Here is a 71,229-nt window from a genome sequence, read left to right on the forward strand (position 1 = left end):
ACACACAGAAGTATATTTAAGCTGAGAAAATTTCCCTATAATCACTTACATTTGCATTGGTGTTTATTCTTTTCAAAGTGTTTCCGCACACATTATATAGGTGGAAAAATTCCACACATATTTGACAAGTAAAAATAACTGGAGTATGGCCAGTAGGAGAACTTAGAATAAAAACAGGTGAATCATTCGTAGATTCAGTTAGTGACTATTTGTTACACACTACATTGTCCCAGGAATTATGCCAGGCACTGAGAACACAATGATGAATAAGTGGGCACTATCTTTGAATCTGTGTAACTACAGTCTACTGATGAAGGCAGACATTAACTTATTAAACAAATAAGTACAATAGAGTGCAGGATGTATAATAAAAAAGAAACTATAGATGGCCTGGAAACACAAAACAGGTGGACTCTAACATAGCCTGTGAGTCAGGGACCTCCCTCAAACACACACACAAACACGCAACCAATGTATTATCCTGTTAGGCTGAGAACAGCAGGATAAATAGAAGTTACAAAGATGGAAGGGAGAGTGGGTGCAGAGAGGTGGAAAGGCCCAGAAGTTGTGAAGGCCAAGAAGAAGGAGAATATAGCACTATCCAGGAACTCATAATAATTCAGCTAGGTGAACTAGAGTGCAAGAGGAGTGAGGTATAAGGAGCCTGGAGGGGTTGCCGGGAGTCGCTTCAAGGAAGAATTTCCAGAAGATCACAGTTTGAGGCAGGAGTTGCATCTTACACGATCAGCTTGGCTGTAGTGTCAACTGTGGACTGCAGAAGTCCAAGACTTCATGCAAGGAGAGCAGTTAACGAACCTACTCCTGTAAGGCAGGCGGGAGATGATGGTGGCCCATTTTAGAATAAGGGAAGTAGGACTCGGAGAACCAGAGGTAGTGAATAGTGAAAGTTTTTTTTTACGTTATATTGGTATGGAATTGTCTTCAAAATATGCTAAGTGAAAAGAGCAAGAATTATTTTTCTAATATCCTATACTCTTCTATGTGTTGTTAGAAGCGTATATACATAAATATGCTTGGATATGCTTAGAGTATTTTTGGAAGGAGAAGAACGAATTTTTATTCATGAATGTCTCTGAGGAGAATACCTCCAGGGCTAGGACAGAGGTAGGAAATCTTTTTTTCCCTGTGTATCTTGTGTGCTCTTTGAATTTTCATCATTTGATGCATTATCTAACCAAATTTATTATTTTTCAAATAATAGGGAATAGAATTCACAAGACTTGAGATTTACTGGATACGATCTCAAGAATTAAAGACAGCAGTGTTGCGGACCATGCCTAGGATTCTAGCTTAGGCAACCTGGCCTATTATTTGGTTGGGAAGACTGGTGGAGGAGCAGGTTTGGTGAGGAAGAAAAGCTGTGCAGTTTGGGACACAGTGAGTTTGAGGTGTGTGTAAATTATCCTGGTAGAGCTGTCCAACAGATAGGTGTCCAAGCTGTTCATGCCTGGAGCTCAAGACAATCTACACGGAGATAGCGAGTTGGGAATAGTGAACCTGTGCATGTTAATATAATCTATGGAAGTAGGTTGGACTGTCTAGGTGGTGAGGAAAACAGAGAGCCTTGTGGGCCAAAAATATTTAAGGGATTGGTAGACAGAAGAGAAGCAGACAGAGTGGTGGGAGTGTGTGGCACTAGACATGCTGAGAGGTGATGAGTGGTTGACTAAAATCTGAATGCTACAGAGAATTCAAGCAAGATTGAGACTACTCGGTGGGATTAGCCACAGCTAGATAACCTTGTGGGAGTGCTATCAATAGCATGAAGAGGTAAGGTCAAATCACGATAAGCTGAGGATGCTGTGTGAGGGCAGTAGACAATGGAGTCTTTTCTTAAGAAATTTGGCCCTGAAAAGGGAATAAAAAATGATAGGGCACTAGCTGAAAGGAGAGGTGGGGATTGAGGGAGGGCGTAGGCAATTTCTTTGAAGATGGAAAAGAATAGAGCATGGTTATTTGCTGACCCTTAGAGCTAGCTGAGAGGGAGAGGTTGAAGATACACAAATGAGAAGAGTTAGAGGAGACAAGTGATGGACACAGCTGTCTGAAGAGACAGAAAGAAAACTGAATTTGGAACACAGATGGGAGTTTAGCTTTACACAGGCAAGGAAGTGCTTCCATTACCAGAGAAAATAAGAAGAATCCAGGTGACTGAGCAAATAAGAGGAATCACAGTGACTGAGTATTTTTAGACACCATACCTCCTGTGTAGCAGCATGTGAGTGTGTGCATGCACATTCATGTGGTCCCTCATTGTTCCACACTCATCTGTGCTTTCCATGAGTAGCTGGATGAACCTGTCTGTAGTTTCGCAAATCCCGCTTAAACACTTTGCTATTCCAGACCACAGTCGTCTTAAAAGTCTTTTATGGCTTTTTAGTGAGGGTGATAATAAGGCTGAGATGAGAAGTAGAGGGATGGAGACAAGAGGGAGGCTGTGCAAGAGCCCCTGTAATGGGTGCCCTGGACACCCAGCTCCCAGTTTCCTTCCTGGAGAGGGCTAACCCATCCTCTGTTTTTGCTGTTCACCCTACAACTCAGCACAGGGGCAAAGGGAGATAGGGGTGAAGGATATCTGCTGCTGGAGACATAGGTGGTAGCCTGCTACCTCCAGACACAAGGATGATTAGCTGCCAATGAGCCACCTGAGGGACAGACCAGGGACAGTCCCATAACTGGGCCATTCAAGCATAGAAAGGCATAATTTACCACACATGCATAAAAACACACCAGGATGCAAATGAGATATAAATACTTTAGACTCTAAGACTCAAAAAGCAAGGATAAGGCAACTCAAAAATGACAACAAAAAACTCAACACAATTCAAAAATGGGCAAAGGACTTGAATAGACATTTCTCAAAAAAAAAAAAAAGATATACAAATGGCCAATAAGCACATGAAAAATGTTCAATGTCATTAGTCATTAGGGAAATGCAAATCAAAACCTCAATGAGATACCACTTCATACCTATTAGGATGGCTAGTATCAAAAAAACCAGAAAGTAGCAAGTGTTGGTGAGGATGTAGAGAAATTGGAAGCCCTGTGCATTGCTGGAGGAAATGTAAAATAGTGTAGCCACTGTGGAAAACAGTATGGCAGTTCCCAAAAAAATTAAACAGAATTGCCATATGACGGCTAGCCTGGTAGTGTAGTGATTAAGTTCACGCACTCTGCTTCAGCAGCCTGGGTTTTGGGGGTTTGGATCCCAGATATGGACTCACACTGGTCAAACCATGCTTTGGTGGCATCCCACATACCAAATAGAGGAAGACTGGCACAGATGTTAGCTCAGGGACAATCTTCCTCAAGCAAAAAGAGGAAAATTAGCAAGAGACGTTAGCTCAGGCCAATCTTTCTCACCAAAAAAAAAAAAAAAAGTAAATAAAATATTCATCTCTCTTAGGGCCCTCTTATTTAAAAAAAATAAAAAAAACAGAAAACAGAATTGCCGCAAGATCTAGCAATTCCACTTCTAGGTATACACCCAAAGGAATTCAAAACAGGGACTTGAACAGAAAATTGTACACTAGTGTTCATACTGGTATTGCTAACAATAGCCAAAAGGTGGAAAGACACAAATGTTCATCAGTGGATGAATGGATAAACAAAATGTGGTACATACGTTCAATGAGATATTATTTGGCCTTTAAAAAGGAATGAAATTCCGATACATGCTAAACATGGATGAATCTTGAAAACATTATGCTAAGTGAAATAAGTCAGACACAATAGGATTAAAGTTGTATGATTTCACTTATGTAAGGTACCTAGAGCAGTCAAATTCATAGACACAAAGTAGAATATTGGTGATCAAGGGTTGTGGAAAGGTGATAGTGGGGAGTTAATGTTTAACGGGTGCAAGAGTTTCAATTTAGGATGATAGAAAAGTTCTATAAATGGCTAATAGTGCTGGTTTGACAACAATGTGAATGTACTTAATGCCACTGAATTGTATATCTAAAAGTGCTTAAAACGGTAATTTTATGTTATGTGTATCTTAACACAATAAATTTCTTTGAAAAGATAAAGCAAATACAAAGAACCTTTCTTCTTGTGGTTTTCTAGTTGGGGTTTGGTTACTAGGTGGCAACAGAGTCCTACACGGGTGTAGGGAAAAGAAAAGGACCACAATGCCATGCCTGGCTCTTCCCACATTAAGCCGTGTGGAACCAGGCAGTCTTCACAGATTATCACTTTCTAGTGCCCACTTGGGGCAGAAAGAGAGATGATCCAGACACTAGTCTAGCATTCCTACTTTGGGTCTTTAGATGCCAAGTACAACTTTGATCAAAAAGATACCTTCTTTTCCCAAGATATGGGACTTTCAAGAACCCAGAAGATGTGTGGGACAACAGATACCCTTTGCTCATCTCCAGAAATGCTGATGTGCAAGGTGAGACATGGCTTTTAGGAATTATTCTGTCTACTCCTTCCCATGATTAACAGGCATGAAAGTTAGAAAGTTGCATAAGCAAGTGTCTGCCTCTCTGCCCTCCACCTCAGGTCCCCCTGGAGTCAGGTCAACAGTAACAAGGATCCTAATCATAAACGATAGATATTTTCCTCTCCATCCTCCTCGCCAAGGTCCAGTCCAAGATTCAAGTGCCCCAGGGTGTTGCGACGAAGGATCTCCCAGCCCCGGTGACTGCTGCTGCTGCGAGATGTGTTCCGGGACAGGGAGGGAGTTGGGAGGAAGAGGGAGGTTCTGGCTTGGGTCCCACTTTCAACCACAGAGGGCTGTTTCTCAGAAAGATTCTCTTGTCCATCCTCCTTGTCTGAGCTCTTGAAAGCTTCCACATAGCGAAGCACTCGCAAAGGATTTTGATCATGGTGGTTCTCAACTCTAAGGAGGGGAAAGGGGAAAGGTCTCAGTTGAGGTGGGGAAAGATGGGCCATGGGGAGAAGTAGAGGTGAAGCACATGTAGGAGACAGGATCAAGAGGAAAGGAAAAGGAAGGGACCAGAATTGAAGCCAAAAGATCATGTAGGATGAAGTGAAGGGAAGTGCAGTGGAACGGAGGATAACCCGGATGGAGGCCAAAGAGGTAAGCAATCAAGATTTGGAGGGTGGTAGGGCTTGTGCATGCGCGTGATTGGGGGGATATGCATAAATATGAAAGAGGAAACCCAGCCAATTAAAAGATAAATGTATTACAAGGGTGAGGAGATGCAGTTAAGGAAATAAATGAGAGAGGAGAGCCAGGTCAGGAGCCGAAGGTAGACTAGGATGGAGGATGTTAGTCTTGAGGCAAGAATATATTAGAAATGGGGGCGAGGTGGGAACAAGACTAGAACACGTAACGCATGCCTGCATCTGAGGAGCATGAACACATATCTGTAGCCTATCACACATTTCTTCCCTGATGTACTCACAGCTAGGCATTAGCCATCAGCATTCTTTTTATCCCTCTACTTCAGCTTCGCTCTCCTCCTCTAAACAGGTTAATGCAGTCTCAATTTATAGAGTGATGACGTCTCCTTTTGGTCCAATTTAAGAACTCAAGATTGAAGAGGGGGGTGATAAATGTGGGACTGGTCACCCTTGTTCCCATGGCCTCATACATATTGGCAGTTGACACATATACACTGTTACTCACCGCAGGAACCAGCGGTCCCCCAGCCCATACTTGCACCCGCAGATCCCAGAGCGAGGCCACAGGAAGCGAGGCAGTTTCCGCTCCAACATCACCGTGGTGGCCACGACCTGGAAGGAGGTGAGAGGTAGAGGAAGAACTCAGAAAGAGCCATGAGGTTCAGAGAACACTGAAGCCACCAACAGAGGGAACTAAAAGGAGCCTGTGGGATGAGGACACCAGAGATCCGTGGAGATGACAGCCATTCATTCATCCCCTAGTCTGTGCCAGGCATCATGCTGCCTGCTTTCCCCACCATTCATCATAAAAGGAAAGAGGATATTTTATGAGTGTTTTGAATAAAACAATGACCCCTACATTACGATTCAGATTCATGGAAAATGAGTCATTCCAAACTAATCTCATTTACTTTTTCATAGGAAAGCCACAGGACAATTATCTTAATTTAAATAAAATGATTAAACAGAATATCTAAGGTCTTGGGGATGAAATGATGCTGCTGGTGTTCAGGGAATTTGCAGCAAATTAAATATCCACATCCTAGAAAGGAAAAGGGTGAGTTAATGATCACAAACCTGGCGGGGAAAATTCTAGTGGCACGTCACATGTTCCATCTTTTGCCCAGCCCACATTAATTACTTAGATGAAACACAGAAGACAAGCTTATCAAATATGCCTTTGACACAAAACTGTAATGTAATATGTGAGGTGACAGAAGCATTATAAAAATGATCTCACCAGACTGGAATGCTAGTCAAACCACCAATAAGAGGAAATTTAAGAAAACCAAATGTAACATTCTACATTTATTTTTAAGACTATAGTATCTGTGTAAGTACAGGAAAACGGTAAAGGAACTTAGCTAAGTAAGTCATGTAACAAAGATGTACGGGTTCTAGTCGATCATAAGCTTAATAAGGGCCATTGTGTATTTGCTGAAACACCTGACTCAATTTTAGGTGCTATTTATAGTGTAGTATCCAAAGCAAGAAAAGGCATGGCCCCTTTTAAAACGCATTCCTCTAATCATATCGGGATCATTCTAGTTTCAGAAGGACCATGATCTATTAGGCCATGAACAGAAGGGTGCAGCCAGGATGGATTGTGGCCAGGAAGCTTTATTAATTGAAGGAACTAGTAATCCTTAAAATAGCCTAATTCTTCACTTCCTATGCTTCTACTCCCCAACTTTCTTAGTACTCCACGCATCTCTCGGCCTTCTCTCAGTTTCTTACTTATACCAAATTCCCTCCAACCTCAGGACTTTCAATCATTCTCTTCCCTTCCCCCAGAAAGCTTTTCTCCTTCTTTACTTTGAAAAGGACAGTTACTGTTTCTCTGTGTACCTTTAATCAGCCCCTACTTTCTTCTGGTAACAGAACCCATCTTTCATTTAGAGAATCACTCCTTCGCTCCTCTCAGTCCATCAGTTAGAGTAGACTGGACTGAACACAATCAATTAGTCTACTCTTCCCCAGAAATTCACGACCACCACGACTACCACTCTCCAGTCCTTGGCCTTAACCTTAAATTCAAGGATGCATCTATGACTCAAATTTATTGCAATGAAATGGAATCTAGACTTGGTTCACTGGGGGAAAGACACTTTTAAAGGCTATATATTTCACAACATCAGGAGGCACACAGAATACAATGTGAATGGGGCCCTTAGAATTGAGTAATGAAGTATACCTGCTCCTTTCCTTGGGAGTTTAGGACTTCTGTAAACTATCTCACCAACATGATGGGAGAGACTGACTTAGAAGAGAGTAAGGACAAAAGAGAGCAGAACAGAGAAACTGATGTAATGTGTGAAATGGAGATCTGGGTTCTGGCCACACACGCTAAAGCGAGTTTAATGCTTTAAACTTTCAAGTTATGAGGAGCAACACATCCTCCTCCCACTGCCTTTTTAAAAAGTCTATTTGAGTTTGGTTTTCTGTCCCTGTAGCCAAAACTTCAGATTAATAAAAATCCTAACATCCATCCTTTTCCCTTATTCTTCTTAACTGGCTAATTCTTACCCATGTTTAGGAGCTCATCTTAAATGTCACTCCATCAGGAAACCATTTTCTACCTTTCCAGTCAGTCTCTTTTGTTGAATGCTGCTTTTAGCATCTTCTACTTCCCTATGACACTTTTATAACTATAATTGTATAGCCTTCTGTGAAGTCACTTGTTTCTCTGTCTTCCCAACCAGGCTGTACGCTCCATGAGAGCATAGACTGTATCTGTTGTGTCCACACTTGTGTCCTCAGATCCTAGACATTTTCCAACACATAGCAGGCTCTAAATAATTATTGTTAAATGAATGAAAAGTCCAAGGGTATAAATAATGGCTGTATTCAAATATATGAGTGGTACTCATATGGAAGAGTGCATTCTGTGTTATATGAGAAGAAAAGACTGGAGCCAAAGAATAAAATTGTAGAAAGATAGATTTCAGCTCAATGGAACATGGTCCTTTCTAATAACAAAAACTTTTGAAATATGAAAAAGCTCTCCTCTTCCCAACCATTGCCCAAATCCATGTGATAATAAGGCCTTACTTAGCATTAAAGAAGATACTGAATGACCCTCTGATAAATTTTTTTCAGATGATTATTTGTTGGACAGAAACTCAACTAGAAGACCACTAAATGTACTTCCAACACTAACATTTTATTAGCCAGTGACAATATAAAGAAAAGATCATAGAGAAACAGGGAGTTATAGAAGCAAATAAAAGAGAAAATTCAAATTGAAAACTAGAATATTTCAGAACAAGACAGTTCTTAGTTCTCATTGGACTCAAGGATGACTCCTGGATCTACTTTCCCCCTGTGATCAAGACCCCCAGCTCTTGGGTGTTGATCCTAGCCCTATTCTACTATTTTGCTTCCTTTGTTCCCTCTGCATATCCAAATGTACTTCCATTGAGGTGACAGCCCCACTCAGTTGTTCTGTGACTCTCGTAAGAGTCAGCTAATATAACATATTCAACTTTGATTTTTCTCTCCATGCCCTGCCCCTTAGTAAGACCAACACTAATAAACTCACCTGGGCCCTCCAGAGCTCGTCCTGTTCATGGGCCACTCGCCAGTGTGTGTCACCCATCATGGCAATGAACAGGTTGAGCATCAGCAGTGTGGCAATGATGGCGAAGGCAAAGTAGACAATGCTAAACATGAAGGGCAAGTTCACGTCGTAGTTGGCGGGCCCATCAATGAGGGTGAGGAAAAGTTCAAAGGTGCTGAACAGTGCCATGGTGTAGTCATAGAATTGCCCCAGATTGTTTGGGTCTTCTGTCTGGAAAATGACAAAGAACGCTGCTCCGCCCAGGAAGCAGGCATGGAGATGGGGAAATAGGGAGTTACCACAATAAACATGGGAATGGTCAGCATTTATTTTACCTCCAGTATGTATCCCCATACATTCATACGCATGCACACACACTTACCCATCAATGTAGATGTGTGAATGTAAGTTTCCTTGTGGACCTGGCTACCCTGAAATGTCCTATGACCAAGTTCATCACTCTGGTTAATGGTTATACTCAGCCAGGTAGCAAAAAAGTATATATAAAATAAGTCACTGACAATATTTTTACATTTTAGAAAACCAAATATTTAAAAGACAAGTTGTTACAAGAATGCATGAAATCTCCAACAGTTTTAAAGAACTGCACACACAAAAAGGCTAAAAGAAAAGCATCTTTTAAGAAAATCTCACTGTCTTCCAGATAACCATCCATTACCATGAGATTCCCTGGGTGAACTTGGACCCGCATGGAAAAGTTTTCCCTGCTCCATGTGTAGCCTACTCGATGGTGCTAGGCATCTCAGAACCTTGTTACAGCATTAGAACCTTTAAAAGACTCCTCTCTGTAAGGGGAACTGAAATATAAACAAGGCGATCCCCAGAGCAGAAATAAGGTCTATGACAAAGCATTGCTTTTTTTTTTACATAAGAAAAAGTAAGTGCAACAACCAAGAAGAGAGAATTTAGGAGATTCTGGGTATGGGACATCTACATCTACAACAGAAAACGACTATGGAATTCCCTCATTTTGTACATGTGTAGACACATATGGGGTAGAGGGTTGGGGGAAAGTGTACATGGGGAATCCTTCAAACAGGCAGCCAACCTCCATTTCATCCTTTTGTAGTTCAGATCTTGGTGTATTTTTTGGCCTACTGTTTTGTGGGACCCTTCATTAAACAGAGAAATTCCCAGGACAGAGGTGATGTCCTTTGTACTGAGCCATGGTCCTTTAAGAGTCGGGGATCTTCAAATACTGTGTAGTACATCTCCTTGTCTTACGGATATTTAGTTGCAGACACTGAGGACTGGATTAGAGTTGCTGCCTTTCGCTCTCCCTTCCTCTTCCTGCCTTTCCCTAAGATCTTTCTTCTACTCATTCACTTTCCCTCTCCCTCCCTCTGGCTGTGCCTCTGGCTCTGGCTCTGCCTTTGACTTTCTTGCCTTGTCCCTTCCTCTCCTCCCTGGCACTCTCTCACTGTGCCTTGGGCTTTGATTGAGTCCTTGATGGCCTCTCTTTCCAAGTCTCTCTTCACAACTCTTCTTCTGTTTTCCTCTCTCATTCTTCAAACTCTCCAAACTCTTTTTCTGCACCTCCTTTTTTGAATTCTTTACTTTTCTCTCAACTTTGACCACACATTTAAAAAAAGCACGTGATGTGTTATTAAATGCTCTATGCTTCTTCGTCTGAAGAGTAAACATAGGGGAGTTAAATATTGCACCGTCCCTGTTTGCCTGCATAGTTTTCCGAGATCCACAACCAGCCAGTCTTTCCTGTTTAATGTCTGTCTCTCTCCAAAGCCTTTCTCCATCTCTCCTTTAAAGATCTTGTAGGGCAGTTAGTCAAATGAATGTTATTGGCCCAGAAATTCAGAGCACATGGGTCTACATCCTAGACCAACCTGGGTGACCTTGATCCTATGGCTGGGAGAGTGCTTTTTGACTCACTTTCCACGAGGAAAACAAACCAAAAACACAAAACGGAGTGCAAATGAGAACTGAGAGCAAGAGCCAGAGTGAACTTTCTGAAGAAACAGATCCAATAATCTAGCGGAGGAGGGACTGGTGCTCTTACCTGAGGCAAATCCCACAATAACCACAGCCATCAGCCAGCAGAAGCGCATTAAGTCTCCAAAAATCATCTATAGGAAATAGAAAAAGAGAAGGAAGGTGAAGTGATCCTTTCTCCACCTGTCCCTCAGCCCGTAGTGCTAACAGATCGGAAAGTCCACATAGTTTCATCAGATCCATTCTGAACAGCATTTTCCTTTTTCCTCTCACTCCCTCCCTTGTCTGGGAAGGTCCTATGGCTAAAGCCAGAGGAAACTTTGGGGAAAGCACTGACCTTCTGGATCATGATGGTGAAGGGACCCAGCATCTGGAATCCTCGAGCAAAGTACATAATACTGCACCAACCCAGCACCAGGGCAATGGACATGGGCACCACCTCCCCGTTCATGTTGCAAAGGCGCATCACCATGGTCACCAGCACCAGGAAGGCATAGGTGATGCTGCGGGGAGAGCAGGGAGCAGTAAGCAGGGAGGGCTGGAAATATTCTAGGTCCCCTCCAGCATGGTGGTAACTCAGGTGGTGCCCACACACTCAGGCTTAAACTATACACCTAAAGCAGATATACAGTCACACATACAACCCCACGAGAGAGAAATCCCTGGAGGTGAGGGTCAGCTCAGGTATAGGTCCCAGAGAGTGAACAGGAAGCCTGGAACAATTCTGGCAAAGGCAGGCAGGGGCTGGAAGGAAAGGGCACTCACATGATGACATGGAATGGTCCCCCAAGGACAGTCTGTCCAAAATAGCGAGAGACGCCAACCCTGAAGATGTCTGGGATCTGAGAAGAGGCCGGTAAAACAAAAAGACACTGTAGACTGCAGTTCAGTCTGCGGCCTCAGGTGGATGGCCTCAGCTTGGATCCTGCCTGCACCTCACCTCCAGGAGCAGGATGATCACGGCACCGACGACAGTCACCAGCTCCCCTACCATCCGGATTTTATCCTGATGAGTCTCATAGGCCTCCTGTGAGGGGAAATTCAGGATAAGAAATGCTTTCTGATGGATTGAGTCAAATCCTTTTGAACAAGTGATCTAAAGCAACTACGGTCTATTCAAGATGAAGGAAAATTCCTCTTAACACCACCATCAACACCCTCTATCATTGTATTTGCCGCTGTGGCTAACTCTGTGGCCAGAACATTGGCCTATGTATTCAAGGTTTAATATATGCTAATGTGTATGCTAATGATTTGAGCTGTCACCAAGCAATTCACTTTTTATATATCTATTGTGATCAATAATTTAGGACATGTACACTGAGAGCTGAGATCACATTTTAGAGCACAAAGTAAACCAACAGGAAGAGGTATTAGTGGCTTGGGACGGTTTCAGCTATGCTGAAAGTCCAGCTTTTCCAATCTCATTGTGGTTTCCGGCAGGTAGAAGGAACAACAAACCTGTCACAGAATTCAGGTTCCAGTAAGGACCCAGAACCCACTAGCTCTAGAGAAACTTTGAATTAGTCACTAAATCCCCCAGAGCTTGAAGTTTTTCATCCGTGAAACGGAAACTATAATGCTTATCTCCTGGGCTTATTGTGAAGATCAAATTAGATGACGTCTTTGGATGTGCTTTATAAAACATAAAGCACTATAGGGATGTTCACTGTGGTCTTATTATGATTTGGAAAAACAGAAAAGGGCAGAAAATGGGCTAGAGACACAGTGGGTTTCAGTTCTGAGGAATGGCTCCTGCCTCATCCTGAGCAGTAGGTGTAGGTCAAAGGAAGGTCAAGATGGAAAGAAGCTCATCCTTCTTCTACGTAAATTGCTTCACAGGGAAACGTTGGCAGCATTACAGAGATGCAGCGATAGAATTCTACAATAATAATCCTTAACTTTTTTAAAGTTGTAAGCCCATGAGAATATCATAAAGGTTATGGACCTTCTTTCTAGGAAACTGTGTTCATATATCCACTAATTCCCACATGGAATTGTATAATTTCAACACATTCAAGTACCCTTTAGCATTTTGGAAACTGTTCTCCAAAGTCACATCTCTGAATAGTGCACCGAAGAAAGGAGTTGAGAGGCCCTGGGGTCAGCGGGAATGTTGAGGATCTAAGCTGGGGCAGGTGTGACTCCTCATTAGGCATAAGGAATACTAATCATCTCTGCTCTGCTAATACACTGGAACCTCTAAGCGTCTCTCTACAGACTACTTCGGCAGTGTTTTCGCTGGTCCAGTGAGAGGCATAGCTTTTGAAATAGGAAGAGGTGCTATGTGGTAGTAGGTGATCTATGGTATAAAGAAGGCACTTACCAGGAACCCCGTGGCTTCTCAGAATGTGTATATCAGCTCAGAAGAAGCCAAGGATATAGTCTTTATGGAAGAGCGGGACCAGACTTACCAACAGATGGTGGAAATGTTTCAGGTAAATCATGTGAGACCATGAAAGACCAGGAAAAGAGTTGGTGTCTATGTACCCAGTGAACAATGTGATCTAATGACTTGTGGCTAGGCTTCAGTTACTTTACTATTGTTGTTTAAAGAGTTGATGTTCTGTAAACTTCTCTGACGTTTCTCTCTCTTAAGAAACTGGTAAATCTTATTTTATCATATAATGGGTATTCTCTACATCCTTATCGTAATAGAACTTCAATAGATAATGTCTAAATTTAATTAGTGAACAGAGAGAGAAGCATATTATTCAGCAATGCGGTGGTATTGACAAAGATGAAGAACCTAAAAGGGGAAAAAACTGGTTGCCTCAGGGAATAAGACACCGGTAAGGAGGGGCAGGCAGGACACTGTCGCTCTTCATTACATCTGCCATTTTGATTTTTAAATCGTGTGCATGTATTATTTTCATTAGAAGTGTTCATTGTGAGATAAGAATAAAAAAATAAGACCCAGACTACCAAACATGACATACAGAGCCCTCACTGGTGTGGCCTCTGCCCCATGCCCCATACTCTGTGTGAGTTCCAGCCACACTATTAGGGTTCTTGATGAAGTCAGGCCTTCACACAAACTGTGTGCCCTTTTCTTGGATTGCCTTCCTCCACCATGTTTGCCTGGCTCACCCTTACTTAACTCTCAAGACTCAGGTCACACCACTCCTTCCGGGTCTCCCTCCTTTTCTGCCCACTCCACCCCATACCCAGCTCGGGTGTCTTTCCTGTAGGTACGTGGTGCCACTCTCTGCTTACAGCCTTACCCAGCACACCACAGTTGTCTGATACTTCAAGTCTCCCCAGTAATCTGAGAGCTCCTTGAGAGCAGTCGTGTCTTATTCCTACTTTTTATCCACAACAGGCAGTAATACATTCTCCATTATTAAGAAAGGAAAGAAGGAAGGAGAGAAAGGAGCGGGTAAGCAGGCAGGTACAAGCTGAGCATGATCTGAGAGTTGAAGAAGGAGGGAAAGGGGATATCAGCAAGTGGGACTGGGGAGGTAAATGGGGACAAGGATGACAACTAAATGGCATTTAGCTCAAGATCATCCAAGCAGGCCTGCCTGATAATGCACTGAAAAAATACTCCACCCCACCCCTTTACAAATAAATGTCTTCTAAGGAGGACTGGAATTCTTTACATCATCACATGACTTGGAATTTCAGGAGTTGTCAATAGCCAAAGCCCCTGCAGAGGGTGAGCATTCACACTCCATTGAGAATTGGCCCAATGAGATTGCTCTCACTTACCAGCTGGCTGAGCTCATGGCCTTGAAGGAAATGCCCAGAGGGGATGGGCATAGCAGAGCCCTGTGTCCCACTGCAGGGAAGGGCAGAAAGCATGGACAACCCTGAGGAAGTGGGAGAACACCAGAAACAGTTGTCAAACCCCAGTCCTGGACCCTCTTTTCCTCTCCAAGGCCCCAGGCTTGCAAAGGAATGAAGGCTCAGAAAGATTCCTGCTGACTTATAATGAAGAATTACTCCAATCCTCTAAACTGTGCAGGGGTTCCTAACCAGGCTGCCCATCAAAATCAGCTGGGAAGTTTTTGTCACAACACACATGCTCAGGCCAACCCTGGGGTCTCTAATTCAGTTAGTTTGGAGCTAGGACCTGGCATCTTCTTTTTTAGATGTAGATGTTTCTGACCTGTACCCCAAGTTAAGAACCACTGGGTCAAAAAGGGAAGATCTCTTGCTTTCCATATAAGGCTACCTTCTAAGGGTTATTTCATGTCCTAGTCTCTGCATTTTCGCAGGACGATTAACTTGGGAAATTTCTACTCTCTACAGAGGTGTCCTCGCCCATTCCCAAAGAAGTATGACTTACTTTATACACCATTAGGTTAACCACATCAAAAAATGATGTCTATTATCAAAACTAGAGAATAGATAGTAGCTCCGTAGCCAGGTAGCCAGGGATGGGAGGCACTTCCATGACTGACCCCCTGCCCCTGCACTCCAGAGTCCCTCATCTTGACAGGGAGATATTAGGTGTGGCCAGATAAAGGTGAGTGTGGCAGGCCCTGGCTAGCTCTCAAAGCCTGGAGACATGAATTTCTTATGCAGTTGGTCCCCAAGAAAGAAGGCTGGGGTCCAGCACATCACTCTGGAGGGAGAAATGGCCTGGCTTGGTATTTAAAGAAGAAGGTTCTGAAGTGAAGCAGACCAGAGCCCCAATCCCAGAACTGCTCTTACTAGCTGAGTGTCTTTGTCAAAGTACTTAACATTTTCTGACCTGATTCATCATTTTTAAATGGTGATAATAATTTTATTTACCTATTAGAATACTAATGAGGATTAAATGATAAAATACTTTGTTATCCAAAATGTGGTCCACATGATCACCGCCACATCAGCATCACCCAGCAGTTAGAAATACAGAGTCTCAGGTCCTACCCCAGCCTTGCTGGCAGAATCTGCATTTTAACAAGATGGCAGAAGCACAGGTAAATACATGTCAAGTTCACAGAGCAAGCACTCAGTAGATGTTATTTTTACCTCCTGGGCTCCCTGCTTCTCCTCATCTCTTTCCCTGCTTTTCATTGGCTGTGCTTGTTCCACGATGAGTTGGTTATGACCCCTGAACAAAGTTGTGTAGAACTGCCATCAACTGGTTTTCAAATAGCTGTGGTGTTTTGGATTGTTCAGAGCTTACAAGGGACAGCAATGTGTAGACAAACCAACCCCACTGACTGTGACAGGTAGTGGATGATTTAAAATGAATGGAAATCTGAGTTGTTCCTGCCACGGTCTTCTCCCTGATTCTCCACGTCCATCCATTACATCACAGTGATGCTTTCACCTTCAACAAGTTTCCTGATGCCAACCCCTTCTTTCGGTCTCCCTGTCACATCCCTCAGCCAATCCACCATTGTCTCTTGCTTCCAGAACTGTAATAGCTCTTAACTGGTCTCCTCACATCTTCTCTGGCCCCCTCAAATCTGTCCTCCACCTACAAACAAATAAAGTCATATCAAGTCCTTCCCCTGTTTAAAATGCTTCTGAGCTTCCCATTACCTTTGGGATAAAGAGCAGAGTCCTCAATGTGGCCTGCAAGGCCCTGCATGATTTGGGAAAGATCTGCCTTGACAGCCTCATCTGGAGGCCTCTACCCCAACTTCCTAGCCAGGCTTCTTTCAGTTCCTAGAGGTTGGTGATGCTCTTCATGCCTCAGGGCCTTTGAACACTCATTCTTTCTGCCCAGAACTCATTTTTCACCTTTACCTCATACCCAGATCTTGGCTGAGTTGTTCCTCAGGGAAGCCTTCACTGGCCTCCCAGAGTGCTCAGGCCCCCGTTATAAGCTCTCCTCGCACCCTGTCCTTTTTCTTATCACAGGAAGAAAAATGTGAATTGTACAAATCACAGGTCATAATGAAACATCAATTCATTTAATTAATCTAAACCTGCCTGTAAACTCCAAAAGGACAGCAATCACATGGGCTTTGCTCAGTCGGTGTTGAATTTCCAAAACCCAGAAAAACGTTTAGGCCCTACTAGGCTCTCGAAGATTATTTGCTTAATGAATGAATTCCTGAAATGTTTCTGGGAAAAGGGCAGAGGAGAGAGTGAGGAAATCTTCAAGGCACAAAAAGGAAATCTGACAGAGATCACTACTCTCTCGCTGAACAATGCATCAGGAATCCAAATGATCAGAGCGACTGACTTCAGACTAGAAAGTTGGAGCTGAGTAAATCTCAAAGATGGAAGCCAGTAGTTCTCAGCCCCAGCTGAATATTAGAATCGCTCAAAGTTTCTTAAAAATACCATTGCCAGGGCCTCAGTTTCAGACATTCTGATTTATTAGGTGTAGTGAAGCTCAGGAACCAGTATTTTCACATCTTCTCATGTTTCTAATGTGCAGCCTTGGTCAGAAACCACTGGTTTAGCAAGAGATAGGATCTGCCCAAGGTCAAACAGCTATTTAGTTTTTAAGTTGGACTAAAACCCAAGCCTCCTGACTCCCAGACTTTGAGCTTTCTTCTCACCTGGAAACATTAAAGAACTAGTATTGTAGTGCATGTTGTTCTGCTTAAATCAAGTAGACATTAAATGGAGATAAGAAATTAACTCTACTTGATAAATAGAGTTTTGGGGACCCTCTGGAAAAGCATAACTTTTATGGCTGAACAATGAGGCGTATTAAATTGAAAACACCCATTAAGATATCTCCAAAACTGGACAGAGGTGAACTAACTCCATCCTCATACAGGTCTGCTTTTGTGTAGTTTGTGCCACCTCATATAAATAAACCACTTTTTTTTTCACTTCAATTCTCCAGAGATGATGCCACCAGGCAGCTCTCACTGAGCTGAGTGACTTCTCCAGATCCCATGAGATCCACAGAGGAAATCCTATAGTGACTGAAAGCCCTGAGCATCCAGATTTGAGAATATAATTGGACAGTAAAATATTCATTATCTAAGAAAAAGAACTACAGCCTAACTAATATGTCAACAATTACATTAATTGAGTCAAGACACTATATTGATGCATTTTCATTTTTCTAAGACTTTCAAGTAATAAAAAGTAGATAACAAAGAATTTCCTACATTTTATAAATCTGGTGCATCAGGAAAGCAGAATCTTTCAAATCATGGTGCTAAGTCTGAGAGCCCCTGATTTAATCCAAACTGACTTATTACTGAATGAGAGGAACACAGATGTTCTGTAAACTCAGGACCAAGGCAGAAGGGCCATTGTATGTGCATTTTCTGTAAAAGTAGGCAGCTTTCATTGGTGTTCTTCACTATCCAAATCCCTTATGGCAGCATTCTTAAATCCCCTCTTCCACCAAGAAAAGAATATTTGAAAGTCAAGAGTCTTCTAGTTGGGCCAAAGTGGCTTTTCCTAAATGGAAGGCAAAAGGGTAAAAATGTTAACCAGGAACAAGGAAGGAATGGGAGAAAAAACAGAAGAATGGGGAGGTGTACTCAGCTAGAATTATGCTTCACCAAGACCTGAGGCAAGGGAAGAGGATCTTTTAAATATAATCCAGACTATCTGGGTCAAAGGAAATGTTTGTACATAATCAGTCCTGCCCCGAAGAGAAAGAGACACATAGGGAGGAGACTCAGTGGTAATCAATTGCTCAGCATCGCCTAACTCTTAGGCCAGGATGCTATCTACATTCTAAATCCAGAAAATCCCCAAGTAAGTTTGAGACAAAGGAAGGTTGGGAAAGACAGCATGGGAGGAAACTGGGCCAAGGACATTGGAAAAGAAGTCCAGCCACCCCACTTGGTTCATGTTTATACATTTTCCCCGTTTCTAATCACTCCCCCACTCCAGTTGGCCTTCTCCTAAATGTCCTTTCTCCTTGTATAGTCTCCACGCCAGGGAAACCTTCAGGCCCAGTTTGAGATGTGTGGAACACAACTTCCCTGAGCGCCCCTGTGCCCACCCTTAACCAAGGCAGCCCCACCACATTCAGGCTTGTGTTCTCCAGGCAGCAAACCCTTCTTTGGGAGAGACAGTGGCTCTGGTTACATGAGCACACTGTCTATATGTTGAGAGGCAATTATAGAAGCAGGAGAGATGGAGTGTTTTGTCCTACTTTGGTGTTTAGTGAGGCTCTTTGCTCTGTTCTTTCTCTGTGTAGACCACTCTCTTTGGTCTTATTTGACTTAGGTTTTTGCTCCTTGAGTAGGCAAATAGTTGATGTTCTCTTTCTCAACCAAACTACCCTTCTTCCTAGTCTAGGTTGAGCTCTCCCTGTGGCTGACCCACCCTGCATAGAGCATAAATCTCCAGTCAGCTAGCTCTTACTTGCCTGGCAAAATTCTTCTTCCTCTGTCTTTTGCTTTCTGCCCACATGCCTGAACCCCTTTTCAGCTATTTTCAGGTTACCGGGACGAAAATTTTGGTTACCTACAAACAATAAGCCAACCCAATGTAACTGTGCTTGTTGAATGGATATGCTCAGAAGTGCTCATTAGAGTCTACTCATTCTGTTACACACAGAGGAGGATTCGCTCCCTTCCACAGCAGACTCTTCATGTACTCCACACCTCTTATCAGCAATCCTCAGCACCCAGGTCTCTAAAGGACACTACAGAACAGCAAGCCCACAGGAGTAAAGCAACCTCAGAGATGGATTAGTTCAACCTACTATGCCATCAAGGTATCCTTCTGATGCCTGTCCGACAGGTGGTCAGACAGCTGACACATGATTGTCAATGTGCTCATGTTGACGGTACACAGAAGAGAATGCAGGCCAGAAAGCTGTCAGTGTTGCCTTAACAGACGAGAAACGGACTCAGAATTGGACTTGGAGCACAATTATCCTCCATTTAGAACAACAGGGTTTCCCTTAAAATTCACATGACTAAAGATTGGCCCTCCTTGTAAATTATAAGGAATTTTACAAATGCTCAGTATTTGTAATACCAAGCATTCTTTCAAAGTTAATGAGAAACACCACAGCTCCATGGGCACGTGTGCTTCTACTCATTAAGGTGCCTCTCTCATCCCCTTATCTCAAGCCTAATATCTGTCTAGGGGATTAGGAGCCTGCAGCTGCTGGAGTCCAGTGAGTGGCGTCTTTCCTGAGTAGTATCATTCTAGTCTTCAGCGCCATCACCCCATGCAACTATTCCCTTTCATCCCCTTCCAAGAGAGTCACCTGTAGTAGTTTCTGTTGGAGGATAGTGTTATCTCGGGAGTTTGTGCGGTTGACACTACGGAACTTGAGGGGGCGGTGGACGCAGCACATGGTGAAGCAGATCATGTAGAGCACATACAAGGCACCCAGCAGGCAGAAGTACCGCCGCCCGTATTTCTTCCACTTGAAGCTCACCAGCTGCCTTACCGGGGTCTGTTCCAGGATCTGGCGAGCCTGCGATGGAAGAGGAGTATAGCTTGGAGTAACCAACATTGTGAGGAGTACTGGGTTTCCCACTGGGTCCCAGATGGGAAGGGTAGTAATAGCACCAGCATCATTCATCCATCTAGTCAGCCATTTCTTTCACAGACAGCTAGTACATTTCTACTTATGCTAGGCCTCGTGCTAGTGCTGCAGATAAACTACCACAGAAGTAAACATAGGCACTATAACACTATGGAGGCTTTCAAGGTTGAGTAGTAGATAACTGAGTGAAGGAAGGGCTAGGGAAGATCATTACATAGAGTAACAGCAGTTGCCCAGGCAGGAAGGTACAAGAAGACATCTGCAGATGAGGTGTGGTTGGGGCTAAGAGAGAAACTGTTGGAAGTGGTGGGCAGGAGTTGGGTGAAGCAGATTAGGGTCATATCATCCTACATCATGAAAGTCAAGGTAGGGTGTTTGAATTTTTTTTCTGAATGCAACGGGAAGCAATTGGGGATTCAAATAAGGAAGTAGTCAGATTTGTTCTAGAAGTATTGTGGACTGGAGAGGAGCAATGAAGATACAGGTATTAGGATGTGGCAATAATCTAAGCCAGGAGGGTTGATGCGTTAATGTAAGCAGACAGAGAGAGGTTAAAGATACAAATGAGAGACGGTAATGGATGGCATGAGGCATCTGAGAAAGTAGAAAAGGCAAATTCAAAGCATTGCTGGAGGGATTAACCATTAGCAGAACGGTTATCTTTTTCACTGAACCTAGAAGGAAGGAGAGAGACAGTGGGAAGTTTCCAGATATGCTTGGTGGGACAGAGCAAGAAGTTGAAGGACCTTCAGCCAGAGAACCTCAACTTTTGCCATAATGTAAGAGTCTGGATCTTCTGATGGAACTAAGGGTGAAGGCAGTGAGAGATATAAAAAGAACTAGAAAGGAATTTTAAGAGAATAGAAGAGTAGTTGTCCAAGACGAGACTAAAACCTGAGGAGAACATTGAGAGCTAGCTGAAATCAGAGACCAAGGATTTGTAGTGGCACAATCCACCAAAGGGATAAGGGTTCTAATTCCTAAGAAATGCTGTCCGAAGCTTACCTATTTCCAGGCATATTCTCTGAGAAAGTTCACACCACCTGGCCACTCAAGTTTTCTCCTATTTATCGGTACTAAGAATCCTCCAAGTTTTATGGCTCTGGAAGGCTTCCCAGGAAATTGTCAAGTGGCAGATAAACAATGAAAACTATATCTTGCCAATATCTTGGAGGTTCCTAGAAGCTTAAGGTATTTTCTCCTACCAGCCTTCCATAAATTTTCCTTTCCTTCATATCACTCAATTCAGTACTGTCGGAATTATCTATGTGTTTTCCCCTCTCTAGAAAGCTCTCTTTTTCCTCATCTTCCTGATGATTCACAACTCTTCTTTGAAGACCTACTCAAGCACTTCCTCTGTGACACTTTCCCTGGCCCATCCAAGCCAAGTTAACCCAACATCAATTTTGCCACGACTGTGCATAGTACAGACCTCTATGATGGTACTTGTTGTACTGTACTGCAGTTATTGAAGACGAGGACTGGAAATTGAGGACATTGACTGATAGGAACTGTGTTTTATTTATTTCCACATTCTCACTTCCTTGCACAACATCTGAGGAACAAAAGGTGCTTAATATGCTGAATGAATAAATGAATGAATGATAGGAAGCAATTTCCATTTGAAGAGCTCCTCATCTGAAATATCAGTATGAGAAAGGTAAGCAGAAGGGCCTAGAGCTAAGCAGAAGGGCAGTGCAGTCAGGAAAGGGGCATCGATTTGACTCTTCTCCCAAAGGTCCCAAGAGTCTCATCTCCACCTATTGTAAGGCAGGGAAGTGTCTGGAGCCCAGGATCTTAGTAAATGGACGGGCTCTGCATGGCTACAGGACAGTCCCTGATCCTCCATGGCATTCATACCTCCCGCTTCTTGGAGGAGACCACAAGCTCTAGAAAGGACACCTCCTCTCCCCAGGAGTCGATCTCTGTGAGGTCATAGAGAGTGGAAGTCAGTGGCCCACATGTCCACTGGATATGCTTCCGCTTCTGTATCAGGTGCTGGAACATCTGAGAGAGCACAGTGGTGAGTTGGATGGTTAATGTGCGAGAAGCTGGTCAAGGAGAGCAACACCATTGAAGAGGGCTCCTGACCACTCCTTAGGACTGATAGACATTTGGGAATTGGCAAGACTCTGTTTATATGAACTTGTTTTTTACTTTCCAGTTATTTTTCCTTCCCACAAACCCCATAAAGATCTAAAAGAAGAGAATAGGCAAGGGGAGCAGAGCTTTGGGTACTGTGCAGACATTCTAAAGTAAGATTCTCCAATCCTCTGAGCCAGGAATTTCTGAGGCTGACGATTTCAGTGATTGAGTCAGAGGCAAAGGACAACCACCCTTTTGGGGAGGTGGGAAGAAGGGCCATGAGAAGGACAAGTGGGGTTGGGGAGTGTCCCTCACCACAGTGTTGCCCTCCACTCCGGCCAGCTTGAAGGGGGTGAGACCTTGGTGATTGGGCACGAGGTCCAGGGACTGCAGGTGGTCCCCATGCCCATCATAGGACAGCAGCAGGTTGTACATCTGGCAGGCAAAGGTTTTGTTGGGCTGGAAGATGAGGATGTGCAACACTGTGTTTCCTGGGGGAGGACACTGGTGTCACCTGACCACTGGAGCAAAGTCCATGGTGGTCTTTGTGCCCACCCCCAGGGTAGGCCTGAGGGCTCTCCCAGCCCCTCATCTCACATCCCTAGCATCCCCAGCTGTCCTCAGCACCCCAGCTCTTACCTAGGGAGTCCTGGGCCCGGATGTCGGCTCCGTGCTCAATGAGCAGCCTTACAATCTCTTCACTGCCCACACAAGCAGCAAAGGACAAAGGGTGCTCCCCTGGGGACACAGAAGGCTCTATGGCAGGAGTGTGGGATGGGAGGGGCAGTCTCCCTAAGTGACTGCCTCCTTCCCCTCATCTCACCTCTGGGCTTGGGGAGATTTGTCAGCAGAACCAGAGGAAGGGATGGTCAGAGGGCAGTAGAGGGAATGGGCTGACCCCTCTGAGCTTCCCCAGGATTGAATTCTCCTCAGCCCACCCTCCCCTTTCTCCTCCTCCCATTTATGCCGGCCCTGGCCATGGCTCTCACCAAAGTAGATGAGGTTATGGGGGCTGCGGTGGAAAGCTGTGCCTGTAGCTCTGGCAGAAACGCTGGCCCCGTGGGCAAGCAGGGCTCTCACCAAGTTCACGTTCTGGTTCATGACAGCTATGTGCAGTGCAGTCTGACCTGGCCCGGAGACAGCCCTCAGTCAGGGGGCTGTCCTCAATTCTCTCAGGGACACCACATCCCCCTAGCTTGCAGGACGTCCCTGACAGATGCTTGCATGAATTTCTGCCCTTGGCCTCAGACTGAGGGCAATTAGTCCCTCAGGTTGTCCACTTCATTATACTTACCTGTTGACTATTAGGAGTGGGGTGTTAATGTAGTGACTTTAGTGTTGCTGTGAAAGAAGTGGAGTTCTAGCCTCAGGGAACACCAGAGGAGTTGAAAAGAAATTATAAATGGCTCAAGGAAGTCACGGAAGATGAAAGCCAGGACCAGGAACTTTGCATTCCTCCCAGCTTAAGGGAGTCTTGCTTCCTGAATCCTACATCACCCATTCCCAACGCAGCTTCGGAGGCCCATTTCAAGAGATGACATCGGACTCTCCTCTACATGTTTCCACTTTGAAAAACTGTTCAGGCTCCTCACCTACAAATGGCTCACACATGACAGGCTCCTTGACCAACTCCGGGGAAGCCTCCATCAGCACCATGGCAGCCTCCAGATTGTCATAGAGGGCAGCTATGTGTAGCGCTGTCTCCCCCAGAGCTCCTGGAGCAGAGAAGACAGACGTCAAACTCTTCCCAGAGCCCCTTGAAGAAGGGGCTCTGGGGTCCAGAGACACTCTCCAGTCCCCTTTGCAGAAACCCTCAGAGTTCTGGGGTGGAGGGGCAGGTGCTTCTGCCTCCATCTCCATCACATTAAACTCCAGCCCCACCTCTTTGTCGAAAAGCGCAGGCTTGGTCCAGCAGAAGTTCCTTCAGGACACACAGGTCATTTTCCTTGGCTGCCTGAAGCAGTGGAGAGTCTCGAATCCTGGGAGAAGATGAACATAAGTCAGATAGAGACAGAATCAGAGAGGCCAAAAGTAGAGCGGTTACGTCACGCTAGCTCTTCCCATGTAGGGGGCCTCATAGCTCAGATGAGTGGGAGACTCAACAGAGGGGTGCAGTACCTGAGGTAGGAGGGCCTGGGCTGTGGAATGGGTCACCCTGGTGGCCCTGAGAGGAGGACAGCAGGCCTGAGTGAGTAAATATTTCGGGAACCTGGGAAGCTGGTGCTGGTGGAGAAGTGGGAATTTCTACCTGGGTTTCACCCTTGCTCCCAGGCCTGCTGAACCGGCTCTCTTTAGCCGAGGAGAGTTTGAGAGACCAGAACTGGGCTGAGAGGGAGGGATGGGCGGGTTGTTAGAGATTTGGGAGTTGCCATCAACATTCTGACTACCCCTCCAGGCTGTTCAGATGCATATCCCTGCGGCAGGGTCTGGAGGTGGGGCAGGGGGTTGATATGGGTATGGAGGATCTATCCCTTCTGTGTTTTACCCTTAAACACTGTGTTTATAACTGAGGAGGAGTGTAACCTTGGGCTTCTCTGAGGAGACTCCAACCCAGAGCAGTAGAAGCCCTGTGGAGATATCTACCTTATGGTACCTCTGTCGGTTAATCTTTTTCTCTCCCCTACCTGGATGAACCAAAGATGAGATAAAGCTAAAACGGATCCTGCTGGGTAAGTACACATCGGCTCCGAAGGTGAATACAGGATCTGGCAGGTTGAGGATCATGTGGGAGAGATGAAAGGCAGACAAACAGACTGACTGTGGTTCCCATGATGTCCCCCAGCCCCAAATTCCTCTCTTCCAATATCCCTGTGAGCCGTGAGCAGGGGAAGAAGGTATTATTTAAAGAAGAAGTTTTCATCTCAACGCAGAGCTCAGGTCTGTGCATTAGGGAAGCATTCTCAGGAGGGACCTGCAGAGTGAGGGCCAGCCCCCCGTCCATGCCACCTAGACCCTCAGTCTGCATGCACCCAGCTCAGGGAGGCCAGAGCTATGATTCCAGAGTGCGTCCCTGTGCCGAGGGCACTGCACACAGCCTCAGCACTCTGGACCTCCAGCCCGCTGCTCTCCAGAGGAGAGGTCTGGGACCCAGATCTCTTTCTGAGCCTGCCTTAGTCCCACCCTAAAGCAAGGAGGGAGGTGGGGAGGCCAAAGGTTTCATTGCGGGGCCTGGGATGGGGGTTGGTGAGCAAGCAGAGAGCCTTTCCTGAATGAGGGGGCCTCCACAATTTGCAAGGCCCGGGGCAAAAGGAAAATGCAGGCCCCCTTGTTCAAAAATTATTAAGAATTTCAAGATGATGGCAGCAGTGCATTGAACAGAGTGCAGAGCTCTTCTGAAGTGCAGAGGCCGCCTGTCCATGAAACCAGCCCTGGCAGAGCCCCACATCAGCTAATGCCTGCTCACCCCATCCCCCAGGCAGCTCTCTGATGGGAGACAAGTCCCCCCAACACTCTGAGGCAGAGCCCCCCCTGCAGGATGGGTCCCTGCCCTGGCGGCTCTTCCAGGGTCTGGATCTCAGGGCCAGCCACGAAATGATCTACCCCCAGGTAGATCAGCCCAGCCTGAACTGAAAGCGCACCAGGAGCAGGCACGGCCGAATTCAGTCTCTGATTCCTCAGTTCCTAGCACACCACTGCACACAGCAGACTCATAAAAGGTAGATGAACTGAACTAAGGACTCTCCAATGTCACTCGGGTTTCCCTCCTCAGTTGTACAGCTCCAGGTGTCCTTCAAAACAATTCTCCTCTCTCTTTTCCCACACAATCAACTTTCATTCACATTAACGGTAATTTTTCATTTTTTATTCAACCAACAAGTCTTCTCAAGCCCACAGGGTCTCATCCCTTCCCCAACAACCTGCTCCCCACCAGCCTACACCTGCCTGTCGTCCCAAACCCAACACCCTGGCTTCTTCCATCTAGTCCCCTTCAGTCGTCCACCCCAGTCTTCCACCGGTCAGGAGGGTTAGAGCCTTGGCTATCACTGTGCCCCTGCCTTTGAATCTGCATTCCAGATCCCCCTGTGTGGCTCGACACCACAGCCCCCACCACCACTGAGAAGGGCAGATGGGTTTTTGTAATGAGTGGGCTGCGGGGGAAGGGTATATCCAAGCGCCTGGTGCTGAATTCTGGGGCGCTCCACCAGGGAGACAGACCCGTGTGGGTTGGAGGGTTTGAGGATCAGTGAGAGGTGGGATGTGGCATGACATACCTCTTCTGCTGCAGCATATGGGCCTCGTCCACCTGCTGATCCCAGTCTTGCTCTCTGACCAGCCAGGAGGTCAGAAATGTCTGGAGTTGGATCCAGGGTCCTCTTGCCTCCGCTGGAGGAGCCCCCATGTCTTCTCCTTTCAGGCACTGGCAGGTTATGAGAATGTGGTAAAAGGAGCAGGTTTAGGGCTCTGCAGCAACTGAGGAGGAGGCGGGGTCTGTTTGGAGTTGGGACTGAGAGCGAGTATTTCTCCTGTGCGACTTGCTTGTGCAGAGTGCAGTGTGAGGCTGTGTGTGTGTGCACTGAGGGGACTGCAGGCCCTGCCAGCAGAGGGGAGTTTCATCTGGAGGGGGAGGAGCTCTTTCTGGAGCAAGGCCCTGGGGTACAGGGCCTGCCCTAGAGCCCGAGGGAAGAGGGAGAGAACTTAATTCCTGGCAGTAGTCTGAGGGGGCCAGACCGAGGGGTGGGGCTGAGGAATCCAGACAGGCAGCAAGGATAGAACCCTGAAAGTGAGTCAAGAAAGGTGAGTGGTCAGTGGGACACATGAGAGAGGGAAGTAAAGCCTTCCAGCTCTTACTCAGTCAGGTCCTGGTTTGAATCCTGACCGTCGGCCATTACAACTCAGTTAATAAGCTTTCTGCACCTCTGTCTGCTGATCTGTAAAATCGGCATAATACTCATACTCTCCTGGAAGTGTTGGTAAAGCGTGATGGTAAGAGCTTGTAGGGAGCTGGAAATGGCCACCCCAAGATATGTCTCTTTGGCATCAGGATTATTTGAGGCTGATTGCTTTTGATAAACTGGGACAGGGAAGGAGGCTCTGAGGAATGGAACTTGCCCTTTGTTAGGACACATTTACATTTGAAGGTAAATCTCTATCTGTAAAAGGTGCCTCCCTCTCTGTACCAGGAAGAAGAAAGGAGAGGACCTTCTCTCTAGAAACTCTTAATCGATGCCAAAGGCAAGGACTTAAATCTGCATTTTATTGTGCTTCTCTGGTAACCTCCTGTAACTAACTTCCCTCCCCCTCCCAACGTTGGCATTTCTTTAAGGATTAAGCATCTTTCCTTAGGCTAGGAACTGATTGCTGTGCTCACCTGTGACTGCCCAGCTCCAGACAATAGACTTGCCTCCTGCTACGCCCACCGAGATAGCAGACCACTACCTGCTGTGTCCATCAAGTGCCAACAGGGCAATCTTGTGACTATTGTGGGAGGGACATTTCAACCATATGTGAAACACCCTGTTTGGGGGTATATAACCACTCTGTGCACCCCACTTCTTCGGTGCCCTTTCTTCCTTTGGGAAGAAAGGCCCTGGGCCATGGTTCCTCATAAAGCTTTGTTTAATTTTCTCTTGCTATTCTGTCTCATGTGAATTTAATTCGTTCTCCGGCCAGACGAACCCCCATTTGGGAAGAGGAAATGTCTTCCTTCCCTACAAGCTCAACCACCATTGATTCTCCTTCAGGGATGGTCTCAGAATCCCCCAGGGGCTGCTTCTCCGAGTTGTGGTCACCTCTGTCGTCAACCCTGCAGCCTCACCTCACAGGAATTTCCAGGTCACCCCCCTCCATGAGAAGCCCAGAAGTGACTCCTCTTCCCCTGCAGCTTCGTGGATCCCTCAGTTAGAGGAGACCCCCAGAGGGCCCTGTGTTTCCACAGAGGTTGAACAGCAGGGACTGAGTGGAGGTGGATGATGAAGAAATCTTGATTCCATGTTTGGGACTCTCCAGGAACGAGACAGCAGGAGGAATGAGTACAGTCAAGACAGTGTTATGTTAGTTAATGATATAATAGTTTCTATCTCTTCCTGATTGTTTTCAAAGAGGTGTACACATATGATTGAATTGTGGTCATTCAATAGACCTATGAGGTACATGGGAACACGCTGAGGGGTCTCTGTTTCAAAAATGAGAAGACAGAACACAGAGCAGGAGGGTGATTACCCACAGCTAGATGCAAAATGGGGACTGGGTTTAAAGTTGGAATCTTAGCTCAAAACACCTGTCAGACCTTTTTGCTTCTTGGGAGCCTTCTGCCTATAAAGACGTGAGAGACATGGGTTGAGATGGGCTGTGGACCCTCTCCCTTGGGGTCTTCAGGAGAGGGGATCTTCCCCTTTTGCTGGAAGAATGAGAGTGCTTCTCTAGAGACTGAAGGATGGACAAAATAACCTTTAGTGTAAGACAAGAATTGAAAGGAAAATAAATAAGGAAAGAAAGAGTAGATACCTAGGCAAGGAGAAAGCATGCTCTCACCCAGGGTGTGGGGAGATGCTGGCTGGGAAGGAGGAGGGGGTCACCTTGTGAGATATTTTTCTGCATTGTTGGGGGTTGGGGCAGTGTGGGGTGGTAATGACCTCTGAAGCCTTGCGACTTCCAGTCTAAGGAGATGGAGGGATCGATAAGGTTAAGGTGGGGGTTGTAGATGCCCTGATAAGCAGGGGCTGGCAGAGGAAACACTCAACCCATTAAGCTAATCCTGGAGGGGGTGGGGGCGGGGAGGGGCTGGCCTGGTCAGAGCCGCACAGAGCAGGTGCACTGGGGCTTCGCCATCAAGGGCAAGGTGCCCAATCTGGGAGGAGGAAAGCAGGGCCCAGTGAGTGGGCCCCCACCTCTGGATCTTCACTGTCTCACTTGCTCTTCTCTGCCTGCACTGTCCTCTCAAATGGGAGGGGCATGTATGAGTTGCCCAAGGGGGACCCAGCTGTACCACCTATCCCAGCTGGTGGCTGGAGCTTTAGAAACTCCTTCCTAATCTTTGAGGAGTTCCCTTCTCTTCTCTCCTCTGGCTTTCCTGCCCACTACTCCTTCACCTTTGTCATATTCCACATCACCATCCTATTTTTCTCTTTTCTCCTCTCATTCTTCTCCATACTCCTTCAGCCTTCTGCAGGCAAGGACACCTACAATCTCTGTCAGGTAGCAGCTTCCCAGCCCAATGATGCCTCAGAGTCCAGCATGAGTCAGTAATGCCTCCCAGGTGTCCAGGAGGAGCAGTCGGGAGCATCTCACTATGCTGTCAGGTCCCAGAACCCCTAGGTGCCAAAGCAGCCAGACCTCTAATTCTGATGTGATAAGGAGGAGGAAAACACATAGTAGCTGCATATTATTTTTCAGGAAATATCCTCCCACCCCACATGGCCAGAGCCATAAAGGGAAAGGATTTGAATACTATACTTTAAAACATTAACAGTGATTATCATTGGATGGTGGAATTATTAGCTTTTTTGTTTTTCATATATTTTTTAACATTTTTGTACCAGGCAAAAAACTTAAAGGGATTCTTGGTTTCCTGCAAGAATTTATCTTTTCTCAGCAAGGGGAGTCGGGCAGGTGGGAGGCATGGAAATGGAGGTAATGGTGCTCAGTACAACCCGGTTCTTTCCATACCAGCCTGCCCTGTAAGACACTCCCCACTCCCAGGCACCCTCCCCGTCGACACCCCCAGAGCTGGAGATGGCTTCTATTTTAGCTGGGAGCCAGGAGGCTCCTCCCCTGAAATAGCCCGGGGGAGATTAGTGATTTTTTTTCACCCAAGCATCATTCCCTGGGCCGACAGACAGGTCAATGAGTGCAAGGTGGCGGTGAGCAAGGTCATCTGCTTACTTGAATCTTTCCTCCCCCACTGCCAAGTGACCTCCTGTACCACTCCCCAGCCACCCTCTCACCTGTTTGGATCATGCACAGCCCAAGACTTGAGGATCTTCATTTCTGCATCTGATTTGGGCTTCATCCTGTGAAAGCCACTTTCCTTCGAGGAAGGCTGCATGGAAGAGTGGGAAGATGTGATATTCAGAATCACAAGAGTTGATCGAGGATCCTGCTCTGCCCCTTATATTCTGTGTGATCTTGAGTAGGAAAGTCATTTCTTCTGTGAACCTCAACTTCCTCATCTTTATAATTGGCATCATAAAACTGTTACTTTGAGTCCTGGTTGCTATGAAGATCTAGTGATATAATGGATGTGAAAGTATTTCACAAACTCAAGTCATTTTTGTTGTTCTCCACAAGATGACCCACTATGGTCATCCTAGAAGCCTCTGTTGTCCCCAGCTGGCTACTCTCCACTCTCCTGCCTGGCCATGGAACTCTCTAGTGAGCTGGAACAAGGGTCAGGCCCATGGCTGTGATGTCACAGAGCTCATGAAGTCAGAGGTCCTATGGAAAGGAAGGGAAGAAATCGGCGCTGGGAAGGGGTAAGGGCCAGGACGGGGACAAGAGAGGGAGGTGGGGGGAGCCCACTGTGCACACTGTGCACCAGGGAGTAGGGAGGACTGAAGGCCGCAGATGGGCAGGCCCATGACTTCCCTGGGCTCCCAGCTCTGCAGGGCAGCATTCCTGGCAGCCATCCTGCTGCTGCTGCGGGTGAAGGAGGTGAGGCCTCAGAAAGGGAGTCCAAGCCCCGACGAGAGGAGTCAGAAAGAGAAAACACCATCCACAGGTAGGTAGAGACAAGGGAGGCAACATGGGGAGCTAGGAATCAGACCTCTTTGCAGTCAGGCCCAGATTACTTACCAGGTCAGAATGAAATCTAAGATCGATTTGGGTTATGGGAAATAATCCCAGTCCCCTGTTATTGTAGTATGAAAGCATCATGTAGCGTCTAAAGCAGGGGCTGTCAGCCAGGGCCATATTCAGGGGCACACCATGGGCTAGTTGAAATTGCAAGTGGCTTTCCTGTGTATGAGCACAGGTGCATTTTTCTGAGAAGAGGGTCCTTGGTTTTCATCCTTTTCTAAGGTGGTCCTTCACTCCCCAGATGGTATAGCACTTTGGAGGAGGCAGTCGGAGTTGGAAATGAGGTGTGCATGCACTTGAGTTGGGGCGGTGGTTGCACTCAGACCAGAAGAGAACTCCACATGGAGCATCACCTCTCTGATCAAGAATAAGGATATAGGTGGTTGAGCTAAAGCCCCAGGCCCTAACTCTCTCCATATTCTCCAACTTTCCCTTTCTGGTGCAGGCCAGCGGTAGGGTAGCGGCAGGGTAGGGTCAGTCCTCTCAGTGCTTTCCCCTCTCCCCTGTTCCAGACCAGGTTCAAGAGCAGTTCGAAGAGCACTTTGTGGCCTCCTCAGTGGGTGAGATGTGGCAGTTGGTGGACATGGCCCAGCAAGAGGAGGACATGACATCAGAGACGGCAGCTGTTCATGACCACCTATTTGACCTAGCCTTCTGCTTTAATCTGGCCAGCATTATAGTTTTTTTATGAGGGACATTGAGGCTGAGGTGGTGGCCTGGTTCCTGGATGAGGACCTAGATGTCTACCTCCGCTTCATGATAGCTTACTGACCCTCTCTCTCAACTGGGCTCCAGGTCAGTACTCCCAAGGGAGACCTACACACAGCTAACTGCCCCTTGCCAGTGGTCCTTTACCTCAGGATGCAGCATCAGAGAGATCCTGGAGCTGGCCTTTCAATTGTCCATCGCCACTGCCTGATTGCCTCCCCACACTCTGAGCTCCGTCTCCTAGGGCCAGGGACACCAGACCCCTGCCCTCTCTCCCACACTTCTCCTGGCTTTGTTCAAAACAGCAGATTAGGAGGAGGAGGCAACAACAGTAAAAGTAATAGCAATAAAATCTTGACAACAATCGGGGGCAGCTTTCTGAGCTTCACCAAAGCCCTTTTGTGTCCAACTAGTCCGTTTAATCGCCCAACCTTTGGCCCACTGACCTTTAGACCCACCAGTTCACCAGTCATTGGTTCTTTCCTTTTCCTGTGTCTATGAAACTCTACATAGCATTTTCTCCCCTTATCTTTTCTGACTTCTAGGCATAAAATGTAGCAGGAAAGAGTCATTAAGAGACAGGCAGAAGCCAAACGCTAGTTTTTATTTTTGGAACAAAAGGTGAGAGGAGATATTTCCATGATTCCATGGAGGGACGGTGAGATGTTGATAAATCTGTTAGATCTGTATTGAGGTCTCTTTGGTAGCCAGGTTACCAGAGTGGGCAGTGGCTGGAAGGGTTCATGAGGGCACCACGTGGACAGCGGAAATATCTGGCAAAGTCTGGGATGTTGCTGAGGGGCCCGTGGATTCGAAGGGTGGGAGGGCTGTGAGTGTCCTGAGAATCCTGGGTGCTGGGATCCCCACACATCACCTGGGGAGGAAGAGAGGTCCACACAGGTAAGGAGAATAGCAGGGTAGATCAGGGTCAGTAGGACAAAGCAGACCTGGAGACTAGGAGCTGACTAGGGACATCAGAGAAAGAAGAGAGCAAGGATAGGAACAAAGGGTCTCGCAAAGAGAGGAAGAGTATTTGCCACTTGCAGGTCATTTAATCTGTCAGTAGGGTCTGGGGGAGGGCCTGGCCATGTAATCAGACCATTTGTAAGTAACTGAGAGGTGAGGTGTGTTGAAAGAACTCTGTGAGGGGGTCTTTAGGTGCACTGAGGAATTAGGAGCAGTGCCTGTTGAGGGACACATGGTACTTAAGGGGTTATGTCAGGTGGGGCCCACACCTGGGGGCAAGGTCTCTGAGGAGGAATGTGGTCTATAGACAGTTTATTAAGGGTCATTTTTATGGGGTCTGGATTTCTAGGAGAAGAAATGAGAGAAGAAAAATGTTGGGCTCATCTCAGGGAGGGATTTGGAAGTAATTTTTTCATTTTTTTTTTTTGGAGGTGCTGAATTTGGTAGATGAATTTGTAGTAGCATGAAAGCAAAGTCCCGAGAGGGTGTGTGTGAAAGGCTGACAGTGGGCACATCTGCATCAGAGGGCTGGGGGCATTTAGGAGAAGATGTCACATAGAAGAGAGATTCTTTGAGCATTAACAATGGGGTATTTATCTGACACGAAGCACGCTGTGAGAGTTGGCAGCTGCCTACCTGGGCATAGCTTCGGAAGAAGAGTTGCTGGGGGCTGAGGTTCAGGTTGGGCAGGACAGTCTCCCCGCGGTGCCATAATAGCCTCTTTCTATATGCCTAGATATGGGGGTGCAATGGAGAGTAGTCCTTAGGCTCCAGACCCATGGCCATTTGCAAGTCTGATGCCCTACACACAACTCCCGAAACCAGCTCATGGCCCTTTTCCCCAAGTTCTGCACTGACACACTGGTGTGAGCCTGGTGAAAATGTACTTGCCAGAAGAACTATGGATATCCTAGAAAAGAGGGATCTATTGTGTAGGAGGGGCATCCCCAAGATGCCATCTGTTCAGTGGCAATGTGAAGGCCAGAAAGCTTTGTATTGTTTGCATGAGAAGTGGTAGAACGAAAACTTGGGGACAGAGTGTTTATTCTGCAGGCAAAAAGAGATCCTAACCCTTAGGATGTGAGTTACCTTTAGTGCAATAACTAGCCCCCCTGTGTCTGCAGCATTCTCCAGGAGTGTGCGGGAGCCATTGAAGGAGACTCCTCTGGGTAATGGAAAGGCAGCATAGAGGTGCTCCAGGCACAGCAATGCCCCCTGTAGGGCACGGGTGTCACAGGCTGGGCAGCCTCCAGGGAGTACTGTTGAAAATGGGGCAGGAGAATGAAATGGTGAGGTATGGTGCAAGGGTAAGTGCATAGGGGTACCACAGACAGAGCTGGCTCCCAGGAGCATTGCAAAGGTTTCAGTACTGTCCCACCTGGAGCCTTTGCATAACCTCCCTTTCTCCTCCTCTCGGCCTCCTTTGGGGCCTTCACCTGGATTCCCAATGGCCCCATTCCCAATGGCCCACTGTTACCCACAGAGCTTGTAGAAGACATGCAACAGCTCATGGGCCATAATGCTGCCAGCAGCGCCAAAGTTCACAGCTCTGCAGAGAAAACGGTGTGTCTTACCTCCAGAATCCTTCAAAGTTTTTGACTCCAATTCGCCAACAACAAGTGCGATCCATCATAATATTTTTTCATCACTTTTGGGAAACTTCCTCCCCACCCTCAGAGAATGGCCCATACCTGGGGTAGCCAGGGTGAAAGAACGGGGGTTGGAAGAGTCCGGCAGGGAAGACCACCACATGGTCAGATATTGAGTAGTAAGCATTGACCTCCCAGGGAAGCACCTGCCACCTGGGGGAAGGGCATATGAACACCAGCTCCATCATTTATTGCCCTCCTCACCAGACATACGCAGTCCCTCCCAACTACTATCTCTGTTCGTGTTTCCCTGAGACCCCAGCTTGCTTTCGTGTGAATTTTTGATGGATATCTGTGGAATGCAGTGTCCGTGTCTCCCTCGCTCTCATACCTGTGGTGAGGAGAAGGCTGTAAGAAGCTCTGGATAATTCTAGCTCGGAGGGATCGGACACAGCTCAGGTGGGACTGCAGGTAGCTGGATCCAAGTTGTATCTGGAGGAGGCAGGAGGTGACTCGGACACACAGAGACAGATAGAGATGCACGTTGACATGCCCTGAGGGGTACATTTGAACCCAAACAGATAAACTCTGACACACAGATATCCCCAGTACAGAGGAGACCAGCACAATGACACCACCACAGATTGGTACAGACAAGCTTCACACATATCAGCACACAGATAAACACACTCAGGCAAGTCACAAGAATGCTTGTGTGCCTGTGTGCACACACTCATCATGACCTAAAACTTTCCATTCTTCTGCCAGGAAGACCCGCAGTGTGGATCTTCATCCATAAAGCCCAGCCAGCCCCAGGGTAAGGAAGGGGTGGGTTAGGATCACCCAGGGAAAATGGATTGTCTGCTACTCAGGTGGGTCAGGGGTGTGAGAAGTTGAGGACTAAGGAGGAGTTGGAAAGGGCAGGGACTCACATCGTTGTATTCCTGTCTGGCCAGTGCTGGCTCCAGGGCCCATTCTGGGGCCCCCATCTTTACTTGAAGTTGCGTGACCTGGGGAGAGACACAAAAGTTAGAAGGAACTTAGCTACCTTGAGTCTGTCAGACAGAATTTCTCCTGCTTACTGCCCTTGTCCCTGCCTTTTATATTGTCCCTAGGGTATGTGTGCCACACAGTGGTATCTATACTTGCTGTGTGCCCTTGTGCCTGTTGAACTCTCCTCCAGTCACTGCGATCTCTTGATCTGATACCTAATTCCACCCCCTGCTCATTCCCACAGTCTCTTTCTCCTGGCCTTACCTTGTCCTGGGCCTCTTTCTGGGTCCTCTCATCCATCCAGGGAAGACTTCTGAGACGAGTGATGAGGGCATCCTTGATCTCAGTGAATAATTCCATGGCCTGTGGGCATGAGGGGATGGGAATAGAGAAATAGGATCAAGGCCAGCCTCGGTCTTGGGTCCTGCCCACTGGGCCTCTGGGAGGAGGCCTTGGCCCAGAGAAGTTGGCAGAGAAGGGGGAAGATTTCAGAAAGAGAAAGTGGAAAGTAATATTTACTAGTTGACCAAAAACCCAGGGTACAAAGATCTGTGGAAATAGAAAGGAAGTGCCAAGCACAGAAGGAGAAGGTGGGAGCTGGTCATGCATGTGGGTCAATAGGGGAAACAGTTCCTTTCTGTGGGGAGATATCAACCTCCAAGAGGAGGGAGACATCCTCCTGACTCTTGGCCAGGCAATGGGCTCAGAAGGTGGAGGGAAGAAGAGAACCATTATTCCCTTCTCTGCTCCTGAGGGCCCTTGTCCTCACACTCTCTTTATCAAGTCATGCATATCCTCTCTGCATCTTCCTGGGATCTTAAGCAAGCTGAAGTCTTCTCGGCTTCATAACATGACTGTGTAGTTACCGCTTTCCCAAACATCTACCATCTTGTGTATATCTTTTCTTGATGGAGAAAAATGGATGACAATACCAGGAATCTGAGTTTGAATCCCGACTCTGGTATTTGGTAGCTCTGTGACCTTGGGCAAGTTACTTAACTTCTTTGTGCTTCCGTTCTCTCTTCTATAAAGTGGGGATGATACTAGGAATTAAAGTAGTTCATGCAGAGTGTTTACAAGAGTACCGGACACATGGTAGGCACTCAAAAAAGTGTTCAGTATTTATCTGCATTTCTTAAGCTTATGTCATTCCTTTCTCACGTCGTTTCACGTGTTGTTAAAAAATCACAGATAAGAGGTCATGGAGTTCAATTTTCTCATTTTATGGTTGAAGGGACAGAGCAGGAAAGTTGGGTGACTTGTTCAAGTTAGTTTATATTGTGTACACTTTGTGTCCCATAGCTAAACTGTGCAGACCCTCGAGATGCAGCATGTCCTCCTTTGGGTTCTCTCTCATAGTGAACCCTCTCTCTGTGACTGATTCCCTGACCACACATACCATCAAGAAGGACAAAGTCAACAGAATTAGGAGTGGATGGTTGAGTGGAAGGAGGTGGAGGGACATAGCCTGGGAAGAGCCCTCACATACAGCACTTTGGGTGCTCGGGCTGAAGGCCTCACGAACAAACAAGGCTGCCAGGGTAGGCTGGAAGTAGTCTCCTGTCTCCTTCACGCACTTCATCCATCGAGGGTGGGTGGGCTACAGAGATAAAAGCTAGAATGAGTGGCTCCCATCAAGGGTTCTTCCTCCTCCATTTTCCCAGGCCAGTCTTGTCTAGATCTCACCTCCAGAGGAGGCTCTCTTTTCTGGACTTTCTGAGTTTGTCTCACTTGACTCTATTATCCCCTTTGGTGATACACATGGGGTTATTGCTGCTCAGCAAAATAGGGCTTACGTTCTCCTCCAGGATTAGTCTCATGTGCCTCAGTTGGGCAAATCATCCTTGTTTATTGCCAATTGAATTTGAAAGCAAGGCCTCTGGGGAGCATCCTTCTGGAGAACTGAAGGGCTCCTGGGAAGGAGAGGACTAGATGCCAAACCTCTTACCTTAACAAGTCTGTTGCCAACCCCATCCCCACCCGCCGCACACACAGCCCTGGGAGCCCAGCAATGACTCTCACCCTCCCGTGCTTCTTTGCTTAAAATGGAAATTGGAGAAAGTAATTCCTCCCTGCCTTCCACCAGCTTCCCTCACTCTCTAAATGGTGGTTGTGGATCATATGGTAGAATCTTGTCTAATAAAAGAGAAAATTATCAGAATGAAATTGTGTTCTAGATGCCATATTGTTTGGTACGAGAAGAGGATAAAATACTAAATCTGTGAATTCAGAGAGCTAAGAAACTTTCAGCCAAATCGGGGAAGGAAAAATAGGATGAGACAATAGATATCTTCCACCTCAAAGGCAGAGAGACAGACAAAAACTCGAGAAGGCCTTGGCAACTAGGGTGTTTTTTTAACAGCAGGATGGAAAGAATAAGAAACACCAGAGAGGGATGCTGGGGAGGTTTTTGGGGTGGGTTTGGATGGCTTTGAAGAGTTGACCAAAGTATCGGCCCAGAGATGACACAGGGCAGATGGAGAAACACATTCAGGGGCAAGGAATAAGGGAGCTGGCCTAAGGGAAAGCTGAGCTGGGATTTATGAAAGACCAGCTCATGTGCTAATTTGAGTTAAGTGAATGAAGTCACAAGACTACATTCCTGTAAGTTACTTACTCCTCACAGAGAAGGTAGTTAGGCTGCCACTAAGCTCTCTGGTCCCAAGATTGGAGAGAGAGTTTATGGGACTTCCCACAAAAGAGGAACTAGAAAGGGAAGGCCACGATTGTCATTGCTGAAGGAACTCCCAGTTCTGCCTATAAGGACATTTATTATTTTGGAGGTTGCTCCAGACTTGTTTGCCACAATTTTGTGTTCCTGTCCCCACACCATGAGGCCTGTTAAGGGCTTTCTCCTCTTGTGAGGAGAAGGGACTCAGACACTTTCTATAGTGCACTAGTTGGAGCTCTGAAACACAGATGTGAAAAGCAAACATGAACTGAAAGGAAACCTGGGTCTGATAGCAATGACTGGGTCAAGTTCAGGCTCTGCTGACCGTCTTCAGTGTCTGTCCCCCACAGGCCTCCCGAGGAGCTTGGCTTTGGGGCTGTACCTGGGGCAGCAGCAAACAGCATCAGCCTTGAGCTTGGTAGCATGGATCTGCCTTCCCTTTCCATACCTCCCGGTTCTTGAGTTGTTTCCTGATTCCTTTTGTTGGTGCCTGCCCATTTCTCCAATAGCCTTTCTATGCCTGTCCCCATAATCTGGTCCATGGCAGGCCCTGAACTGGTTACTGGAGAGCATAGATGCCACCTCAGATTACCCATTACTCACCCCTGTGCAATTCTGGGATTTTTTTGGTCACAGTTGTGCTGGGTCACATATGCTGTGAGCAGGAAAGTAATTTCCAGAATCTATAAATAAATGTAGGCCTCAGGGGTGGAGGTTGACAGGTTATATATTCATCTGCTGGGAGTTGTGAGTATCTGTGCTGTCTCTCAAGACACAGAATAATAGAGTATACCATACATACTGAAAATAGAGAAAGAAAGAGAGAAATAGAGGGAGGGGAAAAAATCATCACCAAAATATAGAGGATGGAAGAAATGCTTCAAACCCAAGATAATGAGGCTCAGTACATTAATTTTAGGACACAGAAAAAAAGTTGAAGATATAACCTTAGAACCATGAATAATATATGAGAAATGATAGAAGTCAGGGAAAATCCTAAGAGTCTGGATAGAAGCAAAAGTTTATCCAATTTTCAGTAGGAGGAAATCAGATTTTAGAGATTACAGGCCAGCCGGGAATCCTTAATGCTAATTTCTAAGCAAAATTCTAGAATGAATCATTAAACCAATTGTATTTGAACACTTGGAGAATAACGTGTAACTGCTAAGGGCCAGTGTAGGATCACTGAGCACAAATAATGCCAAAATAATAATTTCTCTGGTTAAATGGTTTACCACACTAAGACATACCATAGACCAGGAGTCACAAACTACAATGGGGGCCATGAGGTAGCCTAACTGAGAGAAGCAGTTCATTATCTGAACCACGGGACGTGAAGAGGCCATGACAAATGAGAGCATGCACCCTGTCTGAACCCAGCTGCATCACTTAGCTCCAGTCAATTGCTGCCCTGGAGAAGGCTGGCCCGGCGCTGCACAAGGCTCACATCTGACTATCGGCATGCCATCTCCTAAAGCTTGAATGTTGGTGACTAATTAAAAGTTGCTAAAGGCTTTAAAAGCCAACAAAACACATCCATAGGCCAGACTCATCCTCAAGGACCACCTCAATGCTACCTCTGAACAGAGAATTCAACATTTGCGATATGTGGATTATTAACTTAAGCACCTGTCCTTCAATTACATGAGCCACAAAACGAGACTAAGGCCTGTTCCAACTTCCTCACGCAGTTGCTTGGAAGATCAGGTGAAGAAATACACAGAAAGTACTCTGTAAATTCTAAAGTGCTACCCCACTCTGTTGGCATTATTTTGATTTCAAGAAGGCATTTGATAAAACCACAAATTAAGTCCTTGTGAATTAGATAGGGAAATCTATGTCAGGCGATGGAGTAATTTGAGTAGATTCTCAGCTGACTGAAGCATAAAGAAACATCAAAGATTAAAGGCGCCAAGTTAGCATGAGCTTCCCTGACCATCTTACTGAAAATTGTAACACACTCCCTCCCCACCGAGCACACGCTCTCTCCCTTTCCTGTTTTGTTTCTCCACAACTCTTATCACCACCTAACATACTGTATTTATTTAGTTTATTGTCTTTCTTCCTCCACAGGACATAAGCAGTCTGAGGGCAGAGATTTTTGTTTGTTTCATTCACTGCGCCTAGAGAAGTGTCTGGCATACAATAGTTGCTCAATGAATCTGTGTTGCATAAATGAATGGATGAATCTATAGCTAGGTGTTCAATAACCTGACCTGATGCTCTTCCTTCTTCAGCATCTTAACAATGCTCTAGATGAAGATACACTAAATAAAACTCCAAGTGACCCCAGGTAGAAAAGGAAAGGTAGTATAATGGATGATTGAAATAAACGTTAAAATTATCCAAATAAATTGAGATGTTGGGCTCAATACATATAAATACGTCACATCTAACCAGCACAATGTGAAGTCCTGCTTTTACTGCCTAAAACTCAGCTTCTCAAGTTTAATAAGAGAAAGATCTGTCTTACCAGCTATTTTCATTGACTATATATTCAAATTAATTTTAAAAATATGGTCAGATAATGAGACCTAGCAGTCTTTCTGAATAAGGGCACTATAAAGTAGAATTCACCCAGAAGAATATGGTTAGAAATCTGTAATTGATACACATTGGATAGAACCATAAATTTTGGTCTAATCAAGGCCAAAATCTTGGTAATGTTTTTGACTCCACTCTCCCTCTCACACCACACATCTGTCAGAAATCCGATTGCTTACCTTCAAAATATATTCTTTTAAAACATAAAATAGATAAGTCCTACGAGCCCCTATTTCAAGGAAAGAAAAGCCAAAGTCCTTACAGTGCCCTCCCAGGCCCTGCATGGTCCCCTCCTTCTTTCTCTGATTTTTTCCTTACTGTTATCCTATTTGCTTTCTCTCTTCCAGTTGCACTGGCTTTCTTGCTGATTCCTAACACCTGGGGCATACTCCAGAAGCGACAGACACAGCCTTCTATGCAAACCTAATCATGTCTTCTCAGCTACTAGGCGGATTCTTCATATTGCACTAAATTTTACCTAGCCTGCTCTAGGCCTTTTCCCAATGAAATGATATCCCTTTCTTTGCCAGAAAATCCCTTCAACTCTCTAGACTTTGCTTCCATCCTACCTCCCGTACAGAGGTCTCACTGGTTATTCAAACTCACCCTGATCTCTCCCTCTTAGGAACTCCAAGAGCATCTATTGTCTAAACCAGAGTTCTCTTGGAACGCAGCTACACCCTTTCATTTACTTAGCGTACAGCTGCTTTTGTGTTACAAGGACAGAGTTGAGTAGTTGCAGCACAGACTGTATGGAACACAAAGATAAAAATATTTATTATCTTGACCTTTATAGAAAGAATTTGCCAGCTCATTGTCTGTACCACCCACTTATTTCTCAATCCTGCACAGTAGGTGGTTAAAAACATGGCCTCATGAGCCACACAGATATGTTTTGGAGTCTATTCTTTCGCTTACGAATTGTGTGGTCTTAGAAAAGTTACTTGCCTTTTCCGAGGACCTCAGAGTGTTTCTGGGAGGATGAAATAAAATCTTTCATGCTAGCTGTTCCCTGCAATGCCTGACATAGAGTACTCAATGTATAACAGCTATTATTATTATGTGTCATATTTGGTACTGTTGTTCCAGAAAGGTCAAGCGGCTTCCCCAAAGCCACACAACTATTTGTTGGTAGAGCTTGATTCAGCTTTTAAGCCCAAGGACAATTATACATCCTAATAGATATATAAGGATGTATATCATATATATAAAGGATATATGTAAGTATATAAAGCATGGTGACTAGCAATTTTTAGCCTTCTCAGTTCTTTAAGTGTGAGTTTTAACGTTAGCGCTCTTACAGTCTTCAAGAAGCACCATCACGCCGTGGTTCTGGGATTTACAGGAAGTTGGTTGTTGCCGGGGATTTTGTAGCAACCAAGAAAATTTTGTTGCAATCCCAACTAGTAGGATTTGGGGCTCTTTTCTGCTTCACTGGAGTCAAGAGGAAGGATGGACAAAAGCTTGTTGGGGATTAGCTCCTCTGAGTGAAAGTCCTAAGGATGAGTGCGCCCCCTTTGCCCCCACCCCACAAGGATTAAGCACACAGACCCTGGAGCCAGACTGCTGGAGTTCTAATCCTAGCTCTATCAACTCACTAGTTATACTACCTTGAGTAAGTTCCTTCACTTTTTTACCTCGATCTCCCCATCTATTAAACAAGGACAAAATGGTGTGCCTGCCTCATGGAATTTGTTGTGAGGATTAAGTCAGCTCATATATCAAAAGGGCTTGGAAAAATGTCTAGTACGTTATAAAGTCTTAGTAAGCAATAACTACATTCCAGTCCCTGTGCATACATTTCCCCTCTTTGAATTCCACAGATGTTCCAGGTTGCCAAAGCAGTGAGTTTCTCCAAGGCAGAGAAATGGCCCACAAATTATGAAAACAAAACAAAAAAAAAACAACAGTGATTTTTCAAGACTACACTGAGGCCTCCATTGAGATTGGGCCATAACTAGCTTCCAGATGCCTCCACATGTATTTGGATGTGTCCAGCCTAGAATTTCAAAATCCTCAGTAAAGGAGTGTCTCCACATCTTCTGTAACACAGTAGGCTTTGGTGAATTAAGTGCATTTGCTACGTAGCCCTCTCCTCAGACATAGCAGGATCTGCACCACGAAGCCCACAGTGTGGCCCAACGGATCTCACCGGTTTTCAGAGATGAGCTCTTTGTGAAGGAAATTTGGACATCAAACATTGGAATCACCTAGACAGAGGGCAGGCCATTACTTGCAACACTTGTGTCTCATCTCAGTGAATCCTAAGCTTTAGGTCCAGGTCCTCAGATCACAGAGCTTAGGATAACTAGGCAAATAGTTGAGGGGTCATGACAAAAGAAAAGCAGTTCTTGATAATTTTAGAGTTTTATATTTAAACTTTAATACTCAGCAAAAGGCCACAGAGGTAGCCAGATGTGAGCCTAAAGGTCTAGTACCTGGCACCTCAATTCTCAACGTAAGTATTGTATGCCCAACCTGTCTGCTTCCATGGAAAGCCCACACAGTGAGGGGCATCTGCCTTCATGCTTCCTCCCTGCGAGATATATGCTAATATTTATTCCTCAAAATGGCAGATACTCTTCTAGCCCCCATTCAGACAGGAATTCATCCCCTCCTCTGCTCACCAAGGGTGGTCGTTCTGTCAGCTCCCGTAGTTTCTGGTTCAGCAAAGTATGCGCCTCCTGGAATTTACTGTCCAAGACTGGAGAAAGGGACCCCACCAGCCCCAAGATCATGTGGCTCTGCAGAAAGTCCCTGTGGAGAGAAGAGACCCACACATACACTCCAGGGCTCTGGGGATCCCTCAAGAAAAGCCTCTCCTTGTATAAGCCACCTTGATACTCAGGGGAAGCACCTTTTCCTCTGTATTTATAGAAAATCACTGTCTGACATGGGAACAAGTCAAGAAGAGCTTTTCTTGGTGTGGGTTGGAGAATGATAGAAGGAACTAGATGAAGACTGGACTTAAAAGATTAAACAAAACAGATTCATCTACTTTCACAATCAAGAAATCTCAGCTCATCTTAAAATGTGTTTTCTAAGCACAACAAAGCTGGAATCCAAGACTTTCTTTGCCCTGAAGGTAACTCTCTCACCAGGTGTGATTTTTACCCTTACATAAACCTGCTCACACTGGAATGAATGGTGGTTTGCTTCCCTCAAAAAGAATTTCTAGGTGTTGCTGTCACTGAGTTACCGTGAAAAAGTGCCTTGAGCCCAAGCCCCTGGAAGGAAGCCACCGTCTTCAGGGGGTGGCCACACAGGTATCAAGGATGGCAGAGATCCCAACACAGAGTCTCATTCTAATGTCCCCCACAGTCCCCAGCTTCCTGACCTTTCCCACAAGGGCCCCAGAATGATCTCACCACACCTGAAATAGGCTTTCCCTCAGTTTGTCCCCCAAGAGCACCCCTAGCTTTCACCTCCTCTACCCACCCATCTCATATGCCTCCTCTTCCCTCCTACATCCCTCAGCTGCTGACAAGACATATATGCTGGAGTTGTCCCCAGTGACTAGCTTTCCAGCATCTCCTACAGCTCAGAGGCTCTTCACAGGCTTCGTTCTATCCTCAGCAAACCCCGTGTCTCACTGGGACCTATGTCCCTCATTTCGTGTGTGTTTTCCATTTCCCATGCCCCCAAGCCTCTCATACCTCCTGTTTCCTCCATTCCCTCTTGGGCCCTCCAACTAACCCCTTCTCTGCCCCTACATATACCTGGGTCCTTCCCATTTTCCTGCATAGCTGTTGCCAGTCTGCATTCTCCAACGTCTCCTCTGTTTGTAAGACTGCTGGGCCTTCAAATTGTCTCTCCATTGCCCTCATACTTCCCCAATCCCACCTGGGGCAAACCTGTGCTTTGACAGCTGTTCTTCCACCAGGTGTGACATGTTTTTCAAATACTCCAGGTCATGGACCACAAGGGGCTGGGAGGGGCTCAGGGACATCGATGTGAATATCGCTTGCAAGCAGGACAACCAGTCAATGGCAGGGGCCATTTCCTTAGAGGAGAGATACAAAGGCTGAAGGGAGCCAAGAAGGAGGACTGGAGGCAGGAGAGCGGGCTTCCCCTCCTTCAGGGTTTGAGAAGGCCTGGGGAGGAGGGAGGATGGGGAAAGAATGGAGCCAGAAAACTTATGGATGGCAAGGAATTAGGGAATGAGCAGAAAGAATACAAGGAGGTCAAGAAAGTTTGGGAGGGAGAATCCCATGCTCATCCTCCTCCAGTCCCTGGTTTAAGGCACCTGCAGTTGATCAATAGTGACCATCTGGAAGAGCTTTCCCTGTGCCCGTCGCTGTTCCGGGGGTCTCAGAAATTGAAGCAGCTGCGAGGTAATGGAGATGGACATGGCAGCATGTTCTTGCACCTTTCTTGCGTCTCCTCCCAGCAAGGTTCCCAGCTGATTCAGGTAAGTCAGGTATTCCCGCACGATCTAGGGGAGGGACAATGTCAGTCACAGCCACCAGCAGCCCCTTCCTTTCTCCTAGAATCAGAGGTCAGGACCTTTGTCCACAGTGCCATCTTACCTGAGCATAGTTCTTCTGTTCCTGCTCTTGCTTGACAGGAAGGTCAAACTCTGGCTGGTATATCTGGACACAAGAGAGACTGGAGAGAAGTGGGGAGTGTGGAGGAAGGAGATGGCAGATGTAGGGAGATGGAGAGTATACCATGGAAGATGGCCTTAGGAGAAGGTACAAAAAGGAACTAGAGAAGGAGCGAGAGTGCAAAGAGAGGGAGGGATGGGGGGTGGGTAAGGGGCGTGGGGGAGAGTCCAGACATGGAAATGTGGAGAGATGGTGGGTATTTCAGCCAGTTTTGGGGTGCTCAGTGGTAGAGAGGCATAATAGCCCATGTCCTGAGGGGAACCATTCCCTGTTCTAGGGCCAGGTCTAGGGTTAGCGGAGTGAGATATCCATCTCAAGTGCAAAATTCAAGAGGTACTAAAAACTCAGTAATCAATATAAATAATACCTTACTTGATATTTTTAAAAATCAAAATGAATGCTAAAAATCCATGTAGAATAAAATAGCAAAACTTGGCTCATCGTGGATTTTCTTCTGACAACCCACAATGTATTTTTTTAACTGGAAGTATAGTTGACATCCAGTATTGTATTAGTTTCAGGTGTGCAACATAGTGATTTGACATTTATACACATTACGAAATGAGCCCCCCGACAAATCTAACAACTATCTGTCACGGTACAAAGTTATTACACTATTGACTATATTCCCCATGCTCTACATTACATCCTCATGCATTATTTATTTTATAACTGCAAGTTTGTACTTCTTAATCCCCTCCATCCATTTTGCCCATCTCCCATCCTCTCCCCTCTGGGACCCAGTTTGTTCTTTGTATCTGTGAATTTGTTTCTGTTTTGTTTTGTTTTTCTGGCTTTGTTTTTTAGGTTCCACACATAAGTGAAATCATACAGTATTTGTCTTTCTCTGTTCAATTTATTTCACTTTACATAACACGCTCTAGGTTCATCCATGTTCTCACAAATGGCAAGATTTCATTCTTTTTTATGCATAGTGTATTTTTAATACATTTTGGAGAAAACGTTATTTTTTCAAAAAATCTACAATGAATAAAAACTTGATATTTTGTTCATCATGGATTTTTGCATTTATTTATTCATTTGCATTTATTATTTTGCATTATTTAGCTTGATTACTGAGTTTTGGGTACCCTCTTAAATTTTGCACCCTAGGCAGGTAGCTCACTCACCTTCCTTTCCTCACTTTAGTTCTGGCACTGTTGTGTCCTTGATTCTATTCTGAAGATCTTTGCTCTTACGCTTTTCTTTTTTCTTCTCCAACTATAATATCCCACACCCACCTTGAGCTGTATACTTTTCCCCTATCTTGAATAAACTTTCACTTGCTTCCTTTGTCACATTTTATGTCCAAACTTTAAAGAACTGAAAGTTATTTATGCCTCTGCTTCAACTTCCTTACCTTCCTCCTAAACTCTGTACAATCTGTGCCCATTTTTATAACTGTTTTGATACTGTCTTCTAGAAGGTTTCCAATGTTGAATTCTCATTCCTTATTTTCTGAGCTTGGAAATCTCTGGAATCAATGATGACTCCTCCCTCCTTAAATTGGCTCCTCCTTGTCTTTGTGGGTCACCTGCACTGGTCTGACTCCCACCTCCCTACCTGTTCTTACTCTTCTCTGCTCCCACACCCCTCACTGGGGTGCTCTCTCTGTAGTCCATTCTCTCTACTTATTCTTCCCCGTAGAGTCCATCCAGTCTCAAATTAATGGAAACTACCTTTCTCTTCTTCACACCAAATCAAAACTGAGGGGTCATTTTCCAATTCCTCCATCTCCTTTGTTTATGTTTAATCAGTCATCAAGTCCTCGCCATGGACCACTACCACTAGGATGAAGTTGCCTACATGCGCATGCCTGGCCTTTCCTTTCCATTTCTACCACAATCGTCTTAGTTCAGAACCTCAAAATTGCTCATCTAGATTCCTCAACATCTCCAGGTTGACCTCCCAAATCAGTGACTCTATTTAAGCTCAAATTATGACCATCGTATTTGCAAGGGCTTGGTAGCTCTTTTTTTTTTTTTCTATTATGCTAAAAGTTATCACCTTTGTCTGATGTTTTAGGCCTGGAATAATCAGGCCCAACTTCATGTCCTCAGTTTTACTTTTACCTCCCACTGCACTACACTGTTATACCTAAATCCTCTGTTCAACAGACCCACCTCTTCACTGACCCCACAGAGGTGGTTGATTCACAACCACCATGCTTCAAGGCTCAGCTCACATCCTCCCCTCTCTGAGTCATTCCTTAATCATTTCAGCTCTTAACCAATCTGTAAAGGCCATATCAGTTAAACTCCTGTGTACATCCTTTAGAGCTGAAGTTTAGAATGTCTCATACTGATTATAGTTCTTCTTGTATATTCATCCTTTTGTAATTTTGTGGGATTTTTGAGAGTAGGGGCCAAATTTATAGCATTGCATTGCCTACTGCAATACTGATGCCTCCTGTGTTTTTATTTATTTACTCGTTCAACAAACACCTCATGTGGGCCTCTGGATGCCTGGCCCTGTGCTAGATCCTGAGAAACAAAGGTGAATAAGGTGTGGTCCTGTTCTTAAGAGATTCACAGTCTTCAATATGGTGTTAAACACTGAGAGCGTGGAAAAATGGGAGCACAGAACAGTTTACGTAACTCATAGCCAGGGTGTCAGTGAAGATTTCCTGGGAGATATTATAAGCAAAGCCAAACTTTGAAAAATATGTAAGTTTTCCAGGCTCAGTGTGGGGGATTGGGAGTAATGCTGTAGTCAAAGGGAGTCATATATGCAAAGAACTGAGGAATATTGTACGAGCTATCAGTGAGTGAACATGGCTTGGGGTGGAAGGGGGAGATAAAGCTGGAGAAGTGTGTAGGGGTCAGATGCAAAAGGACTTGCAAGGCTTTGCTAAGAATTAGGAACTGCATTGTGATGACCTGGTGAAGCACTGAAGGCATTTAAACAGAGACGATAACATAATTAGCTCTTGGTTTAGAAAGGTCCTTCTGGCAAAAATGAAGAGTAAATAAGAGGAGGGCAATACTGGAGATAAGGGATTAGTTAAGAGGTTCTTGAGGTAATCTAGATAAGCAGTAAAATGGAACAACAGAACTACATCTGTCTTCCCAGAACTGGCCCTGCTCCCTTCCCTAATCTCACCTAGTGTCCCTGACTCTCACATCAATAATTTTCCCTAAAGGTAGATCTCTTCTCTACATTATGTATTTGTCCTATTTACCCAACTTTCAACCTCTTTCTAAGAGATGATAATCTAGAATTCAAGGCAGGCCCAGTTCTCACGGTATTTTTGCCAGTGCATCCCTCACCTGGATTACTGGCAAGTGTGGAGGGGTGGGATGAGGTTGCAGATCAGCTCTGAAGAATGGGAAGTGATCATACTGACTCATCAGAAGTCTCAGAGTTCGGTTAAAGTCCAAGGAAGTCCAACTACCAGAAATTCGCCACCCTCCAAGCTGGGAAGAGAGACAGGGCTCAGCATAGGGGTATAGTCTCTGAGACCCATCCCCCATTCCTCAAATAGCTGCTGCTTATTGAATTCTACTCTTGAGTCTTTTGATTTCTCTAGGGTTCCACCTCTATCCTTTTTTCTCTACCACCACCCGAGGTCCTAATACTTCCACAAGGCATTGCCATTTCCTAAAACTTGGAGATTCTGAAACATGGGGATCCCTAAGAGAGACACCCATCCTCTAGGGAAAAAAAAAATGGCAGTCTCGAGCATACATTGGTCCTATGCATTATGTATGTGGGAGAAGTTGATGCCCCCGGTTTCACCTCCTCAATAATTTGTCTGAGGGGACCAGCCCCTGCAGCCTCAATGGCATCTGTGTCCATGCAGAAGCTGTAGAATTGGAAAGCTTTCTCTTCCCCAGAGCCCGGGTGCCAGGAACCTGGGGCCTCTAGAAAGGAAATATGGGAGAATTAAATGAGTGGGGCTGGCACAGAGACAAGCAGGGATGGTAAAGACAGAGAGCTTATAGGAAAGAAAGTGAAGACTCTCTGGGAAATGGGAGGAAGGTGAGAAATAGAGGGATGAGGAAAATTGAGAAAACAGGAAATTGGACTGGATCCACCTGATGTAAGAATAAGAGCAGGGAAAAGGAGTGGGGAAAAGACAATGAGGAAAATAAAGGAAACATGAGAAAGAAAATAAAGAGGCAAAGACAGGGAAGAAAAGGAAGAGATGAGAATAAGTAAGATAAAGATAAAGGAGAAAGAATAGAAGTGGAAGGCAGGAGGGAGCTGAATGAAGAAATTAGAAAGATTCAGGAAACCAGAGAAGTTTGAGGGATTGGAGAGAGGAAAACTCATAAGGAAAGGTTTAGCACATAGAAGAAACAAAGGCGGGCTCCCTTAGTCCAGACTCTTCACTCTTTGATCCCAGGAAACAAACAGACCCATGACAATTACCCAAACAAGTATCCATTGGACTCATCCACACTCTAATATTGAACATCTCTCCCTTAGTTACCCTGAAGTCTTTTCATTCTATTGTGGCTAGTAGAATTTGTCCTAAACGTATTTTTTCTTTTCATCTCTGTGCCTTAACTGGAAGCATGACCCTCCACCAAGGAAGAGCCCACTTCCACTCTTTCTCCATCACTGGAAGGAGGGCAGAGAGATATATTTATTTCTCTCAAATTCCAACTGATACTGTCAACACATTCTCTGGGTTCCCCTACACTGGAAATGCATGCCTATCATATATATTTGTATTCCCATATCCTTACCACCATCCACCACCTTCTAGGGACCCACTTCCAACCTTCTAGATGGCCTCAGTTCCTCCCTCATAGTTTTCTTCTCAGTTCTTTTCTCTTCTCCACAGTCACAATCTATAGGAATCTTCCTTAACTTGTGTTTTTAACTTGGCTCTCCTTTTCTTCCAGCATAGCTTTGTACTTATCTGTATTCTCTCCCTTACATGCAACCAGATAAAGCCCTCTCCATAACTTCTCACTCCACTAACCCACTTCTTTCCTCCAACCATCATCTCCAATCATCCATCCCCATTGTCCCACCTCTTCCAGTTCAATTTACATGCCATTGTCCAAGGTTTCAGTGGAGAACAGGACATAATGGTGAGAGAAGAGAGCTAGAAGCAATGGGAGGGAGAGGATTACACTGACAAGGTGACATTAGAAGACAAGAAGGGTATGAAGGCTAGAGAATGAGAGTAATACAAGAACTGAAGAGCAATAGGTATTGAGGAGATGCTGGTAGGGAAAGATACCAGCATAGGATAGAAACTGAAGATTTGGGGGAGATAACAAAGAAGATAGAGCTTTGTAAAAAGGAGAACTTGGAGAGAACAGAGTAATCATGGATAAATGGCAAAGGAAAAAGGACAGGGATTAGGTAAAGAAAAGATGAAGAGAGGGGCCAGAAGAGATTGAAGAGTGTTGGTGCCAAGATGAAAGTTACAGTGACAGAGAAGCAAACTGAGGCAGTTCCCTGAGAGCCCATTGAGGATGGTGCAAATCAGCTGTCCCCCAACCACACTGGGTTCTAGACTCAGAGTCACGCACTGGCACAGAGAATCTTCCACCCTGCATTCCTTACCCAGTATTCTCCGAAGTCGGTTCTTGTTCTCCTCTGCAAGAGCCTGAAAAGAATTACTGATCCCTTTGGCCTGTCCACAGGCAAAACTGAAGAAGTCGGTACAGGGAGCCACACTGGTATTACCAGAGGCCAGGTAACGAGCCAGGAGATCCCAACACACACGCGTCTCACAAGGACCTGTGGGGAAAACCTCAGAGCTGGGAAAGAGAGAGAGACAATGGCTCCCCCAAGGGGCTAGGCAAAGGAAAGCCAGGTGAGGAAAAAGGAGAGAGACCCTGGTGAGAGGGAAAAGATCTAACTGGTGGCCAGGGGTGAAATTCAGGAAGGAAGAAGTAGGGAATAGGGGGAGCAGGAGGGTCAGGACGAATGGTGAGTAAGTCAGTGAGCCTGGAGCCTCAGGATGACAGACAGACAGATGGGGCCCAGGACGGAGGGAGGGCTGACAGGGTTGGGGGGATTCCAGGATCTTGCTTACGAGGGCCACAGCTCCCGAAGATGTAGAACAAGAGCACAGAAGAACCAAGGAGCAGACTCAAAATCAGGACAAGCACCAGCATCCTCCTGACCATGCCCCACACTCTGCTCCTTTCAGTGGGGGGCTCCTCTCCTAGAGGCCTCTGTGAAGGGAACCAGGAAGTGAAAACACAATAGGAAGGGGATGAGGAGGGAGAGGTGGGGGAAAAGGAAGGGGAGAGAAGAGAGAATTAGTTAGTGCTAGGGCACCTCTGGACAAAAATAACTCTCTTCATTCTCCCTAAACCCAGTCCTCTTCAAAACTCTGGGAGATAGAAAAACAGGGCTGTTGCCTGTCTTGGGTAAGGATCAAGCAGGCTGTGAGGGGGAGAGTGTCTGTGGGATGTTAGAGCTGGAAAAGATGTCATAAATCTGCCCCATGCATGTCAAGGGGATCACGTACCTCCTGCCTCCGGAGAGTCGCCATTCCATGCACCAGTCTCAGTCCGCCTCTCCACCCTCCTGAACTGAGTGAGGATGGAGGAGAGAGAAGCTGATTCAGGGACAGGGGTCCATTAAAGAGAGTTGTGTCAGGTAATTTTGACGCGTCCCCCTCCTTACCCTCCACCCCGACCACACACATATTTTCATCCCAGTGCATGTTCCCAGATGGGCTTCAGAATGAACCTCTCCCCTGGATGTATCATGACTTCCCTTCCTCTCCCATCAACTCCCTTCATTCCCGTTTCTACTCTCCAAGCCTCACATTCCCTCCTCTCTGGTGGGGGCAGGGCATTTGCACACGACAGCCACCCCCAACCCCCACCCTAGGCATCTGACTCCAAAAGGTAATGGTTTTCTCCAGGGAACTTGCCTTCTGTCTGTCCTCTCTGGCTCCCAGAATCCTTCCTGGTTCTGCACTAGGTGCTGAGTCTGAGGAGTGGCATTCAGGAAACGGCCTCCCTCCTACCCCTAACCCCAGTTCCTTCTTCCTGGAGAAGGGGCACTTCTGCCACTAGACACCCCCGTCCCCATATACACACTATTAGCCTCTGGGTGGAGCCTGTTTATCAGTCAAGAGACACCCAGGCCTGCCCTCCTCCTTTATCTCAACTTCTCAGGGGTGAGAGGGAGTCTTCACTCCCCAAACAATCTTGCCTTTGGGTGGTTCTTCTTGCCCTGCTCTGTGGCTTTGCTCATGGAGTTTTTTATTTATGAAATATTCCTTCTTCTCTCCTTTGTTCTATGATTGAAACCTCTTGGGTCCTTCTATTCTCAGGTCAAATACCACCTTACACAGGAGGTCTCACAGCTCCGTGCCCACTCCCCTACCACCAGCATGCTTGATCACTTCTCTGGATGTGTCATAGCCCTAATGGATGCAAGCAGAGCAGTGCATGAAAAAGACCACAAAGTAGGAGATTCTAATCTGCTAATTATTAGCCCTGTGACAGTAAATAAGCCACTTAAACTCTCAGGCAGGTAAGCTACTTTTGTCACCTAGAAAATGAGAATACTATTTGCCTTTGCCTACCTTCTGCAAAGGAATGAGGAATTCTGAGCCTCTCTTTCTTCCATTCTGCATTCTGTTACACAGGTGGCTTTCATCTTCATCTCCCTATTGATTGTGGATTATTTAGCGGCAGAGATAATGTCCTTTTTCCTTTCTCATTCACCTCAGATGCTTCTTAATATGTAGGAATGAGTTGCATTCCAAGCCAGAAACTTTCTTTCCCATGTCATACTGAGCCCTTACCTGGGGTCTCAAGGAACACCATCCTGATAGAAGGTATTTCACCTCTCTCCCTTGTTTCCCCATTCCAGGCAAAATGGGATTTATTAGGATAGTCACATTAATGATATCTTGGCAATATTTCCTGATTACATCAGCACCAGGCTATGGTGCATTGTCAGGATGGGGGTAAGGATGGCTCCATGGTTGGAGAAGTGGAATAAGCTACTATGTTGATGGGGGCCATATTATAGAGTATCGTGAAAGTCATGAAGAAAAGTCAGGACTTCGCACATTAGGAAAAAAGGAATTGAAGGCTTTTGAGGAAGGGTTTTGTTACAGAACCAAAGTAGGTTTGTCTCCTGGTGAGTTAAAATCAGACTCTCCACCAGTAGTAGTTGTCACACAAAGTAAAGTATATTTGCAGCAAATAGGAGGCCACATAGAATCATTTCCACCTTCGTGACTGTCCCTGAGCACAGGACAGCAGGGGCATTTTACTTCAGATGGAGAATGAATATTCAAAAGGGAGAGGTGGGTATTCGCTTGCACAAGCTCAGCTGGAAAACATGCTCCTTTATAAACTGCATGTTATGGTAATAAGGCCTAAGCTCCTCCCTGAGGGAAGATCTTAGCATTAAAAATGAGGCAAATGTCAAAGGCATCATTCTTTTGGTGAGACTTGGTCTGGTTCAGGGTGGTTGTCAATTGCATCTCTTAACCTAACAAAGAGAGAAAAACAGTTTTTTTCTCAAATGCTTCTGAAATCTCCCCTGAGTTCTCCCAGGCAATTAGTCTGTGACAATTTGACATGATGAAAATAATATCTACAAAAGGTTGGTGTGGTCCTGGGCATCTGGATTGATTAGATAAAAGACAAGAGACACAGTGGCTAGATTAGGGGTACAGGAATGACAAAGTGAGGGCCTTGCCCAGGATGACGGTAGAGGGGAGGGAAATACATGAAGAGAAAAATTTTATGGAGGAAAATAAAGTCATGGAAAGTGATGGGATGCAGAGGTGGGTATAACAGTCACAGATGAGTTTCAGGTTTCATTTCTGGATGACCAGGAGAATGGTGATACCAGTGATAGAAAAAGTGGAATTTTGGTTAAGGGTTTGGAATAGGGATCACCTTGAGAGCAAAAAGGTGATTCAGGATTTTGGAGGTTTAGGGTCTGTTTAGATAGAAACTGATTGTGCCTTCTCTACTACTGTCCCTTCCAGAAAGTCTGATATTCTACCCATGAATTTCTAGCTTCCTTCACATCTGTTTCCCTTCCCACTCCTTTTCTGCTAATCAAATCCTCTGGATTGACGTTTCTCTAGGGAAATGATAATAAGGCCAATTCAGATTAGATAAGAGCAAGTTGAGGCACAAGTGTGCTGTGTGACATTAGCCTTATAAACAGCCACTATGGCCTGAGCTGATGTTTTCTCCCTACTGGAGAAGCTGAGCCAACCATGGAGATATGGCGACATGACTGCCAGTCCACCCCTCCCTACCCTGCTGCCTCCTGCAGGCAAAGTAACCTCTGTTCTGGGAGCTGCCTCAGGAGCGTAACTCTCCTTATCTCCCATGTCCTACTCTGCAGTGAGTCATCACAGCAGCCATGCCCAGTCATACCACGCACCTCCAGGGCAGCAGTCATCACTCAGCTCTTAGCAGCAAAGAGAGCTCCAGTTAACAGCCACAGGCTTGTAGAGCGGGCACACATTTATCTTTGCAGACACTGCCTTCTGGTTGCTTTAATTGTTCTGTCCAGGCTATTCTAATTCCGGGATCTTTCGTGTGATACCATGAGAATATCAAAAAAATAATAATAGTATCTGCTTTTTACTGAGCACTTCCAATGTGCCAGGACTAGAATGAATGCTTTGTTTATATATATTTTCTCTTCAGTCTTCACAGTAACTCTGTGAGGGAGATAAGAGCTATTACTTCCCCCATTTTACAGATGAGAAAACTGAGATACATGGAAGTACAATAAACTTGCCCAAAGTTATAAACTCAACAATTATCAGAACTGGGAATTGAACAAAAGCCTTCACCACTGGGCCTCTCAGTCATTGTAATTCTGTCTTTGGAAGTCTCTTCTCAGCCAGAATCTTCTCTTGTCTAAACTCTCTAAACTATCTTTCACTGCTTGACTGCCTTAGGGGCTGGTAGTCTCCGATCTCTCAAATATCCAATTCTACCTTTTGAAGGTTGTGGCCTTCGTTTTCTACCCATAATCAGCTACTATCTACAGTGGTTAAGGTATCAAAATCAGAGATGGGACATTGACCTACATATTGTGGCATCTGACAGTTCACTTCTAAGATCACTCAATTTCAGTGACAACAACTGAGAAGCCACCTCCTATGGAACAATAGACCCCATTCTGAATGAACCAGAGTAAGCCTTGATGTCCCAGGTAATGCTGGGAAGTTTGACAAGAGGAGGGAGAAGCATATCACTGGAGTAGATTTGGGGATGTTCAAATTGATTTTTCAAAGGAAGCCATATTAAGAGTTGGGGATCAACTTTGGGAAAGAGAATTTATGGTTTTTGAAACAATTTAAGTGACAAGTAGATGGACTGCTTTTAATATTTTTATTTGCACATGCATTTTTTCTTACATAGATATGACTAGAACAACACTAGAATACATAATCCCTGTTTAATTAAATTAATAAGCCAATAAAAATATATTAAAGAGATAATAGTTGAGTTGGTGCTTGAATATGGTAAAAACTTGAAGGTAATGCCTAATAAATAAATGGCAAGCAATAGGATATATTGGAGTATATGAAGAAGCCATTTGGTATAAAACTAATGTGGCCTGACCTTGTTTTTCCAAAAAGATCTGACACAGCCATTGAGCCAGCATTGTATATCTGCTTTAAGTGTTTACCACATCCCAAAGACAAGAACAAATGCCTTTAAGATAAAGACGCAACTTCCCCCACATTGGCATTTGCTTAAGGATAAGCATCTCTCTCTAGGCTAGGAATTGATTGCTGTGCTCACCCTGTGACCACCCAGCTTGAGACAATAGACAGGCTACCTGCCGTGTGAATTGTGCTGGCTAGGCAATCTTGTGACTGTTGTAAAAGGGGCAATCATATGTGATACATGCTCTTTGATGGTACATAACCACTCTGTACACTCCACTTCTTTGGTTAGTCCTCAGATCTGGCTCATAATAAACTCAGTCTAATTTTGATTTATAGATTGGTTATGAATTATTTGCATCAACATTTCTTGGTGTAGTCATGGCAGGATTTCAGAGAAACCCACCAGAGACCACCTGGAATCTACACTGAACTGGCATTGAGCTCTCCCAGATCACTGCTTCTTCAGGTGATCCTGGTGAGTTCTTCTGAAACTCAGACCTCCTTATTTTAAGTCAATGCTCCAGAGTTTATATAAGCTGTTTCAAACCTTAAGTCTGTGTGTCTTAGGAAAGTACCAGTACATACCCTGTGTAAGAAGAATATAGGAGGGAAATTCCTAGGAAAGAGGAACCTAGGGGGAATTCCTAGGCCAGGGGAGCCTAGGAGGAAATGGGGCAGGCTGACTTCTTAAATTTGGCTTTAAATTGTGTAGGGGAGGAAGACATTTCCTCTTCCCAAATGTAGGTTCGTCTGGCCGGAGAACGAATTAAATTCACATGAGACAGAATAGCAAGAGAAAATTAAACAAAGCTTTATGAGGAACCACGGCCCGGGGCCTTTCTTCCCAAAGGAAGAAAGGGCACCGAAGAAGTAGGGTGCACAGAGTGGTTATATACCCCCAAACAGGGTGTTTCACATATGGTTGAAATGTCCCCCCCACAATAGTCACAAGATTGCCCTGTCAGCACAGCGCTTGATGGACACAGAAGGTAGTGGTCTGCTATCTCGGTGGGCATAGCAGGAGGCAAGTCGATTGTCTGGAGCTGGGCAGTCACAGGTGAGCACAGCAATCAGTTCCTAGCCTAAGGAAAGATGCTTAATCCTTAAAGAAATGCCAACGTTGGGAGGGGGAGGGAAGTCAGTTACAGGAGGTCACCAGACTAGCACAATAAAATGCAGATTTAAGTCCTTGCCTTTGGTATTGATTAAGAGTTTCTAGAGAGAAGGTCATCTCCTTTCTTCTTCCTGGTACAGAGAGGGAGGCACCTTTACAGATAGAGGTTTACCTTACAAACGTAAATGTGTCCTAACAAAGGGCAAGTTCCATTCCTCAGAGCCTCCTTCCCTGTCCCAGTTTATCAAAAGCAATCAGCCTCAAATAATCCTGATGCCAAAGAGACATATCTTGGGCTGGCCAATTTCAGGTCCCTACAATTCGAAAGAACTGTTTTTATAAAGTCTGAACAAACTGCTTGATAGAGCAATGAGAGGCTGAACAGGTTCAGTTCTGAAGAAATGAGACATTGCTCCTCTTGGCCAAAAGGCATTCTCAGTTGACTGAGAACCTTAGTGGCAGTGTTGGAGGGTTACAGTCCTCATCAAGAGTAGTGGTCCCATAGGGAACTCCACTATCTTTCACGTTAATTAATTAAAGGTTCATCCAGGGAATCGCATATGAGAGCTGGTCACCCACACTCCAAGCCCTCATGGAGGTTTTAGGCTGCTGGCGGGAGAAACTGAGACACGTAAGAGAGTGTTCACAACCTTTCTCTAGGGAGTAGTGGTCACAAGCTGGACACTTCTGACCCACTACTGTGTCTTTATGAATTGTTCAGACTTTATAGCAAGACAAAACTAAGACAAAAGCAGGAAATTGAGCTTGTTAAAAAGCTCAGTCAGTTCCCTAATGGCGGCCTCCCCTCCACACCCCGGTTGGCTTCATGCTGGTGACTTGCACGTGCTTAATGAAAAGGGAGATTCCCATCCCAGATTCTTCAGACTGAAAGAAAGAAAAAAAATGGGGAAAGAAGTTTTTGCAGACATAGTCTGCTGTGAAGTCACCCTTGCCCAAAAATCTAAGGAAAATCTTTGTTGTATCTGTCTGTCATTTATGTGTATCTATATAGGTATGTTATAAATGTGTGATATTTTACCTCCAGATGGTATAATTACTAAAGAGCTCTATTCAATTGACTTAAAGTAAGCACTTACAAATGTTTTTTTCTAAATGCAACTAACCCAAATGTCTTTTGAGTTAACGTGATATGAAATAATCTTTGGTAAATAAAAGCTTGTTTAAGTTTGTTGGTTTGATTAAAACAGATATGTCCTCAAAATTATCAGCATTGGATGTGATGCAGATAATAAATGCAGCCTTTATTCTACATTTATTGGTCACATAAGCTGATGTTATCACTATTACAAAACTGGTTAACATAAATAATAACTTAAAATGATGGCTAATTTTGTCTAATGTCTTGTGAAGTCTTGTAGACAATCTAAATAATTATTGGGAACAAGTAACTGGAAGTGAAAAAGATGAGTGTTGGGTGAACTTTTAACAATAATTATGTGTTATGGTGCATGTACTTAAAATAGCTTCCAAAATCTCTTTAATAACTTGAAACTTTGAAGTTTTGCCAGGTTATTTTAACTGATAAAAATTCATTAAATATCTAGATCATATCTAAATAAGATAAAATATTAAATATTAATTATTATATATAAGTTTATGTTGGCTTCTTATTATAGAAAAACTAAAAGTTGTTTAGGTGTATTAGTAAACGTCTTATATTTTATTAAAAGATTGCACTGTGAAGTAACATGTTTTTAGAAATTATGAAAGGTATTTATAAATTTGCCAAGCCACAGACTGCTAATGTAAAAGAAAGCTTATAATTTCTTACTTCTTAGTTTTCTCAAAAAATTAAGGTTTTTTATTAATCTTGTTTGAAAAAGTGTTTTACAATCTTTTGATATTTTTGACAAGCTCCCCATAATTCATATCCTAAACAAAGTCTTTCTTTGGACTTTCTTCTTTGAGAATTTTCAGAGCGCCCCTGGGACTTCTCAAAGAAATTTGTTCTCTCTTCCTATAAAGAGGAAGATACTGATTAGCTTGTTTGCTATGTTAAATTGTATGGGAAGCATTATCAAGCAAATGATGATAAACCTGCTTAGGTTATATTATGTAAGTAAATATTATTCACTATTTTAACTGTGGTACCTTGCTTCCAACATCATAAGAGGAAATGAGCAGGACTGCATTCTATTATTTAACTTGGTTTACAGATGAGTCTTACTTAAAAGATGAGCAAGGATGTTATCAAGCTGGATATGCTGTCCAGCCTCAAGAATGCCTTCTACTTTTTATTAACTCTGCTAACCCAGTAAAAGATGTCCTTCCATAGGCTAAAGAAATCACCATGGAAGGAAAGGAATAAAGTGACAACAAAAGGGGGAAAACAATACTTTTGGAAACTTTCTCCCACAGTGGCCTATACAGCCTATCCTCATTGTTCAATATGCCCAAAATATAATCTAGAGGAACAGTTTCATGTATCACAAGGCCACTTTCCCCTTCCTAAGGGACCTTTTGGGGTATGGAACTGGACTTTGTCCAAATGCCACCATCTCAAGGATATAAATATATCTTGTAATAATCTGTATGTTCTCACATTTGGTTGAGACCTTTCCTTCAGAAGAATAACAGCTTTAGGTAAATTATTATTGAAAAGGGTAATTCCTGTTTGAGGAATTCTTACTGAGTTACACAGTGATCAAGGAACTCATTTCACCAGACAAATAATTAAAAAATAATTAAATTTATTTGTAACATTTAGCCAATAATGCAGTATTTCCAGGGTGCTTACCATCTCCGGTCCTCAGGATTGGTGGAAAGAAATAATAGGACAATCAAAACTCAATCAACAAAGCTTTCCAAAGCATTTACTCTCTCATGGCCAAAAGCTCTTCTGTTAGTGCTCCTTAATCTTAGATCTACACCTTTTGGTAAACATCTGCTGTCTCCTTTTGAAATACTAATAGGACATCCTATGCAATTAGATGAGGAAATATATGAATCAGCTTTGCTTAAGGGAAATATATTGCATTGTTGTCAGGGTCTCATGGATGTGCTTAAAAGAAATGAAAGGTTGGTAGCTGATTATTTTCACAGAGAGCTCCAAGACCTCAAGGATCATGGACCATAACCTGGAGAATTTGTTTATCAGAAGAGGCATCAAATAAAAGACTCTTTGCAGCCCTGTTGGAAAGGACAATACCAGGCTGAGAAGAAGATGGCATCTGTTGTAGACAGCCGTCCCAAGATTCCAGACCAGCCCTGTATTCCCAACCTTATATCCTCTAATTTAAACCTTTGTTATGCTTAAACAGTATATCTATTTTATAATTGTTCAGTTTAAGGTTTCAAAATACCATCATACTTAAAGAAAGTGATTGATTTGGAACAGACTGGTCTTGAAGACCAGGCATTTATCTGGTTGCTCCTAATGGAACTCAATGGTTATGTGGAACAAATATCTGGCCTTGGCTACTGCCTAGATGGCTAAAACATTGCACCCTGAGTTTCCCTTGGTTGCAGGGATGGATTCACCCCAAGTTAACACCAGTCACCAATCCCCTTCTCTTTAAGGCCAGATGGGCTCATTCAGTGTTCCACCGGTATGGCCACCAAGCAGCTATATTTGTTCCTTCTTTGGGGCTAGGAGATGTCATCATCACATAGAGAAACCCTGACTAAATATACTCAGCAAACCCTTAATGATAGTGAAGCAGGAATAGCCTTATTAAATATTTAAATATCTTTAATGAAAAAGGCTGTCTTTCAAAATAGAATGGCTTTAGTATTTTAACTACATCCCAAGGTGGTACATATACAGTAATCAAACTGAATGCTGTGCTTTTATATGTGATGAATCTTCCAATATGTCATCTATGCTAAAGCACATGAAAAAACAGGTGAATGCCTTAAGCAATCCTACACTCAGTCTTGATATGTTTGACGGGTTCCCTTCCAGTAACGGTTCCCTTCTTTAATCCAGATTGCAATTCCTATTTCTATTACTTCTTGGAATTCTTGTACTAGTCATAATAGTCAAAGTAATTGCTGTTTTCTTTACTTAGTGTTGTAAAACTGGCATATAAGCTTGAATAATGGTTGCTCGGTGACTTGAGATGCTCATTAGATCTCATAGTCCTGGGCAAATTCCTTTTCTGATAAAGACTCTGCTAAGAACTCGTTTTAAACTAAAGTTTTTAAATATGTTGAATTATTATCACTGTTACTGTACTTGTTCTATAATTGTGAACAATGTAAACACAAGGGGTCATAGAAAAGCACATGTATAATGTTTGTGCAACAATCTAAAATTAATTGAAAATTGTATAACCTATGAAATGCTTCCTCTGTTAATATATATACCTTTATGCTTGTCTGACCATTTCCCCTCAATGTAGACAACTGGGCAAATAAATGAGATAAAAGCCTAGCACGGAGGGACATGATGAACCCAGCATAGGCAGCAACTGCCCTGGAGCCAAGGGGCAATATTTTGATCATCAATGCTTTCAATCAAAAGATTATAGATCCAAAGGGGAAAAATGATAAATAAATGGCAAACAATAGAATATATTGGAGCATATGAGGAAGCCATTTCGTGTGAAACTAATTCTGCATGACCTTGTTTTTCCAAAAGGGCCTGATGTGGCCATTGAGCACTAATTGTATATCTACTTTAAGCATTTGCTTGTCCCAAAGACAAGAATAAATGTCTTTAAAGTGAAGATGCAACTCCCCCCACATTGCCATTTCCTTAAGGATAAACATCTCCCCCCAGACTAGGAATTGCTGCGCTCACCCTGTGACCACCCAGCTTGAGACAACAGACAGGCTACCTTCTGTATGAATCACTGTGCCAGTTAGGCAATCTTGTGACTACTGTAAAAGGGACATTCCAATCATATGTAATGCATGCTTTTTGACAATATATAACCACTCTGTACACTTCTTTGGTGCCCTGGAAGGAAGGCCCCAGGCTAGTCCTCAGATCTGGCTCGTAAGAAACTCACCCCAATTTTGATTTATAGATTTGTTATGGATTATTTGCATTAACATGCTCCAAAGACTGAACTTTGAATGTGCACAGAATGTTCTGTATGTCTGGTTTGACGTGTCTCAAAAGGAGGATTACTAGCCTTTATTTTTCTTGGTATTTTTTTCCATGCCACCACTCCCTTCTTCCCAATCCAACAGGAGTCCAGGGCAATACTCTGGACACAGAAAACTCTAATTGACACAGGTGTCAATTCAATGTATGTGTCCTTAGAATTTGCATAAGATCTTGCTAAGCCTGCTGTCTTAGTCAGCTACTACCATAATAATGCTTTGTAACAAACTGTTCAAAACTCAATGATTACAAAAATAAGCATTTATTCTCATGTTCAAATATCTGTGTGTTGACTGCTGTTCATCTGATGTAGGCTGTGTTCTTTTGTGCTTCAGGGTGTATTTGGATCAGCTTAAATCTAGGACATAGGTTCATGTAGCTCTGCCACATGTGTGATTATTCTGGGGCCCAGGCCAAAGGGGCAGAGGCTAAGCAAGTCATGTTTTCCCATTAAAGATCACCAGAGTACAAGATTCAAACCAAACCTCACAAGTAATTTTAAGACTCAGTTTTCATCATGTTTGCTAATATTCCATTGGCCAAAGTAAGTCACAATATCAATGGACCAGGAGACATCTTTTGCTCATAGTGGGAGAAGGATAGTGAATATTTGCTGAATAATAAATCCAAACCATCACACTCAGTTTATTGAAAATCTCACATACTTTCTAGCCAGGAGTTTGGTCCACCTGTGTGGCAGCAGAAATATTGGCACCCTATGTGAGACCAGCAGAAATCTACACAGAAAAAGATGGCAGGAACCCAACTGGGTCAGCCTTCTACGTGAGGAATGCCCACAAATACTTACATCACAAAATCATGACCCTCAAGTAGTGGAGGGCATCTCAGATAACATGGCAATGTGGCATTCCCTCATCTACGAACTTTTAAACTGGCATTTCTACTCATGCAAATGGTCATTATACAACCCTACTTTTGCAGAAAAAATTTCCAAACTCTGATCATTTTAATTGACCTTGACCACTTAATTTCTTCTGATTCTGCTTCTGATTCTTGACCCTGGGACCTCTTTGAGGCCTAGCACTTATCCTTCAGAGTTGAGACCTGAGCTTGCTTACACAGATTTAGGCTTGTACATACTCTAAGGACTTTAGCTTTAACTCTTACCTTGGATCTTCAACTTTTGGCAGACTTGGGTAAAGTCCTATAATCCAGTTCCATACTCACAGACCTCTCTTCTCAATCTCCAACACTAGCTTGCTAATTTCTCAGGTGGACCAGAAATGGGAATTAGAGAAGGCAGATATCATTTGGGCACCATGAATAGAAAACTCAAAAATAAAGGCTGAGTTTAGAACCTAAGTCATCAGTAAGATGAGTAGAGTTCAAGAGCTAGATATGGAATGAAGCTATCAGGGTTAACACGGAAACTAGGCTCAGGAAGAAGATATATAACATTAGAGCATGGATAAACTTGCATAGGTAGCTATCAGCCATGTCTTGTCTCTTTGGAGTCCAAAGATTTACACCTTTGCCTGGCTTCATGCCCTGATTCTTAATTAAAGCATATGCTACCAATAGCATTTAATAGCTACTGACTGATGGTGTTGTCACACAACAGAGGAAGCTTACTGTGAATTGAAGTTGAGAATCTCCAACCTGGGATGCTATTCCCTTTATTCCTTCTTCCCTTCCTTTCTTATGCTCCAAAAATTCAGTTCTTTAATTCCCTTGCTTCTATTTACATATGTACACACACATAGAGCCTCATCTAGAAAATATTATATAAATATATAATGCATATGGTATATATACACATATATATATACAAATACAGGAAATATAAAAATATAGAAAAATAGAAAAGTAAACTCCCCTGCTTAAGGAGAAGAGCTGCAAAGAATTTGCAGCTACATTTAGTATGCCACAAAGAGAAGGACAGCCCTCCCTCTGAGGCAACATGTCATGAAGAGATCACTGGACTAAGAATCAGAAAACCTGATTTGCATACAACAGTTCTCATAACCTAGTGGTGTGAATTTTACGTAATTTTTGAGATCCGTAAAATCTAGTTCTCAAAGCTTATGATTCTAGGTTTCTGATTTAATTTCAATTTCTTTTTTCTCTGAGGGCCTTAGAAGTTCCTTTAGGTCTAAAGTCAGAGCATCAGCATCAATGTGTTGGAACTGCTTCTCTCTCCCCATTAAAGATTACCATAGACCAGAGAAGGAATGATCTGAGCCCATTCATCCCCACTCCTGAAAGTTCTGGCCAAAGGGATGTAAGCAGAAAGTATCACACAGTAACTATTTAGAATCTTTCTCAGGAGATATTTCGCATTTTCCCATTGCCTCTCCTTTTTTTGTTTTTTGGTCCCTTCCGCCATTCTGCTACCTGGAAGACACATGCTCCATGGATTATAAGAATGAGGTTCACACTCAAGGGATGGCAGACTGGTGCGTGGAAAGAAATCCAGTGTCTGGGTGGCTGTGGACTTTGTGGAGATGAGCAGCATATCAGCCCTGAATTTTGTCCCTACAGACTTTTTTCTGTGAGAAAATTACTGTTTTCTTTAGGCTGCTGTAGGTTTTTTCCCACCTCTCAGAGTTGACTCTAGTCTTACTGATGAACAGATACCACTATACAAATGAGGTTTGGACAAAGTCTACCCACCCAAACTCGTTAGATACAGGTGACTGTGATGGGAACTGCACAACTCTAAGGTTTGCCAATTACACAAACTAGCATGTAAATTGGTTGTGCCATATGGCAACACTATACCTAGCAACTAGCATGATGCAAAAAGAGGAGGCAGATCTCATACTGCTATGTTATTCCTATAATGCTTGCTGGTTTGCCCAGAGACTTGGATGTCCTCATTCAAACTGTTCAACTTGGCGTTATTTTAGTGAGAGTCTTTAACAGTTAGAATCCTCTCAAGGAAACAGAAACCACTCTAGGTATTTTTTTTTTCTCCCCAAAGCCCCAGTATGTAGTTGTATATCCTAGTTGTAAGCCATTCTAGTTCTTCTATGTGGGACACCACCACAGAATGACCTGATGAGTGGTGTATAGGTCCGAGCCCAGTATCTGAACCGATGAACCCCAGGCCACAAAGGCGGAGTGTACCAACTTAACCACTCGGCCACAGGGCCAGCCTCTCTAGGTGTTTCTAACAGAGAAAATTTAATACATGTAACTGGATATAAAGATGATAGAAGAATTGAGAAGCACTATGTATGGGAGCACAATGAGACAACCCCAAAATTATTAACAGAAAGAAGCTACTACAACCCTTAAGGCTAGAGAAACAAAGGGGAGGAAGTGTTACCAGAGCCTTGGACCTGGGGCCACCCAGCAGAAAATGGAATCGTATTGAACCTGCTCGGCAAGCTGGAACCTTACGAGAAAGAGCTGTCCAGTGAGAGCTGGAGCCACAGAGGAGCTACAGCTGCCACCAGAGGTGCCACCTAAAGCAGCGAAAGAGAAGGAAAAACACCCTGGCTTCATCTCTACTTCCACACTCTTCTGCTTGGTTGAATCTTCTAAGAAGTCAGAGAGGAAGGGGCCTTGGGAAATTTAGTTTCTTGTGATACAGAGCAAGGCAGAAGAAGTCAGGTAATTGATCTGCAAATATGAAAATGACTGTAAGAGCACTTGGCTCATTTGTAAGGCTCTGGGCACATGCACTACTGCTTCAAGGCCCAGATGATTAAGGGTGACTCAAAGCTGGGCACAAACAAACAAACAAACAAACCTCTATCTTCTCTTGTGCAGAACTCATCAGTATCTTGAGAATTAGATGTTTTTCATCATCTAGAAACAGCATACTTGGAACTGGCATTGCTATTCTCACGATAGTCTGCCATCTATGGATTCACTAAAATCCCTATCAAAATCCCAATGATATCTTTTACATAAATAGAAAAAACAATTCTAAAATTCATATGGAGCTACAAAGGACCCAGAAGAGCTAAAGAAATCTTGAAAAAGAAGAACTAAGATGGAGGCATCATACTTCCTGACTTCAAAATATATTACGAAGCTGTGGTAACCAAAACAGTACTCCATCAATGACCAAGTAGAATTTGGAATTAAAAATGCAATAACATTTATGTTAGCACCCCCAAAATGAAATACTTAGGTATAAATCTAACAAAAATATGTATAAGAGCTATATAAGGAAAACTGCAAATCTGTGATGAACAAAATCAAAGAACTAAATAAATTGAAAAATATTACATATTTGTGCATAGAAAAACTCAACATTGTCAGGATGTCAGTTGTTTCCAATTGATCTGTAGATTCAGTGCAATTCCAATAAAAATCTCAGCAAGTTGTCTTTTGGATATTGACAAACTGGTTTTAACGTTTATGTAGAGAGGCAAAAGACCCAGAATAAGCAACACAGTATTGAAGGAGAAGAACAAAGTTAGAGGACTGACACTACTCAACTTCGTGTTACCTACTTGACTTACTATAAAGCTACAGTAATCAAGACAGTGTGGTGGGGCTGGCCCAGTGACAAAGTGGTTAAGTTTGCATGCTCAGCTTCAGCGGTCCAGGGTTTGTGGGTTTGCACCCCAGGTGCGTATCTACACGTTGCTCCTAAAGCCATGCTGTGGCAGCATCGCACATACAAAACAGTGGAATATTGGTAAACATGTTAGCTCAGGGACAATCTTCCTCACTAAAAAAAAAAAAAAAAAAAAAAAGGACACTGTGGTATTGCCAAAAGACCGGACGTATAGATCAGTGGAACAGAATAAAGATCCCAGAAATAGATTCACATAAATATAGGCAATTGATCTTTGAAAAAGGAGCAAAGGCAATACAACGGAGCAAAGTGTCTTTTCAACAAAGGCTGCTGGAACAACTGGATACCCATAAGCAAAGAAATGAATCTAGACAGAGTTCTTACACTCTTCACAAAAGTTAACCCAAAATGGACCACAGACCTAAATATAAAACTCAAAACTATAAAACTCCTAAAATATAACATAGGAGAAAACCTAGATGACCTTGGGTACGGTGATGATTTTTTAGATAAAACACCAAAAGCATGATCCATGAAAGAAATAATTGACAAGCTGAACATTAAAATTAAAAAATTCTGCACTATGAAAGACAATAGAAAGAGAATGAGAAGCCGTAGAATAGGAGAAATATTTGCAAAAGACCTATCTGATAAAGAAATGTTATCCAAAATATACAAAAACTCTTAAAACCCAACAATCAGAAAACAATCTGACTAAAAAATGGCCCAAAGATATTTTTTATTTTATTATTTTTTTTTTGAGGAAGATTAGCCCTGAGCTAACATCCATGCCCATCTTCCTCTACTTTATATGTGTGACATCTGTGACAGCATGGCTTAACAAGCAGTATGTAGGTCAGCATTTGCCATCCAAACCAGTGAACCCAGGGCTGTTGAAGCAGAACATTTGAACTTAACTGCTGTGCCACAGGGCTGGCCTCGGTCCAAAGATCTTAACAGACAATTCACCGAAGAAGATATACAGATGGAGAATAAGTAGATGAAAATATGCTCCACATCATATGTCATTAGTGAAATGCAAATTAAAATAACAATGAGATACCACCACACACCTGTTAGAATGGCCAAAATCCAGAACACTGACAACACCAAATGCTGATGAGGATGTGGAGCAAGAGGGACTCTCATTCATTGCTGGTGGGAATGCAACATGGTGCAACCACCTTAGAAGACAGTTTGGTGGTCTCTTACAATATACTCTTACCACATGATCCAGCAATCATGCTCTTTGGTATTTACCCAAAGGAGCTGGAAACTTATGGCCACACAAAAACTTGCACACAGATATTTATAACAGTTTTATTCATAATTGCCAAAACTTGGAAGCAATCAAGATGTCCTTTAGTATAAAAATGAATACATAAATTGTGGTACATGTAGACAATGGAACATTATCCAGTGCCAAAAGGAAGTGCACTATGAAGCCATAAAAAGACATAGAGGAACCTTAAATGCATATTACTATGTGAAAGAAGCCACTCTGAAAAAGATCAGTGGTTGCCAGGGGTTGTCGGGGGAGAGGGGCAGGGATTAATTGGTGGACCACAGAGGAGTTTAGGGCAGTGAAACTACTCTGTATGATACCATAATAATGGATACATGTCACTAGACATTTGTCCAGACCCATAGAATATACAACAACAAGAGTGAACCCTAATGTAAACTGCAGACTTTGGGTGATTATGACATGTTAATGTAGGTTCATCAATTGTAACAAATGTACCACTCTGGTAAGGGATATTGACAATGAGGGGGGTTATACATGTTGGGGGATAGGCAATATATGGGAAATCTCTATATCTTCCTGTTAATTTTACTGTGAACCTGAAACTGGCCTAAAAAACAAAGTCTTAAAAAAGAACAATGTGGTATTGGTATAAAGCTGCACATACAGACCAATGGAACAGAAGAGAGAGCCCAGAAATAAACCCAGTCTACTGATCATAGACAAGGAGCCAAGAATACAAAATGGGGACAGGATAGTCTGTTTAACAAATGGTGTTGGGAAAATTGGATATCCACATGCAAAAGAACGAAACTGAACCCTTATCTTACACCATACATAGAAATCAACTCAGGGGTGGGCCCGGTGGTACAGTGGTTAAGTGCGCATGTTCCACTTCAGCAGCCCCGGGTTTGCTGGTTCAGATCCCGGGTGCAGACACAGCACCACTCAGAAGGCCATGCTGTGGTAGGCATCCCACATATAAAGTGGAGGAAGATGGGCGTGGATGTTAGTTCAGGGCCAGTCTTCCTCAGCAAAAAGAGGAGGATTGGGAGCAGATGTTAGCTCAGGGCCAATCTTCCCAAAAACAAAAAACAAACAAACAAATAAATAAATAAATAAAATCAACTCAATTGGATTAAAAACTTAAATGTCAGACCTGAAACTGTGGAACTCCCAGAAGAAAACATAGGGGAAACCTTTCTGATATTGATCTTGGCAACAATTTCTTGGATACGTCACCAAAAGCATAGGCAACAAAAGCAAAAACAAGCAAGTAGGACTACATCAAACTAAAGTGCTTCTGACCAGTGAAAGAAACTTTACAACCAAATGAAAATACGACACATAGAATGGGAGAAAATATTTGTAAGCCATGTATCAGATAGGCGGTTAATATCCAAACTGTATAACTCATATAACTCAATACTAAATAATAAATAAATAAATAACCTGATTAAAAAATGGACAGAAGAGGGGCTGGCCCCTTGGCCAAATGGTTAAAGTTCTGTGCACTCCACTCCTGCGGCCCAGGGTTCGTGGGTTTGGATCCCTGGTGTGGATCTACTCCACGCATCAGCCATGCTGTGAAGGCATCCCACATACAAAAAGTAGAGGAAGATTGGCACGGATGTTAGCTCAGGGCTACTCTTCCTCGAACAAACAAACAAAATGGGCAAAGGAACTGAATAGACATTTTTCCAAAGAAGACATACAAAAGGACAATAGATATATGAAAAGAAACTCAATATCACTAATCATCAGGGAAATGCAAATCAAAACCACAATGAGATATCACCTCACATCTGTTAGAATAGCTGTTACCGAAAAGATAAGAGATAAGTGTTGGTGAGGATGTGGACCAAAGGGAACCCTTGTAGACTGTTAGCAGGAATGTAAATTGGTGCAGCCACTATGGAAAATAGTATGGTGGCTCCCCCAAAAATCAAAAACAGAACTACCATATGATCCAGCAATCTCACTTCTGGATATATATTGGAAGGAAACGAAATCAGGATCTTGAAGAGACGTCTGCACCCCAATGTTTAGTTTTCATATTCTAAATTATATGTGTGTATATATATATATATACATGTATATATCATATATAAGGAATATTATTCAGCCATAAAAATGAGGAAATTCTGCCATTTGTGAGAACATGGATAAACCTTGAGGGTATTATGCTAAGTGAAATAAGTCAGACAGAGAAATACAAATACTGTATAATATCACAATATATGTGGATTCTGAAAAAAAGATGAATTGACAGAAATGGTGAGTAGAAGGGTGGTTTCCAAGGACAGGGGTTTGGAGAAATGGGGAGATGCTGGTCAAAAGGTACAAACTTCCAGTTATAAGATGAATAAATTTGGGGGATCTAATATACAGCACTGTGACTAGAGTTAACAATAGTATATTATATACTTGAAAACTGCCAAGAGAATAGATCTTAAATGTTCTCACTACAAAAAAAAGGTTAATTATATTAGGTGATGGATGCTCTAGCTAACCTTATTGTGGTAATCATTTCATTCATATATATATATGTGTGTATATATATATATAACATATGTATGTATCAAGTCATATATATATGCGTGTGTGTGTATGTCAAATCATCACATTGTACACCTTAATTTACACAGTGTTATATATCAATTATATCTCATTGAAGTTGGGGGAAAAAAAAAGGATCACCCTCACCAATGTGGGCGGGCATCATCCAAGAGGCTGGGTGCCAAAAAGAAACAAAAAGGCAGAGGAAGAGCAAATCTGCTACCTTTGCTTGAGGTGGAACATGTCCTTGGACATTGGAGCTCCTGGTTCTCAGGCCGTTGAACCAAAAGCACAATCCAGAAAAGGAAGAATTAATAAATTAGACTTCACCAAAATTAAAAATTTTTACTGTGCAACAAACCATGTTAACAGGATGAAAAGACAGACTACAGACTGGGAAAAATTATTTGCAAACTAAATATCCAACAAAGAACTAGTATCTAAAGTACACATTTTTAAAAACCTCTCAAAACTCAATGTTCAGAAAAATAAGCGTGCCAATTAGAAAATGGGCAGTAGACATAGACAGTTCTCCAAAGAGGATATAAAGATAGCAAATAAGTACACTGAAAGATGCTCAATACCATTAGCCATTAGAGAAATTAATGCAAATTAAAGCTTCAATGAGAAACCACTATTACTTATCAGAATGGCTAAAATAAGTAGCGAGAGCCAAATACGAGCTAATATGTAGAGAAACTGGATCACTTCTATATTGCTGCTAGGAATGTAAAATGGTGTAGCCCTTCTAGAAAACAGTTTGGCAGTTTCTCAAAAACTAAATTTTCAACTGCTGTATGACCCAGAGACTGCAATTCTTGCCTGACTCCCAAAGAAATAAAAACTTATATTTCCACAAAACCTGTACACGAATATTGTAGCAGCTTTATTCATAAAAGACAAACTGGAAACAACTCAGATGTCCTTCAGTGGGTGGGTAGTTAAACTGTGGTAACCCATACCATGGAATATTACTCAGCAATTTAAAAAGAACAACCTATCAATACACACGACACTCTGGATGACTCTCCAAAGAATTATGCTGAGTGAAAAAAAGGTCAATCCCAAAAGATTGCATATGATTCCATTTACATAATACACGTTCCATGCCAAAATAATAGAAGTGGAGAACAAATTAGTGGTTTTGAGGGGTCAAAGAGAAATAGGGGTAGGATGGCAGAGGGCATGGCTGTAAAAGGGGGACAGGAAGGATCCTTGTGGTGATGGAAATGT

General features: G+C 44.0%; 3 protein-coding genes across 3 annotated transcripts; 1 reads left to right on the forward strand and 2 right to left on the reverse strand.

Annotated features, from left to right (window-relative positions):
• Positions 1 to 3,762: 3,762 nt before the first annotated feature.
• On the reverse strand, positions 3,763 to 26,442 carry TRPV5 (transient receptor potential cation channel subfamily V member 5). Its single transcript, XM_046670034.1, has 15 exons — positions 26,315 to 26,442; positions 23,985 to 24,082; positions 23,696 to 23,818; positions 23,093 to 23,230; positions 22,743 to 22,841; positions 22,419 to 22,594; positions 21,879 to 22,025; positions 19,734 to 19,946; positions 11,586 to 11,672; positions 11,411 to 11,487; positions 10,983 to 11,148; positions 10,713 to 10,779; positions 8,657 to 8,925; positions 5,621 to 5,727; positions 3,763 to 4,867 (listed from the first exon to the last, which is right to left on the reverse strand). Exons 1-15 carry the CDS (start codon positions 26,440 to 26,442, stop codon positions 4,567 to 4,569), a joined length of 2,196 nt encoding a protein of 731 aa, XP_046525990.1. The 3' UTR covers positions 3,763 to 4,566.
• Positions 26,443 to 30,605: 4,163 nt separating this feature from the next.
• On the forward strand, positions 30,606 to 31,527 carry LLCFC1 (LLLL and CFNLAS motif containing 1). The gene is made up of 2 exons (XM_046668967.1): positions 30,606 to 30,759; positions 31,349 to 31,527. The coding sequence occupies exons 1-2, from the start codon at positions 30,606 to 30,608 to the stop codon at positions 31,525 to 31,527; spliced, it is 333 nt and encodes a 110-aa protein (XP_046524923.1).
• A 729-nt stretch (positions 31,528 to 32,256) lies between these two features.
• Positions 32,257 to 51,380, reverse strand: KEL (Kell metallo-endopeptidase (Kell blood group)). Its single transcript, XM_046668968.1, has 18 exons — positions 51,357 to 51,380; positions 50,916 to 51,057; positions 50,441 to 50,617; positions 48,653 to 48,777; positions 48,184 to 48,330; positions 44,837 to 44,899; positions 44,554 to 44,742; positions 44,162 to 44,310; positions 42,935 to 43,064; positions 36,582 to 36,692; positions 35,357 to 35,455; positions 35,032 to 35,109; positions 34,491 to 34,591; positions 34,202 to 34,312; positions 33,992 to 34,059; positions 33,600 to 33,769; positions 33,147 to 33,242; positions 32,257 to 32,418 (listed from the first exon to the last, which is right to left on the reverse strand). The coding sequence occupies exons 1-18, from the start codon at positions 51,378 to 51,380 to the stop codon at positions 32,257 to 32,259; spliced, it is 2,142 nt and encodes a 713-aa protein (XP_046524924.1).
• Positions 51,381 to 71,229: the final 19,849 nt, after the last annotated feature.

Source organism: Equus quagga, chromosome 8, assembly GCF_021613505.1.
Source record: "Equus quagga isolate Etosha38 chromosome 8, UCLA_HA_Equagga_1.0, whole genome shotgun sequence".
Taxonomy (NCBI): Eukaryota; Metazoa; Chordata; class Mammalia; order Perissodactyla; family Equidae; genus Equus; species Equus quagga.

Excerpts from the sequence above, each read along its gene's own strand:
- TRPV5 (XM_046670034.1), bottom strand. The coding sequence starts at position 26,442 with ATGGGGGCTCCTCCAGCGGAGGCAAGAGGACCCTGGATCCAACTCCAG. Across the intron at positions 23,231-23,695 it reads CATGTGTGAGCCATTTGTAG|GTCAGACTGCACTGCACATA; the intron begins GTGAGGAGCCTG and ends TCTCCGGGCCAG. Across the intron at positions 11,149-11,410 it reads GGACCATTCCATGTCATCAT|CATCACCTATGCCTTCCTGG; the intron begins GTGAGTGCCCTT and ends CTCTCCCCGCAG.
- LLCFC1 (XM_046668967.1), top strand. The coding sequence starts at position 30,606 with ATGGGCAGGCCCATGACTTCCCTGGGCTCCCAGCTCTGCAGGGCAGCA. Across the intron at positions 30,760-31,348 it reads AGAGAAAACACCATCCACAG|ACCAGGTTCAAGAGCAGTTC; the intron begins GTAGGTAGAGAC and ends CCCCTGTTCCAG.
- KEL (XM_046668968.1), bottom strand. The coding sequence starts at position 51,380 with ATGGCGACTCTCCGGAGGCAGGAG. Across the intron at positions 44,900-48,183 it reads CACACTTGCCAGTAATCCAG|ATATACCAGCCAGAGTTTGA; the intron begins GTGAGGGATGCA and ends TCTTGTGTCCAG. Across the intron at positions 36,693-42,934 it reads TGACAGAACGACCACCCTTG|CCCACCCACCCTCGATGGAT; the intron begins GTGAGCAGAGGA and ends TTATCTCTGTAG.